Here is a 72089-nt window from a genome sequence, read left to right as displayed (position 1 = left end):
AAATGAGTCCCACATATGACTCACTGATGACCCCAGTCAAATATTTACCAGCAACAGGAATACAACTGAGTAGAAAAAATGGTCATGGACCTATTTCTATTTGTATCTTCTTGATTCCAGTTAATTCAAGAAAGAGACAAGGAAGAGAAATAGGCCATGGAGCAAGCTCTAGAGAAGAGGAAGAAGCTGGATGCTGCATTGAAGTGTCACCTCTCAGTAGTATGTTTTTTATAGGAGGGAGGCAAACTCCACCTGCTGTCAGCACCATTTCCCTCTTATCTAGATACGGGTCTTGGACACATGATACTTGGGGAAGGGTTGTCTATGTCAGTGGGGACCTGACATTCAATAATTTCTGAAAATAAAAATGAGTACATAGAGATATTGCAGAACTTGAGATTTCCTGAAGTAAAGGAACAGACAATTGAGAATGAATAAATTGGTCCTTACCGGATCCTACGGAGGAAGATTCTCCATAGATGACCTCTAGGGAATAAAGCAGAGTTGGAAGGCAAAAGTCAGTTACAGTCACCAGGGCTCACAGGTGTTGTACAGAGCAAGGTGGCCTCCAACCCCCCTGTAGAGCCTCTTAGTTAACTGGCCAGCCCCTCCCAGTGATGCTGCTGGAGAAAAAGAGGTAAGTGCTGAAGAGGTGACCGTCATACTGAGTCCCACCCACACCTCTGCTCAAAATACAAATCCCGTTCATCATCACACACAGTGAGGTGGTTCTACAAATGCAGAACATGTCCCTCATTCCTTTGAAAAGCTGTAAGGAGTGCCTGTTGTGCATTAAAGTCAAGAGTCTGGGTTTGTAATGAGAACGTCACTGGTCTTACACTTGTCATAGGACTCTGTGGCTCCTTCAATCTTCCCTTTTTCTCCCTTCCTACACCTCCATCTCACAGTGTGTTCTCCAAGACTGAAGCACTGTCAACCCCAGACCCCCATTTTCTCATACCTTTGCTTGCGCTCTGAACAGAGCTCAGGGCCAGCAAGGCCGCTGCAAACAGGACCACCAGCATCTTGCAGGAGGCTCTGGAGCTGCTCCCAGGTCTGTGCTGGGGAAGTGGGCAGCTCCTTTTATAGGCAGAAGGAACAGTGGTGTCTTTGAGCTTCACGCTGGGTGACCTCACACCTGACATCCTAGGACGCCTTGCATCCCTGACTTTGCCATGGGACCTTAGCCCAGCAGGATGTGGTGGGCCAGAGGTTGTCAAGGTGTCTTATCTAAAGGGCACAACATGTGATTCAGATAGCATTATTGCAGCCTAACTTTTCAATCAGCTACAGCGATAAGTCAATTCCAACCATATGTGAATGATTTCCGAATTTCTGTGTGCTTGATAAGATTGTGGCTCTTTGCTCCTATTCTGTGATGTTTTGTGTGTGTGTGGAGGGACATGGTGGTGTGAGCACACGTGTTAGCAGCGCTCCTCTAAGTAAAAATAAAGATGTTCAATAGCTATGATCATTTTATAGCCCAGAGAAATCAAGCATGATTTAACTTCCTTATTTTGCGATATCAGCTAAGTTTTTGACGACTCGGTATTTATTTCTGTTTAACATTGATATGGGTAGGACTTCCACTTTTCAATACATGGGAACGAAAATTTGACTCAAACAGCTCTTATCACAATGACTGTCAAATTCTCTGGCTTTTGCTCTAATCATGGAAGACTTGGTGGTTTTGAACACAAGTAGCCTATATCATTCTGTCCTCAATAATATCTTGGGGTGATTACAAGCAAAGTGATCTAGATGAAAAAGGAAATCCTATAGAGGAGCAAACAAGACAACCTAAATGAGGGGATGGGAGGGAGGAAGAAAGAAATTCTCCAAAACACAAAAGTACTTAAACATATAAGTCAACCACTGAGTGGAGCATGGGCAGGAGGGATGAGGAGGGGATGGAGTGGTAATTGGGTAGGGGCTAAATGGGTGGTATGTATATGTATGTCCACACAAGTTCTTTTACCTCGATATGATGTATGAATATAATGCACCAATAAAATTATAAAGAAAAAAATCTCTAAGAAAAACCAGAGTATTCCAAAGCACTGTAGCAGAAATACACAGCTTCTAGAAGAACCACCCTGTTTTATGTCTCTTAGACTGCTTCTAGGTTCATCCTGCTTTCCAGAATGTCCTACAAGATCTGATTGGTCTTTATCCTGGTTTCCAGAATGTCCTACAAGATCTGATTGGTCTTCAGTTTTCTTGGAGATGGCTTTTTAAATGCCCCTCATAAATGACTGGCCATAAAAATGACGAGGTGCTGTGCCATCAGCATCAAAGCCTCAGCTGTTACTGGGTTCTGTTGTAGGTGAACGCCTCACTGTTCTCTTTGGTTGCTTGTTCCACAGAGTATGTTCTCTGCAACACACTGATACTCATTACTCCTCATGTTTTCATCTGGATGTAATTGTTGATTTTCCTTGTTCAGAGCCAACCCTCACTCGATTTGCTTATCATTGGATACCTGGATTTTCCTTTTGAACTTCGGCAGGGTTTCTCTATTGACTCTTCTAAAGCACGTTCTGTTCTAAATTTTATTTGTTCTTTTCTGCTCTGGATTTCAAAATGCAGTATCCACCAGGTCCACGTTGAGTGCCTGCCCCATTCTTTTTACCCGCGGTTCATTCCATTCTATGTAGCATTCACCTGCTCCTCTTTTTCATGAAAGATCTGCTTTGATCAGTATAACCAGGGCACTTATCACTTCTGAAACTTATCGAGGTCTATGCAGGCTATTCAGGATTTGTGCAGGGCTGGTGGAAATGTGAAGAGTTTGGTTAGAGGAGAGATAGGAAGAGCCACGTGAATGGAAATGCAGGCCTCTTGTCCAAGAGTTTTGCATATAAGCATGTGCTTTGTCCTGTTGTTTGGGGTGCAGAGGTCATTGCAGGAAGAACCCCCTAAACAATAGGATTCTGCAGTTTATGTGTCCCAGCTGCTGGTTTTTCTCTACATACTTATGCATGTGGTATGAAGGGCAGGTAGCAATTCCTCCCTTGTTGTATAAAGAAGAGCAGTTTAGCTGGGTCTGTGGGATTCTCACAGGCATCAGACAATGGCTGGGCCCTGGCAGGTCCTTCTCTTTATTTCCATGACTGGTTCTGCTTTCTGAAGATCCTATGAGATGGAGACTAGACCTGGCAATGAATGTGGCTCCCAGGAGCTGATGCAGCCCTTGAGGTGGGAAGCGAGGGTGAGAGAAAGGTAGAGGGAATGGCCAGGCACAGGTGCTCACAATTGGTTGGTGTCTGCGGATGTGGCGGTCTCAGTGGATGTTAGAGGCATCCTTGGCTTGGCAGATGGAGAAACAGGGCAAGTAATTCTTCCAAACATCCCTTAGCTCAAGCCCTTTCTCTGACCTTCTCCAGCATCAAGAGTACAGGAAAGAGCTTAGTGTATTAACAAAGCAAAATGTCACCTGTGACCTCAAGCAGACACAACCAAAACAGAGCTCAGGGAAGCCTGTCGGGGAGGGAGGGTTGTGGCATGGAGCCAGGTCACAGTGGACAGCTTGGGGACCTTTAGGTGAGTTCAGGCCCCGAGATGACTGCTCTCCTGGAACATTTCACACACTTAACAGACTACCACAGATACAATCCATGAGTTCCATATCCTAAACCTGCCATTCCACATATGAGGTTAGGATTATTAGCAGTATTATTTGCTTTCTAACATATTTTGGAGTATATGAAATGAAACACTGAAATCTTTTACAAGGCTGGGAGCAAGTTGGTTTCCCCACAGGCCTCTCCTGACTCCCAGTCTCCTCCAGCAAGGTCTCACATGAAACTTCCTATGTGAATAGGCACCTGGGGGTTTCCCTGTATGTCCAAAGTCCCATTTTTATTAAAACACTAGTGAGACTAGAATTGGACCCTCACTAACAGACTAGTTTTATTAAATCCAATCACCTCTTTACAGGTCCTGCCACAAAACATAAGCATACACAGACATACTGAGCACTACAACTCATCACAGAAGCTAAAAAAAAAATGGACAGATCATGGGTCCTAGCTGCCTCAATCTTGTCTTAGTGTTTCCTAGTTGTTCAAAAATATATGCCTTTCTTTTGCCTTGTCATCCCTCCAGGCACTGCCCAGTCACGACACAAGATGTTTCTCTTTTCCAAATATATCCCAAATATGAACACTTTAAAAATGCATGTGCTTCTGCTGTGGACAACAATTCTCTTTCTCCAGGCCTAGGAACAATGAACCATCCTGTACCGGGCAGGGCCAAGTATAGTAGCAGGTATTTACTTATTATTTATTGTATGCCATTTTATCTTCAGTACCTGTCTAGAGGAAGGTCAGTTCTCGGTGTCACCTCACTACTGGAGGTGAGATGACCGACCCAGGGCAGGCCTGGTTCACAGGTGTTATTGTGCGGGGCAGCTGGGCTCTGGGTTTCCTTCCTCCTGATGCATTTTTACTGTGAATTTCCTTTATTGTGAGAGGGAATAAGAAGCAGAGAACATCCTTATGTCTAGAGACAGTGAAAGGAAATGTTCCCGAGATATTAACAGAAGAATTGAGGGGGGAAATCCCTTACACACAATTTAATTGTTTTAAAATCATAAGCCCATTTACACAGTCATCTGATATTCAAATTCTGCTCCACTTGATGAAAAGATGGAAGGGCTAAATGAGTGATGTGTGCATGTGTGCCTCTACCATCTTCTACCCCATTAAGATGTATGACTACAATGCACCAATAAAAAAATTAAAAAAAAAGTCAAAGTCTGGAGTTCCTCTTCTGGGCAGGCTATATGCAAGGCTCTATGTGGAATGAGGAAAAAACAGTTTCATATCTTCACAGGTAAGCTCTGATCCTAACTCTCCTCTTCCTTTCCCAAGCTTCCAATGTTTCACATTTTTATGTCTGACACCCATATCATGATATCCTAAGATTTCAATGTGTCTCTCTCCCAAACTGACTTTAGTAGTCTGGGGTGTCTGGGCTTTTGCTCCAAAGAAGCCTCGGCCCTATCCATAAGTCAGAAGAACAAATTTCTAGATAACATGATTATTGGTGCTGAGATTATAGAAACTATATTTCCCCATTATTCTCAGAGTATTGGGGGAGAGGATTGTAGGTGGAGGAATTTCAAAAGTGTGCTTTGGTGAAGATGGAGGTCTCTGTTGGGATGGGGTTGGGTATGTGGCTTTCAGTTCTTGTTCTTCCACTAATTGTCTTTGCTGAAATTACCTCCCTTAGGCAATGGTCCCATGGAAGGATCTGCAGGTCTCTTACTATATAGTGTGTAGATATCAGGAATTTTTCCATTTTTGTATGAAAAGAGCAACAAGTGGCCTCATGACCCAGACTCTGGAGATGTCTTGTGGGCAAGCAATGTAGTCTGAAAAGAGGAAAGATCTGTGCAAGACAATAACAACTGTGGGTGCTCCTTTTCACTGTAATATTGTCAGCAACAGAGACAGGCCGCAGTCGAAGGTGAACAGATGCTGGTCTCACGTCAGCTTTCCCCAGCAAATCCTACAGCTCCCATGTGGACTCTGGGCTCTTTCTTTTGGCTGCTTTACATCCCCTGGTACAATGTGTTCAATAAACAGGACACAGGTCCTACAAGGAATGTAAAGAGGAATTCTTCAAATTGAAAGCAAGAGACCCTAACAATAAAAAGAAAATAGAAAAAAGGTGTAAAAGTCACTGGTGATAGTAACTGTACAGATATGAAAAATGGTGTGATATTGTAAATGTGGTATGTAAGCTATTAGTATCAGTATGTGGTGTGTGTGTGTGTTGTGTGTGTGTGTCAACTGGGGACAGACATGTGAATTCTATCGCTGAGCTACTCTACCCCTGCACTTACTATTTTTTACTTTGAAGCAACTTCTAGCTCTGTGACTGTACTCCTCTTCTCCCCTACCGTCCCTCTCAGTTTGCCTTATTTGCTCACCTGTTTTCTCCTTTCTCATCTAGAGTTCCTCCTAATGACCCTTTTTCTTCTTAGCTTCTGCATATTAGGTAGCTCATCTGATTTTTTACTTTTTTGTGACTCTCTAATCTCAGTCTAATGTTATATCCAGTTCCATTTTCCTGCAAATTATGTAATTTTGTTCTTCTTTCTTGCTGAGTATCAAAATTCCATTGTGTACATATCCCACAGTTTTGTGATCAGTTCATCTGTGGATGGACATCTTGGCTGGCTCCATAGTTTGGCAGTTGTGAGTTGCATGGCTATGAACATAGATACACATGTATTAGTTGGGTTGTTTGTCTGCTCTTAACTATTGGGCTTGGATTACTCATGAAAATGTCATGACACTAGACAGCCAGCCAGCATCTCCAGCGACTTCCGTGTGAACTGTGTGTACAGTATGCACCTGAACTGTGTGTACAGTGTGTACCCCTTCTTTTAAGTAGATACCCAGAAGTGGTATTGCTGGATAATATGATAGGTTCTTTTCCATTCTTCTGAGAATCCTCCATACTGTTTTCAAAGTGGTTGCAGTAATTTGCAATACCACCAACAATGTATTAGAGTTTCCACTTCTCTGCATCCTGCCAACATTTGTTGTTTATGTTTTTAATGATTGCCATTCTTAAAGAAGTTAGGTGAAATCTCAGGGTAGATTTTTTTTGTTGTTTGTTTTTTGTTTTGTTTGTTTGTTTGTTTGTTTGTTTTGGTGGTACTGGGGATGGAACCTTTCTACCTCTGGGCTACACTCCCAGACCTATTTTATTTGGAAACAGGGTCTCTTAAGCCAGTGAGGCTAGCTTCGAACCTGAACAATCCTCCTGTCTCCTCCTCCCAAGTGCAGGGATTACAAGCATGCACCACCACGCCTGGCTCAGGGTAGTTTTGATTTGCTTTTCTCACATTCAAACTTACTAATCTTTTTTCTTTTTCTTTCAAAAGGAGGACAAAAATTCTATGTAAAAGTAGTGCCTTCATATCAGAACAAACTAACATACTTAATATCCTGGACTGGAAGTTTATGCAGAGGGAAACTGTACAAGTAGTAACTCAAATCTCATGGATAATAATAACAATAACCTATATCTTTAACTTTGTTGAGATTCTCACTCTGAGGAAGACTGTGAGTCAGGTGCACTGGAGATGCTGGCTGGCTGTGTCTAGCATCTAGTGTCATGACATTTTCACAAGTAATCCAAGCACAATAGTTAAAAGGAAACAAATCTGTCCTAGAAACATAAAAGTGTGTAAGTGAACTTTTCAACAATGATTCTATTTATAAGTACTAGAACATTTCCATTTCTTATTCAGACCTTATTCTCTTAGAGGGTGTATCAGCTAAGCTCAACAATGCTTACATAATAAATATCAAGACCATTTCCTAATAAGATTATGTGAGCAAACATTAATTGCTAACATATATTTATACAGGTTGGGCTTCTTATCACAGAACAATGAAAGTTTTGCAGTGTACTCATAATCATTAAGTAATAGTGCTTTAACTAAGCACTTCCTTCACATAGAATTACCAAGAGTTAAGAAGTATAATTAGCAATGTACAAACTAAAAGTAGAAATGCTAAGAAAAATATTGTGTATATGAAAGGTAAACCACATTTATGACAAGTGAAATTATGAAGAATGAAATATCTATTATTTTAAGTAACAGGAGAGAATTCTTGAATTGAATGGCTCTATTTTTCCAATATAATAAAGAGAAAAATATAGGACAAAACTAAATCAATTCTAGAGAATAATGGGAGTCCTCTGAAAAAGGACTCAAAATGAATTTTATGTGTAGATAATATGGCTAAAATTTGAGTGAATTTATTTATATCTTATAGTTAAAACAGTAATTCTTAAAATCAAAAGAATAATGGGATAAAAACTAAAGCTGTTTTGATTGCTGTTGTAATGATAAAATTCTCTTGAAATGTTGGTTTTAGAAGATGAAGGGTTTTATCTGTTAAGTAATTGGCATGGAAAATAAAGATTTTGTATCATCAATATATTTCCTTCTGTTTATTGTTGTCTTTTATGGGGTCCTGAGCCTTTTCCATATTAAAATACCTCAGTTTTCATGTGACTTTATTTGCCTTCTACTGTTTGGTCACTTCGGTATTGTTTGATAGTAAGACGTGATTTTATTTGTTGAAGGGCTCTTAATCTTTTGACATCATTTCTATTTGGTTTCCATATATTTATTTATTTTATACTTTTATTGGTACCTTTTAATTAACATTATGTGAACTGTTTCTTTCCTCAACTATTTTCCCCTCCTCACCTCCATCTCCCAATCCCCTTCCCCTATTCTTCTCTCTCTCTCTCTCTCTCTCTCTCTCTCTCTCTCTCTCTCTCTCTCTCTCTCTCTCTCTCTCTCTCGTCCCATTTTCTTTCTAGCTTCCATACATGACAGATAACATACGACCCTTGAATTTCTGATTCTGACTAATTTCAGTTAGCATAACATTCTCTAGTTTCATCTGTTTTTCTGCAAATGACATAATTCTGTTCTTTATGGCTGAATGAAGTTTTAATGTATGTATATACCACATTTTAAAAATCCATTTATCCATTGAGAGATACCTCAGTTGGTTCCATAATGTAGCTACTATGACTTGTGCTGCAATAAACATGGGTGGACATGTGTCACTATAGTATTCTGACATGAGTTATTTTAGTTATTTTAGTTATTTTGAAGAAAGATATCAAGGAGTTGTATACCTGGGCCATATGATAGCTCCATTCCAAGTAAACCTTCATACTGATCTCTAGAGTGGTTATATTAATTTACAACCACACCGATAGTGTATAAGAGTTTCTATTTTCCCACATTCTGATCAGAATTTGTCACTGTTATATCCTGGACTATTGCCATTCTAATAGGAGTTAGATGGGATCTCTGGGTAGTTTTGATTTGCATTTATCTGATTGCTCATGATGTTGCGTATTTTTTATATATTTGAGGGCCGTTTGTATCTTTTCCTTTTAGAAGTATCTATCCAGTTCAATTGCCCATTTGTTATCTGAAATATTTGTCGTTTAGGTGTTAAATTTTTAGTCCTTTAGAGCAGCTGGCAGAGATTTTCTCCTTTCATAATCCTGAATATTTCCTTTGCTGCTCAGAAGATTTTTAAGTTGCTGTCATCCTATTTGGGGTATTATTTACTAAGCTTGGGGGGTGGAACAAAAGAAATCTTCACCAGAGTCTTGGAAAGTTGGTTTTCTGCTTTCCTCTGGTAATTGCAATGTTTCTTGTCTAAGTACGATATCTAGAATTGAGCTTCTTGCAATGTGAGTCTTCTCAGCTTTAGACATATTTTATTTATTTCACCAATTAAATTCTACATTAGTCTCTGTGCTCAATTGAATTTTGAGAGATTTCAGAAAAATCTTGAGACATCACAAAAGAAGTCATTCTCTTATGAAAGAGAGATATTAAGGTAATTAGCCTTCCCTGGGTATAGTGGCACATTCTAGAAACCTCAGCTCCTTGAGACCCTGAAGCAAGAAGATCATGAGTTCAAGGTGATCCTGGATCACAAAGGGAGAAATCCCCTCAAAATCAATGAAATTATTAGGATAATTTGATATGTTAAAGTTGCATATGCAATAAAAACAATGTTTACATTTTGTGGTTTAATGTACATATTTGTGATTTTTAACTGTCCAAAATTTTATATTAAATTTCCCAAAGCCTGATATGTCCTGTTACAACATTACCAGCTGGAATTCTATTATATTAGCTTGATGACATTCCAAAGACTGTAAGAAAAGAAATAGACCTCAACATCATGTCTGGAAGACTCCAAATTCCCTCCCTTTGAAAATCCATCATTCAGTCTATTTATAAAATTCACTCAGGTTTGGTAGAGAAGGGTGGTGAATGTAGAAAGGCAAGGATAAGGCATATAAGAAGACTGGCTTCCAGGGAAAGTCACCTGAAACCATGTTCAGATACTAGGAAAACTGGATTAATATTTTGGAGATATCACATTCCTCAGGTTTTGTGACTTCCTCCATTTTGTTCAATATTCCTTCTTTCTGTAGGATGCCAAGAATGTTTGTATAGATTCTGAAATAATTTTAGCAATTATTGACATCCTCTCTTTTGTTCAACATTCCTTCTTTTTGTAGAATGCCAAGAATGTTTGTGTAGATTTCAAAATAATTTTAGCAATTATATTTGTCTTATGGAAACCAGGGGAGCCTGGGAACAGTGGAAATCTTCACCTGACAGCTGGCTTGTGGATAGAGGGGGCTGGAAGTTTGCTGGAAGTGTGTAAAAGAAGGGGTCTTGGATATTCCTACATTGTGTCCAAGCCCTCGAAATGCAGACTTTCCAATCCCCAGAAAGAGAAACCACAATCAGAAGTTACATGCTGATTATTTTATTGGTGTAGAGAAGTTACAGTTATGACCAAATTGCTCTAAAGGTGAAACTTCCGGAATGATGTCATCTTCTCATTCAGGTCTAAAATAAACAAACAATGGAGGTCATAGGGCAGATGTGGCATGCAGGAGGGTTTTCATCCCCGCTGGCATCATGGAGGTGCCCTGGGTGAGAGCCCACCTCTTCCCCACCGCCTCTCACTCCTCCCATTTTCTCCAGAATTCTTTGTGTCCATCCTGGTTAGTAAATTTGTATAAAATATGCCTTAAATTATGGCTAATGAAATGCTTAAGTCAAGATCATATCTAGAGTGTATATCATTTGGTCGTAATTCAAAATGATTAAGATATTTACCCAGAATATCACTGCAATATTTTTCTATAATAGGGAAACTAAAAGCAGCCTGTCTCAACAGGGTTTGATTAAGGAAATTCTGGCACAGTAACAATGAAATGCAACACAATGCAAGAGTGATAAATAGGAAAGAGGAAGGAGGATAAGGATGAGGAGGAGTAGGAGAAAGATGAGGAAGGAAAGCAAGGGAGGAATGGGAGGAGAAGGAGGAAATAATGGAACTTAGACATTAATAAAAATGATACATAGACATAAGGAAAGAAATTTAGGTTTTAGGAATTTAGACAAAGAAAGAAAAAGAAGAAAGAAAAGGCAGAATTAAGTTAGAAAAAAAGTGATACAGGAAGGAAGGGAGAGGAAAGGAAGACACGGTGATGATTGCTTATCACTGTGAATTGATTTGAAAATTTTTTGAATATGCTCTTTGATGTAAGCAACAGAGAGCTGCAGATATATTATGGTGCTATTTATAGAAAAAAAGACACTTATATGTATGTAAAAACTTTATATACATAAAATGTTCCTAAGAGGATGTTAAGAAATTGCTGATCAAGGTTTATGGTGGTAAATATTTGTAGTAGGATATGATGTGCCATTCAAATTAAGGTACATACCTTACCATTTAGTTGAAATTTTTAACAAGAGCACAAATTAATTTGAAAGTAAGCATTTAAAAATCTAGATTACATTTAGGAGCACAAATTTGGATTCATTTAGCAGAGATATTGGATTGTGCCCATGGTATAAGATACAGTTGACCTGAGAATGCTGAGGTAGAAATATGAAATGGAAGGTCATATGAGTTTGACAAGGAGGCAGAGGACCCAAGAGGGAGCACCATTCTTCTCCCACAGAGCTACAGAACACAAGTGAAAATTAGAAAAAGAGCATTTGGGGCAGTGCTGCTAAATATGAGAATGAATTTGGAGAAATTAAAATAAGGGGTCATCCTATGCGAACCATGATAATGGGGTTAGAAATCTTTAGAAGTGAATTTCATGACCATGTCAGCAATTAGAGTTAATCAGTTACCTATAATATAATATAATCCATTCTATAAAAAAACATTTGAACATGTTTTCAGATGATATGATTAAACTTTGTTTTTTGAAAGGTACAAGGATTAAGGTCTGTGCTGGGTAGTGAGCTTAAAACATACCTGTTATTGAATTCTAGATAATAGAAAGATTGGGCTTGGGCTTCTATTCTAGCCACTGGGAAAGTGGTAGTGATCCCTGGAACCTTCCAGAACAATATAGGCCAGGACAGTTCTGATTACCTTCTGATTGTGGTGTTTTACAGGACCAGGAGGATGATTCTATCCCTACTGCTGCTGCTGGCCCCCCTGCTGGGGTGGGCCCTGCTGGTTTCCAGGACAAGGAGGACGATTCTGTCCCTGCTGCTGCTGTTGCTGTTGGCCTTCCTGTGGGGGTGGTCCTTGCTGGTGACCAGGACGAGGAGGGTGGTTTTGCTGCTGCTGCTGTTGATGACTTCCCTGTTGGGATGGTCCCTGCTGTCCTCCCTGTTGGGATGGTCCCTGCTGTCCTCCTTGTTGGGCTGGTCCCTGCTGGCCTCCCTGTTGGGCTGGTCCCTGCTGTCCTCCCTGTTGGGCTGGTCCCTGCTGTCCTCCCTGTTGGGGTGGTCTCTGCTGTCCTCCCTGTTGGGCTGGTCCCTGCTGTCCTCCCTGTTGGGCTGGTCCCTGCTGTCCTCCCTGTTGGGGTGGTCTCTGCTGTCCTCCCTGTTGGGGTGGTCTCTGCTGGCCTCCCTGTTGGGCTGGTCCCTGCTGTCCTCCCTGTTGGGGTGGTCCCTGCTGTCCTCCCTGTTGGGCTGGTCCCTGCTGCCCTCCCTGTTGGGGTGGTCTCTGCTGGCCTCCCTGTTGGGGTGGTCTCTGCTGGCCTCCCTGTTGGGATGGTCCCTGTTGGTTTCCAGGTTGGAGGGATCGACGACGCCTCTGGTCTTCCTGTTGGGGTGGTCCTTGTTGTCCTCCTTGTTGGGGTGGTCTCTGCTGGCTTCCCTGTTGGGGTGGTCCGTGATGGTGTCCAGGATGAGGAGGGCGGCTGGGTCCCTGCTGCTGCTGGCCGCCTTGTTGGGGTGGTCCATGCTGAGTGTCATCATCTTCATCTTCGCCTTCATCTCCATCATTTGCAGGGGGTCTAGGCGGGCGTCCTCCATGAGGTGGGCCCTGAGGCTGCTGTTCAGAACTCTGGCTTTGTTCTTCTGTGAGGAGCAACACAAGGATCCATGAGCTTATTGATGGAAGATGCTCCTGCTGTTCGCCTCTCTGGCTTTGTTACAGACCTTCTTTTCTAGGACTTGCTTGTCAACTTGAAGCCCTTGTTTGTGACCACTCTTTCCTCATAAGGACCTACTCTTGACCTGTGTGCTACTCATATGAAATGTGTCTTCTTTACGCACCACCAGTATTTGTTTCTATTATTGATAAAATGGGAGTTTGTATAACTCACCATTCCCACACTATAGAAGAGATACAAATGGGAAGGATTATCAATGAGACTTCTGTTAATAAATGTTTCTGGATGCTGAGATAAATTGCTACCTGTGAATCTGAGTTAGGAATCCTAAGACCTCAGATCCATGTAGACAAAGTCTAAGAGAAAAAAAAGAACCACAAATTGAGGCCCACACACAACTCACTGATGACCCAGGCCAAATATTTGCCAGCTATAGGAATACAGGTGGGTAGGAAAAAAAAGACCATGAATATGCTTCTATTTGTATCTTCTTGAATCCAGTTAATGCAAGAAAAGATCAAAGAATAAGGTACCACAGAGCAAGCTCAGCATCACAGCAGAGGAAAAAGCTGGACACTGCATTGATGTGTCATCTCTCAGCCATATGTTCTTCCAGGAAAAGAGACAAACTATCCATGCTGTCATTAACACCGTTTCCCTGCTATTTAAGATGATGAGCCTGCTCTTGTGCCCAGAACCAAGGTTGGGGAAAGTTTGTCTGCGTCATTGGGGACCTACTATTTATTAATTTTTTAAAATAAAAATAAATGTATAAAGACATTGTAGAATTTAACATTTCTTGCAAAAAGAGGAGAGAGTTGATTGAGGATGAACTGGTCCTTACCTGATGCTACAGAGGGAGAGTCTTCATAGATGACCTCTAGGTAATGAAGAACAATAAAAAGGCAAAAGTCAGTGACAATCTCTCAGGGTCCATGGGTGTCCCACCAGGCAACCCCACCTGTACAACCTACCAGTGAACCTGCTAGCCCCTCCCTGTGATGCTGCTGGAGAAAAAGAGGTAAGTGCTGAAGAGGTGACCGTCATACTGAGTCCCACCCACACCTCTGCTCAAAATACAAATCCCGTTCATCATCACACACAGTGAGATGGTTCTACAAATGCAGAACATATCCCTCATTCCTTTGAAAAGCTGTAAGGAGTGCCTCTTGTGCATTAAAGTCAAGAGTCTGGGTTTGGAATTAGGATATCACTGGTCTTACACTTGTCATAGGACTCTGTGGCTCCTTCAATCTTCCCCTTTTTCTCCCTTCCTACACCTCCATCTCACAGTGTTTTCTCCAAGACTCAAGCACTGTCAACCCCAGACCCCCATTTTCTCATACCTTTGCTTGCGCTCTGAACAGAGCTCAGGGCCAGCAAGGCCGCTGCAAACAGGACCACCAGCATCTTGCAGGAGGCTCTGGAGCTGCTCCCAGGTCTGTGCTGGGGAAGCCGACAGCTCCTTTTATAGGCAGAGGGAACAGTGGTGTCTTTGAGCTTCACGCTGGGTGACCTCACACCTGACATCCTAGGACGCCTTGCATCCCTGACTTTGCCATGGACCTTAGCCCAGAAGGATGGGGTGGGCCAGAGGTTGTCAAGGTGTCTTATTTAAAGGGCACAACATGTGACTTAGACAAAATTTTTTTTTTTTTGGTGGTACTGGGGTTCCTGGAAGCCCTTCTACCTCCGGGCTACACTCCCATACCTATTTTTACATTTTTACTTGGAAACAGGGTCTCCTAAGCCAGCGCGCACGGCTGGCTTCGAACCTGCGCGATCCTCCTGTCTCTGCTTCCCAAGCGCGGGGATTACAAGCGTGCGCCACCACGCCCGGCTAGACAAAATTTTTGAAACATAATTGTCTTTTTAGTCAGCTGCAGTGATACATGAATTCCAAGGATATGTGAATGATATGTGAATTTAAGGCTGCTTGAAGACACTGTGATTCTCTATTCCCACTTTGTATTGCACTGTGGGGGGGAGGAATGTGGGTGGTGTGAGCACACTTGGGTTTACATGTGTCAGAAGTGATCCTGTAATTAAAAATAAAGATGTTTAATGGCTATGACCATTTTTTTATAGCCCAGACTAAATCACACATGATGCATGATTCCTTTTTGTGGGATTTTAGCTAAGTGTTTGACGACCCAGTTTTCATTTCTGTTTTACACTGACATGGGTAAGACCTCCACTTTTCAATACATGGAAACAAAAATTTGACCTTGGACACCTCATATCAGAAAGATTGGGCAAATTCTCTGCTTCTTGCTCTAATCAGGGGAGACTTGGTGGTTTAAAATACAGGTATCTTAGATCATTCTGTCCTCAATAATATCTTGGGGGATTAGAGGCAGAGTGAGGATAAAACTTCATGATATTCCACAGCAAAGCACTAGAAATACACAGCTCCTTGTGGAACCACCCTATTTCATGTCTCTTAAGACTGTTTTTAGTTTCTCTCCCTTTTCAGAATGTCTTATAAGCTTGGATTGGTCTTTCTTTCTTTTGTCAATGATTTTTTTTTTTTTTTGTGGTACCAGGGATGGAACCCAGGGATATTCTACCTCCTAGTTATACCACCAGCCCTATTTTTCATTTTTTATTTTAAAACAGAGTATCACTGCATTGCAAAGGGTCTCACTAAATAGCTGAGGCTGTCCATGAACTGCGATCCTCCTGTCTCAGCCTCCCAGTGGTAATGATTATTTATTTATTTATTTATTTATTTATTTATTTATTTATTTATTTATTTTGGTGGTACTGGGGTCCCTGGAAGCCCTTCTACCTCCGGGCTACACTCCCATGCCTATTTTATACTTTTTATTTGGAAACAGGGTCTCTTAAGGCAGTGCGGCTGGCTTCGAACCTGCGCTATCCTCCTGTCTCCGCCTCCCAAGCGCGGGGATGACAAGCGTGTGCCACCACGCCCGGCAAGTAATGATTTTTTAAATGCCCCTAATGACTGACTGGCCTTAAATATGAACAGATGCTGTGGCATCAGAGTCAAAGCCAAAATTGGTGATTTTCTTCTCCAGGCAGACTCCCTGCTGCTCTCTTAGATTGCTCATTCTACAGAGAACTTTCTCTGTAACAGATTGAAACCTTTTCTCCCTACTTTCCATCAGAATCTGATTGTTGATATTCTATTATGTTCTGAGCCAACCCTCAGTTGGCTTGCTTCTCATTATATGCATGGATTTTCCCTTTGAGTTTAGGCAGGGTTCCTTTATTTACTCTTTTAAAGCATGTTCTGTTCTAGATTTTACTAGCCTGTTTTCACTATTGATTTCAAAATGTGGTTTCCACCAGGTTTTCTTTGAGTACCTGTTCCTTTCTTTTTCCCTGATGTTCATTTCATTCTACCTAGTAGTCACCTGATCCTTTTTTTCATGAGAGATCTGCCTTGATCAGTATAACTAGGGCAATTTATCACTTATGAAACTTGTCGAGGTCTTGTGAGGGTCATTTGGGATTTGTGCAGGGCTGGTAAAAATGTGGAGAGTTTGGTTGGAAAGATAGGAAGGACCATGTGAATGGAACCTCAGGCCTCTTTTCCAAGTGTTTTGCATATGAGTGTGTGCTTTGTCCTGTTCTTTGGGGCACAGAGAACATTGCAGGAAGGCCTCCTAAACAATGAGGCTTGCTGAAGATTATGTGCCCCAGCTGATGGTTCTTCCCTGCATATATGTATGCATGTGGTCTGAAGGGCAGGTGGAAAGTCCTCCTTGCTTGTATAAAAGCAGAACAGTCTAACTGGGTCTGTGGGATTATCAGAGGCATCGAGCGCTGATTTGGTCCTAGAAGGGACTTCTCTTTGTTCTACGACTGTCTCTACCTTCTGCTAACCCTGTGAAATGGAGACCTGGCAGTGAGTGTTGCTCCCAGGAGCTGATGTAAGCTCTTCAGATAGAAGGAGAGAAGGGCAGAGGGGAGGGCCAGGCACAGGTGCTGACTCTCTGTGGGTGTCTGCAGAAGTGGTGGTCCTGGTGGATGTCAGAGTTGTCCTTGGCTTGGGAGATGCAGAAACAGAGCTCGTGATTCTTCCAAACATCCCTCAGCTCGAGACCTTTTTCTGACCTTCTCCAGCATCAGCAGTACAGGAAAGAGATTAGTGTATCATCAAAGAAGAATGTCACCTGTGACCTCAGAAGACACAACCAAAACAGAGCTCGGGGAAGCCTGTCAGGAAGACGGGGTTGTGGCATAGAGTCAGGACACAGGGGACAACTTGGGGGCCTTTAGGTGAGTTTAGCCTGAAGTGACTGATCTCCTGGTACATTTCCATCACACTTAATGGATAGCACTAATAGAATCCATGACTTATATCCTAAACCTTTCACCCCACCTATTAGGTGTTTTTATTAGTCTTTTGTTTAACTGAAATATGTACAGAGTATATGCAAGTGAACACCAAAATCTTTTGCACAGAACAAGCCCAAGCCCAAGGCCAATGTCAAGGCAGGTCACTGTCCCCAGAGGCCTCTCCTGGCTCCCAGAGGGTCTCTTCCCTGCTGGGCCCTCACATGAGGCTTCCTCTGTGTGCAGACTCCTTGGATAAAGCCTGCACAAGAGGATGAGAGATAGGAAGAGAGGAGAGATAGGAACATGCATGAGCAGTGTTCCTATCTCTCCTCTCTTTCTCAAGTCTCCAACTTTTCTTTGCCACCCATGTCATGGTATCATAAGATTTCAATGTTTCCTGTTCCACAGCCTGACCAGAGGAGTCTGAATGTCTGAGATTTTGCTCCAAAAGAGCCTTGACCCTTATATATAAGAGAATATTTTAGATAACTTTTTTTTTGATGGCACTAGGGTTCCTGGAAGCCCTTCTACCTCCGGGCTACACTCCCAGACCTATTTTGTATTTTTTAAATTTGGAAACAGGGTCTCTTAAGCCAGCGAGGCTGGCTCCGAACCAGCGCTATCCTCCTGTCTCCGCCTCCCAAGCGCGGAGATTAAAAGCGTGCATCACCACGCCTGGCTAGATAATTTGTTTTAAATTAATGCATAATGGAGTACAAGATGGTAGAGGCATCCATGCACATATCCCCATTCCCACCCCATTCCTTCCCCCCTCCTTCCTTCTCATGTTTGGCTTAGTGATTGACTTAATGTTGGTTTTGTAATTTAACTAGTAGAACTTGTGTTGTAATAAATGTGGGAACATATGTATCACTATAATATTCTTACTTTAATTATTTTGGAAAAATAATGAGGAGTGGCATAGGTATATCAAATGATGGTTCAATATCTAGTCTGTCTTTTGAGAAACTGATCTCCATAGTGGTCTTACTAATTCACAACCCCACCAATAGTGTATAAGTTTTTATTTCCCCATATCCTTGTCAGCATTTATTCTTATTTGTGCTCTTAATTATTGCCATTCCAATGGTTATTAGATGAAATTTTAGGGTAGTTTTGAATTACATTTCCCTGATTGCTAATGATATTGGATTGTTTTTATATATTTGATAATCTTTTGTATTCTTTTTTAAAGTGTCTATTCAGCTCAATTGCCCATTTGATAACTGGGTTATTTGCTTTTGAGGTTGTTATCTCTGTTAGTTCTTTATATAATCTAGAAATTACTCCTCTGTTAGAGGAATAACTGGCAGAGGATTTCTTCCATTGTATAATTTCTCCTTTCAGAATCTTGATTGTATTCTTTAATGCACAGACATTTTTTTAATTCTATACCATCCCATTTACTGAGTTGAGATAATATTTATTAAGCTTTTGAGTCTTACTGTGAAAATCTCTACTGAAGTCTACGTGTTGGAGAATTGGTTCTCTGTTTCACTCTGATAATCACAATGTTTGGGTCTAATTTCAATGTCTTTGATCCATCTTCAGTTGACTTTTGTGGAGAGTGAGAAATAAGAGTTTTTTTTATTTTGGAGCATATTTTATATGTTCCCCAAATTAAATTCTAAATTTAGTCACTTTGTGCTCAACTAAATTTTTAAGAGATTCCAGAGGGGTCATGAGGCATCATAGAAATTATTCTCTTATAAAAAAGAAATATTAAACTAATTAGGATTCCGTGGGTGTTGTAGCACACACCTGATATTTCAGCTTCTTGAGAGCCTGAGCTCAAGTTTAGCCTGGACAAGAGAGAAAGAGTCCTCTCTCAAAATCTATACAAATTAAATGATTAAAATTATTTAAGATATTAAATAGCATAAGAAATAAAATGATGTTTTATCTTTAATGATTATAGAATTATCATTGATTGATATGAGTTCAGGATTATATTCTGTTTTCAAAGCCTAATATGTCTCAGTATACTATTATCAGTCAAAACTGATAGCTTTAAGAGAGTCCAGAGACTGTAAGAAAGGAAATAGATCTTAACATCCTGTGTGCAAGACTCTACACTTCCTGCTTTTAAAACTCAATCATGAAAGCTTGAGGAAGATGGTGGCTGCCAAACAGAATAAGTATTTCTCGGGGAAGCCCTGGACACCAGATTTTGGTGTAATATCAGAATTGGGCAGCTTAAGGAGACACTTCCAAATTCAACTTTGTATCTAGAATACAGGAGAGGGTGTGGATAACGGCGGAATTAGAAGCAAGGAGACAAGGAAGCGCCCAACAAAAAAAAAAAAAGTCGCAAGAAAAGCGACTTTTGGAAAAACTTCCCAGAAGGGATGAGAGAAAGGACCACTCCAGCCGCGCACGCTGGGGACTCTTATCAACACACCTGCTAAGAAAAATATGCCAGGAGTGGTGGAGGGAGCCAAGCAGTGCCGGGCGGGGAGCCGGCCGCGGTCCCAGGACTTCAGTGCACCCAGTGGCCATGCTCCACCCTGCTGTGCCGGACTGTGGTGCGCCAGGATCAGCAGACCTTGCTCTGTGCGGTGAGACTGTGGCTTCTGATCATGGAAGGGAGATAAAAATTCATTGCTGCTCATTGCTGCTGAGTGCTCGATTTCACAACCTCTTCAAACCACACATACTGTCTTCTCTTATTAAAAAAAGTATATATATATATATATATATATATATATATATATATATATATGGCATATATAGCATATATAGCATATATCAGAGAGGGGCCAAGATGGCGATGGTGGTAGTCAGGATGCAGGAGATGCAGACAAACTATCCAATTCACTTGGTACTTTTGGAAATAAAAACCCTGCAAAGGGGGACTGCCCCTGCCGCTAATGCTTAAGAATTCTGAACATCTTATCATGTAAGGAAGGAACTCAGAGGAGAACAAGGGGAAGTGGGCGCTGAAGAAGCTGCCCAGGCAGGGTGGTAGAAATATACAGGCAGAGACCGGCGGACGGTGCTAGTGCGGAGGCAGAGCGGCGCAGGTGCAGCGGCAGAGCAGGAGGAGCAGAGGGCGGCGCAGCGGCGGGCTGCACCAGCAGAGCAGAGCAGTGACAGGGCAGTGCAGAGGCATGGGCACTAGTGCTGGCGGCAGAGGTGGAGGCTATTATTTTGGAGAGGCAGAGACCAGATTCAACCCACCTTGATCTTCTGAAGAAATTGCCCCAAAGGTAGAAATTGGTGGGGCAGACAGATCCAGTTCACTTCACCTTGAGGTTTTGAGGAAATCCCCCCAAAGTAGACTGACTGCACCTGCCACACATGATCAAGAAGCCTGGAGATTACGCTAAGTGACAAAAGGGTATGGGGGGTATCAGAGGGAGCCCCGAATAGCCGGGGTGGAACTGCATGTTGCGTGTTCTGGGAATCATCAGCCCTCATGGCCACCACGCTCCTCTGCACAGAGTGGGAGGCCAGGGTCCACATGGAATGGCAGAGACTACTTTCCGAAGAGAAGCTATGGATCTCTGCCTCTGGAGGGAAGACAAAACTTATTGACACTAGGTATTTGGGGCCCCAGCTTTTACAAAAGACATGTACTGCTTTTTCATAGTTAAAAAAAAAAAAAGGGAAGAACTCCAGGCGTGGTGGCGCAGGCTTGTAATCCCTGTGCTTGGGAGGCAGAGACAGGAGGATTGCACTGGTTCGAGGCCAGCCTTGCTGGCTTAAGAAATCCTGTTTCCAAATAAATATATACATATATTTAAAAAAAAAGAGATAGGTCTCCAGGAGTATAGTCTGGAAATAGAGGGGTTTCCAGGAATCTCAATACCACAAAAAAAAAAAGAAAGAAAAAAGGAACATCTTTAGACGACCTGCCTATAGTGACAGACCAGAGCCCAATGCACAACAAGGCTGGTGCCGAGGACTCTGAGACCAGGATAGGAATCTGCGACTAGGCTGATGCCAGGGCCAGAGAGGCTGGGTTTGGAGCCTGCCATGATGCAAGGCCGGGGCTGGGGCCTCTGAGGCCAGAAGGTGAGGGGTGAGGCCAATTCCAGGGTCAGCGACTCTGGGATTGGAGCAGGCCGTGAGGCAAGGCTGGTGCTGGGGCCTCTGAGGCCGGGATCAGAGCCTGCTATGGGGTGAGGCCAGTACAGGGGCCAGTGAGGCTGGGATCGGGGCCTGCCATGAGGCAAGGCCAGTTCTGGGACCTCCAAGGCCAGGATCGGAGCCTACTGAGGGGTGAGGCTAGAGCCAGGGCTAGCGTGGCTGGGATTGGAGCCAGCCGTGAGGCAAGGCAGGTGCTGGGGTCCTCTGAGGCTGGGATCAGAGCCTGCCGAGGGGTTAGGCCATTGCTGGGGCCAGTAAGACTGGGACCGGAGCCTGCCATGAGGCAAGGCCAGTACTGGGTCCTTCAAGGCCAGGATCTGAGCTTGCTGAGGGGTTAGGCTGGTCCCAGGAATAGCAGGACCGGGATTGGCACCTGCCGAGAGGCAAGGCCAGTTCTGGGGCCTCCAAGGCAAGAATCAGAGCCTGCCGAGGAGTGAGGCTGGTGCCGGGGCCAGTGAGACCAGGATCGGAGCCTGCCGAGGGGTGAGGCTGGTGCTGGGGCTAATGAGATTGGGATCGGAGCCTGCCGTGAGGGGGCCTCCGAGGCTGGGATTGAAGCCTGCCAAGGGGTTAGGCCAGTGACAGGGCCAGCAAGGCCGGGACCGGAGCCTGCCATGAGGCAAGGCCAGTGCTGGGGCCTCTGAGGCTGGGATCGAAGCCTGCCAAGGGGTGAGGCCGGAGCTGGGGTCAGCAAGGCGGAGATCAAGGCCTGCCATGAGGCAAGGCCGGTGCTTGAGCCAGCGAGGCCAGAGTCAGAAGTGCCAGGCCAGTGCTGGGACCTTCAGGAGCAGGATTGAAACTTGCAATGTGGCATACATAGAGAAACATAAAGAAAATAGAAAATCAGATGCTTTCCCTAATATGCACAAACTAGAAAGAAATGGGTAATGGGAGGAGATCTAGTTGAAGAAAGGGCCCCATGGAAGAGCAATTAAGGTGACCAATCAGAGGGGATGGGATGGGGGAAGATGGAATCTCTACAAAATGCATAATATACGTAAACAAATGAATCAATGTTAATCACCAAATCAAGCATAGGATGGAGGGAGAGGGAGGGAATGGGACGGGGAGGGGATAGGGGCTAAGTGGATGATGTGTGCTTGTATACCCTCACAAGTCATGTATTCTATTGCTATGTTTGACTACAATGCACCGACTTAAAAAATATATATATATGCTCAATCATGCAGCCTGTTTATGAAATTCATTCAGATTTGCATAGAAAAGGGTCGTGAAGGCTAGGACGCATTAGAAAAGAAAAGAAGATTGGTTTCCTGGTCATTTAGCCTGAAACCATATTCGCATATTCTGAAATCAAGATCCATGATTTTGGAACTATTTGATTTCTTAGCCTGCCTGTGAAACTTCCTTGTTTTCATTCAGTATTCCTTCCCGCCCTAGAATAACGAGAATATTTGTATAGATTCTAAAATATTTTTTTCTTTTTCTTTTGTAGTACTGGGGATGAAACCCAGGGGCATTCTACCTCTGAGCTACACCCTCAACCCCATTTTTTATTCCTTAGTTTGAAACAGGGTCTCACTGAGTTGTAAAAAGGCCTCACTAAGTAGCTGAGGCTGTCTGGGACCCACTATCTGTCTGTCTCAGCCTCCTAAATGCTAGAATTATAAGTGTGCACCACCATGCCCAGCTTCTAAAGTAATTTTAACAATTAAATTTGTCTTATAAAATTTATAAAAGACAAGAAACAAGGAAGTCTTCATCTGACAGCTAGCTTATGGACAGAGGGCACAGAAAGCTTGATGGAAGCACCCATGGGGAGGGGTCCTAGATGGTCCTATATTGTGTTCAAGCCCTCAAAGTGTGAAATCTTCAATTCTCAAAAAGAGAAATCACAGCCGGGAGTGGTAGCGCACGCTTGTAATCCCCGTGCTTGGGAGGTGGAGACAGGAGGATTGCGCAGGATCAAAGCCAGCCGCGCTTGTTTAAGAGACCCTGTTTCCAAATAAAAATATAAAAAATAGGTCTGGGAGTGTAGCCCGGCAGTAGAAGGGCTTCCAGGAACCCCAGTTCCACCTAAATAAATAAATAAATAAAGAGTGAGCACAATCAGAAGTTACATGCTGATTGTTTTATTGGTGTAGAGAAGATACAGTTATGACTTCGTTGCTCCACAGGTGAAACTTCTGGAAGGGCATCATCTTCTCATTTGCTGTCTGAAATAAACAAGGAGGTCATAGGGCAGATGTGGCATGCAGGGCATTCTTAATCTGTGGGCATCACTGAGGTGCCCTGGGTGAGAGCCCAACTCCTCTCTTTTCCCTTCTCACTCCTCCCTTCCCCTCCTGATTTCTTTGTGTGCTCTCTGCTTGAGCACTTTATGCCTAATGTCATCTAAATGGTTGCTTACAAGATGAGTTAGTAAAGTTTACCTATGGACTGTTTATCTTTGGTTGCAATGGGAAATGAGCAAGGATTATTGACACAGAGAGTCCATGTAATATTTATCTATAACAGGGAAGCTGAACACAGCCTGAGCAACTTGACAGTGCCCAATTAAATAAATTATGGGACAGTGACTTAGTGGAATGTTATACGACAGAAAAAAAATCTGGAAAGAGGAAGTTGGAGGATGATGATGGGGAATAGGAGGAAAAAGGAGTAGCAGTGGGAGAAATAGGAAGAGGAGAAGCAGGAAGTCATAAGGAAATTTATAAATTAAAAATGATATTTGACTTAAGGAAAGAAATTTTAGAAATTTAGAGAGAAAATGAAAAGAAGGAACACAGTAAGTAAGTTAGATCAAAAGAGAGCAATGAAAGAAAGAAGACACTATGAAAACCTGTTTACCTCTATTAACTGATTTAAAATTTTTTAAAAATATGGTCTGAAATGAGCAACATATAAATCTGCATGTACCTTATGTATCATATTAGGAAAAAAAGAGACGTGCTTATATATGGAAAAACGCTTCAGGAGGATGTTTAAAAATTGTTGATCAAAACTTTTAATGCAGGATATTGGGGGCAGAATATGAATGCCTTTCAAATTAAAGTATCAATAGTCACTTAATTAAAAATTTTAGGCATGATCTTGAAGTAATTAGCAAGTAAGCACTTAGAAGTCTAGATTACACTGGAGAGCACAGACTGGGGTTCATTTAACAGGAATATTGGATTGATCACACTGTGAGATACAATTGATCTGAGAATGCTGAGGTAGAAATACGAAATGTGAGGTCATTGGAGTCTGACAAGGAGGGAGAGGACCCAAGAGAGAACACCGTTCTCCCACAGAGCCACATAGCACAAGCGAACATTAGGAAAATAACATGTGCCGTAGTGCTGCTTAATATCAGAATGACTTTGGAGAAATTAAAGAGGTGCTACTATGCTACCCAAGATTCAGGGACTAGAAATCTTTAGAAATGGATTTCATGACCATGTAATCTTTTCCATGTAGTGTAACATAATCCATTGTGATGGAAATATTTCAACATATTTTGAGATGATTTCATTTCACCTTGGATTTGGAGAAAGGCAAGAGCTGGGCCTTTGCTAGGGACTGAGCTTAAATCACATTTGCCGTTGAATTCTATGTAATGTGAAGACTGGTTTGGGGTTGTTTTGACTCTAGCCAGTGGGAAGGAGGTGGTGATTCATGGGGCCTTTCAGGACAATATGGGGCAAGGTAGTCCTGCTTACCTTGCGATTATGATGCTCCTACTGCTGCTGCTGGCCTCCCTGTTGGGCTGGTCCCTGCTGTCCTCCCTGTTGGGCTGGTCTCTGCTGGCCTCCCTGTTGGGCTGGTTGCTGCTGTCCTCCCTGTTGGGCTGGACCCTGCTGTCCTCCTTGTTGGGCTGGTCCCTGCTGTCCTCCCTGTTGGGATGGTCTCTGCTGTCCTCCTTGTTGGGCTGGTCTCTGCTGGCCTCCCTGTTGGGCTGGTCCCTGCTGGCCTCCCTGTTGGGCTGGTCTCTGCTGGCCTCCTTGTTGGGGTGGTCTCTGCTGGCCTCCCTGTTGGGCTGGTCCCTGATGGCCTCCCTGTTGGGCTGGTCCCTGCTGGCCTCCCTGTTGGGCTGGTCCCTGCTGGCCTCCCTGTTGGGATGGTCCCTGCTGGCCTCCTTGTTGGGCTGGTCTCTGCTGGCCTCCCTGCTGGGCTGGCCCCTGCTGGCCTCCTTGTTGAGATGGTCCTTGTTGGTTACCAGGACGAGAAGGGCCATTCTGTCCCTTCTGTTGTTGCTGGCCTCCCTGTTGGGGTGGTCCCTGATGCTTTCCATGATGCAGAGAGCGACGACGACGTTGCTGTCCTCCCTGTTGGGATGGTCCCTGCTGTCCTCCTTGCTGGGCTGGTCCCTGCTGTCCTCCCTGTTGGGGTGGTCCCTGCTGGCCTCCCTGTTGGGGTGGTCCCTGCTGTCCTCCTTGCTGGGCTGGTCCCTGCTGGCCTCCCTGTTGGGGTGGTCTCTGCTGGCCTCCCTGTTGGGCTGGTCCCTGCTGGCCTCCCTGTTGGGCTGGTCCCTGCTGGCCTCCCTGTTGGGCTGGTCCCTGCTGGCCTCCCTGTTGGGCTGGTCCCTGCTGGCCTCCCTGTTGGGATGGTCCCTGCTGGCCTCCCTGTTGGGGTGGTCTCTGCTGGCCTCCCTGTTGGGGTGGTCTCTGCTGGCCTCCCTGTTGAGCTGGTCCCTGCTGTCCTCCCTGTTGGGGTGGTCTCTGCTGGCCTCCCTGCTGGGGTGGTCCCTGCTGGCCTCCCTGTTGGGGTGGTCTCTGCTGGCCTCCCTGTTGGGATGGTCCTTGCTGGTTTCCAGGACGAGGAGGGCGGCTGGGTCCCTGCTGCTGCTGGCCGCCTTGTTGGGGTGGTCCATGCTGAGTGTCATCATCTTCATCTTCGCCTTCATCTCCATCATTTGCAGGGGGTCTAGGTGGGCGTCCTCCATGAGGTGGTCTCTGAGGCTGCTGTTCAGAACTTTGGATTTGTTCTTCTGTGGGGAGCAACACAAGGATCTATGAGCTTAGGGATGGAAGATGCTTCTGCTGTTCACCTCTTTGACCTTGTCACACAGACATTTTCTTCTGTCATTTATCTGTTAACTCCCAGGCCCCTTTATGACCATCCTCTGTTCATGAGGACCTGTTCTTCACCTGTACACTACCCAGATGGAATGTGTCCTATCGATGCATGATAAATCTTTGTCCCTAAAATTGCTCAAATGGGAGGTACTGGATACCTTACCATCCCCAGAGGAAGTTTTCCAAGACAGAAGACATACAAAGGCAAAAGATTATAAGTGTGACTTTTGATGATAATTACATTTTGAATACCGAGAAAAATTTCTACCTGTGAATCTGAGTTAGAAAACATGAGGTAAAAGCTGGACGAAGAGGAAGGTACTCAGGGCCTCAGACCCATGTAGATAAAATCTCAGAGAACAAAGAGAAAACCAATTCGAGTCTCACATATCACTCACTGATGACACTGCAAATATTTGTCCACTATAGAAATAACTGAGTAGAGAAAACGGTCACCAGTGTATTTCTATAGAAATATCCTTGAAGCCATGTAATTCAAGAAGGGAGCAAGGAAGAGAAAAGGGCCACAGAGCAAGCTCTGCAGCATGGTGGAGGCAGAAGAAAGGAGCTGCGTTGGTGTTTCATCTCACAGACATATGCTCTTTCTAGGGAGGAGGCAAACTACACCTGCTGTCATCAGTGCCATCCCCCTGCTATTCAGGATCGTAGTCCTGTCCACATGCCCCAAACCAGGGTTGGAGATGGTTTGTCTCCATCATTGGAAACTTAAAATTTGCTAATTTCTGAAAACGAAAATGAGTGTATAGAGACATTGCAGCATTTGAGATTTAGGGGGAGAGAGTTGATTGAGGATGAACTGGGCCTTACCTGATCCTACGGAGGAGGAGTTTTCATAGTTGATCTCTAGGGAATGAAACACAGGGGGAAGTCAAAAGTGAGAGATTGTCTCTCGGGGCTCACAAGGGTACCAAAGGGAAAGGTGACCTCAAACCCACCTGTGCAACCCCTCCGTGACCTTGGCAGCCCCTTCCTGTGATGCTACTGCCAAGGCAAGTCTGGAGGGTCCGCAGCCAAGCTGAGTGCCAGTCCTCTGCTCAAAATTGACAAATGCTTTCCTTTTGCTTTGTAGTCTCTTAAACTTTAACTGTTGATATTTCTTGATTATTCTGTGTCTTTCTATTTCACATTCAGATTGGGTATCATTTTAGAAGTATATTTAAGGGAGTTATTCTACTCTCTTTCTTCCTGATATTAGGTAAGTATTTGTATACTTTGAGATGATACCAGTAGTCACCATTTGAGTATGATGTCACACAAACTACTCTCATACCACTTTGAAACACTAAATCTGGGTCAGAGAAGACTTAGATATAGGACATTGAAATTTGTATTTCACTATGCGAGGAAATTCAAATTTATCTCTAGATCTCCATATGACAAAGCTGTGAAATGTGTGTATCTCACTCATCTTTCCTGTGTCACTGCTCAGCAAGGTAGCTGACACCACATCTGCTTGGACCACAAGATGTCACAAATAGACTTCCTCATGCCACTCTTCCCACATACCTCTATACCCTCCATGATGCAGAGAGGCCTGTCCAGAAGAGCAAATGTAGCTTGTCATTTCCTCTCATCAAAAATGTTTTTTTTCTTCCAATTATATGTTAAATTCCAAGTATTTGACATGGAACATGGACATAAGTGGTGTTGCACTTTTCATAAAAATTTCTGCAATCCACCTCTTTCATCCCATTCTTCTCATCCCAACCTTCCCTATCCTCTGCCCTCTCTGCCCTGCACTCTACTAAACCCCAGAGTTATTGCACCCTCCCGCTTTTCTCATACCTTCACTTGCGCTCTGAACAGAGCTCAGGGCCAGCAAGGCCGCAGTGAGCAGGGCCACCAGCATCTTGCAAGAGGCTCTGGAGCTGCTCTCAGGTCTGTGCTAGGGAAGCAGGCAGCTCTCTTTATAGGCAGAGAGAACAGTGGTACCTTTGAGCTACATGATGAGTGACCTCACATCTGACACCCTAGGATGTCTTGCATCCTTGACTTCTCCTTGGGACATTAGCCCAGCAGGATGGGCTCGGAAGGTGATTTTCAGTGCCACGTTTTAAAAGAGACAACATGTGAATTGAGCAACAGGGTTGAAAGAACATTGGTCAAGCATTCAGCACAGGCATAAGGGTTGAAGTTCTCTAATCACTTGGACTTTACTCTGGGAGATGATTCTGTGACTTGTCGGGGCCCACTCGGCTGGACCGAGATGGCACCCAGGCTTGTTGCCAGCGTGGATTCAAGATGGCGCCTAGGCTTGCAGCCAAGTCATGAGACTCACAAGATGGACGTCTCCTTGAGCATGCGCAGTGTGCCATGCTACGTGCCTGCAGAATGATCAGTGACGCCTACCACCAGCCTGCCTATGAGAAAGTCAGAAGTGTGCATGCCCTAACTGTGAAAGCTTGGGGTTGGTAGGGAATAGAAGGAGGGATTATGATGCTGATATATATTGTGTACGCATTGTCAGACATATTAGAAGAGACATATTAAGAAACATGTTAAGGATCCATTAAAGAAGAATTCATATTTCAGCTGAAAAGGTGTCTGTGTCGTTCTCTAAGCCCCTGCGGGTCGGAGTCTTGGGGGACGATAGTGACTGTGTCTTTCTGTGTAGTGCTTGTGGGGGTATGGCTACACATTGGCTATGTTTGTGTTATCAGTGACTCTACCATCAAAATGGACACAGTCAATATCCTTGTTTTTGCCTAAATACCATAGATTTTTTTGCATATCCCCTATGCTTGTGGTATGTAGATGAAGTTTTGATGACTTCAGGGCTCTTTCCTTTCAGTTCTGTAATGGGTCAGGATACTGCACAGACACATGGCAACTGAAAGTTGACCCTCAGCCTGCTCAGGCCAGAGAGATTGCCCAGAATATTCTGGATCTATTTTTAATTAGAGGAAGAAAAGACAAAGCATTCTGCTCTTTTGATTTTCTTACAGGTTATCAATAATTATAGTGTCAATTTGTAAACACAGTATATTTCAATGGACCTAGTAGTCCCTCTTTTTATTACCCTCACTCTCTGGATTCTGAAGATGCTATATGAGAAAAACCATGGTGATGAGCAGTTGTGTCCAGGATGCTGATGGTAGCCCTTCAGGAGGAGCATGCACAGAAGCCCCATGTGATTACCACACATCAGCAACATGAATCAACTGCTCCTGGGAGAACTGGCTGCTTTGACTCAGGCAGCTTCTAGGCAACTCTCCTTTTGCAAAATATCCCAGAAAATGTGTTCAGCCTTATTTTCTCCAGAAAACATTGTAGACTACCCCACTTAAAATTGGTTGACCACAGAAACACAGCTGTGAAGCTCTGCTTGTGATGCACTGGTATTCTTTAGTTACACTCTGGGCTTGTTTCTCAGGTAGGGCTACACCACAGAGAATTTAGTTTGCAACGATTTTCATAAGCGTTTTTCCTGCTCTACTTTTGAATTTGATATTTTATCTTCTGAGTAATACTCCCATATGTATTCATCTTTTTATATCTGACTTTTATTACTATACAATTGAAATGAGCTCATTTCTTAAATATTCCCTATTAGGATCTATTCTACTCTATAGAAGGTTTTATCACCTTTGATTTTAAAATTTGGTAATAGGGTGTTGTGATTCTAGGTCTTGTCGGGTACCTGCATTGCTAATTTTTAATCTGCCTTCTGTATCTATTCTGTTCTATCTATTGATCACCTGCTCATCATTTCATGAAAGATATAGATGGATTTGTATAACCAGCTACATTGTATCTTACCACATCAGTTTTTTTTCTTGGTCTTGTGTGATTTCTTTTAGTGTATTGCAAGGCCATTTGTAATTTGAAGAAACATTGGTTGGAGGGAAGACTTGGGAGGCTACATGACTGGAAATCCTAAAGTCAGACTCAAATTTAATGTAGAGGACTGGATCCTACATTGTACAAGTAAGTGTCTGTTCTGGCCTTTTCTGCAGGATTGCAGAGAGTATTGCAGAAAGACCTGCCCTACAAAGGGGTCTACTGCAGATAATGTGTCCTTTGCAGGGTGACCAGGCTGATGGATATTTTTCCTGGGAGGAATTTTTCCCTCAATGAATTCTGAAGGCAAGACATTAGCAGTTGGCAATTCTTTGCTGGCTATATGAAAAGCAGAATATTTCTCCTTGGGATTTTGGGGGAGCAGGGTTCACTTATCTGAGCTTGGTAGTCCTACTCTCTATTGTTGTGACGGTCTCTGGATCTTGCAGACACTGATTCATAAAGAAACTGGAGATAAGCTGTGTTCTGCAGGGGGCTGATAAAAGCCCTTCATATAGAAAACAAGGTGGGGGAGAAGAGGAGGCCGGTGCCAGGCAGTCCTGTTGGAAGTCAGCTTCAAAGTTGGCCTACCGTGTCCTGGAACAGAGCAAAAGGTTCTTCTACTTGTCACTAAATCTATGACCTTTCTTGCTGTTAGCAATGTCTGAACATGATTAGTGCACCATGAAAGCAAAATATCACCTAGAAACTCACCATACACAGCCAACACAGAGGCCCGATGGGGCCAACAGGAAAATATGTCAGAATATGAAGCAGGGGGATGACTGCAGTTGGAAGTGAAGGGGCTCTTAGTGGAGGCCTCAGAGCAATGCTTTTCTATGAAGTATACAATTACACTTATCATGCAACAAAAGAACTCACAACTTTCACATCTGTATTTCTGGTCTCCTGATATCAGACTGCACTGTCTGATAACTCTATCCATGTACTGGTAGGGTTAACAACAGAAGCTTGTTTTCACCCAGGTTTTCTGGCTCCAGGTTCATAGTGATTGAAGGCAGCCTCTGTCTCTCCAGAGCCCTCTATCTGGGGCTCCTAAAGGGCCTCCTCTGAGCCTCGTCCTCAGTACAGAGTCTGTGGTCTCTGTGTGGTCAAAATGTCTGCTTGTTTTAAGTACATTAATTCACTCAGATTTAATAGTGTCCTATCCCAAAAACCTCTGTTAACTTAATCTCCTTTTCAAAAGCCAAGTCTCCAGAAAGAGTCTTAGTCAGAGCTCCTATAGTGTAGGGTTTCAACCTAGGTACTGGGGTTGAGGAATGCGCCTCCATCACCACCCAGTCTTGGCTCCATTCAGGACAGTTGTTTCTTCTCTTCGGTCAAAAACACTAAAGTCACTTTGACTTTGGTTACCCTAGGCCCTGCCCATGAGCAGATCCAGTTGGGTTGACCTTTAGAATGGATCCTACATATGGACATTGCATATTCTCTACCTCAAGATTCTGATGGAGTGAATCATTGCCTTTTTCCTGGCTTATCCTTATTTTATCAACCTTTCTATAATTTCAAAACCTGAGGGCATGTCCCTCCATGTCCTGGGCCAGTGCTGTAGCAGTGTCTGCTAACGCCATCCATGCTTAGCTCCTTGGGACATGTCATAACATATCCGTGAGGCCCATATCCTGTGGAAAGGCACATTGTGGTCTCTGTACACACAACCAGTCAAACTTTTGGAACACTTGTGTGAAATGTGAATGTGGGTTAGTCCTGAATAAAACACCCGGTGGCATAATGTCTCTGCTCATTCAGAACGACCAAAGCATCTACATAACCCAACACCCACAACTCATCTGTATGGATTTGCTTCCTTAGAGAAGCTACTCTATTGATTTAGTGGGTGTGACAGGGACTCCTGATGAGAAGAAACCAATGTAGAGTGACAAAGAGCATAAATCAGTAAGGAAGCATGATACTTCCAAAAGATGTCAGTATTTCTCCAGAAACACACTAACACAAAAAAATGTATGAAATATATGAAGAGAAATTCACACTAATGGCCTTGAGGAAGCTGAGTGAGATGTAGGTGAACACAGACATACAGCTCAAGGAATGGAGGAACATAACTGGTCATCTGAATAAGATAATAATGGAGTAGTCAAATATAACATGGGGGACAGTGCTTCTTGGCTCAAGATACAGGATCAGAAGCACTGACATAATAAAGGCCTCTTTGACATCACTCAGGTTCCCATGCTACCTGAATCATGCAAAGGGCTTTCTTCTATCTGTGTTCCTCTCTGGTGGCCTTCCTGCTGCCTTTGAAAGGTTTCTAGTTCAGAAGACAGCAGTGCTGATCAAATCACTATATATATTATTTTTGTGGTACTGGTGATTATTCAGAGCACAGAGGCCAAGTCCGTTCATTATTCGTATATTTGTAGAGTTGCATTATTTTGTTGTTGTCTTGTTATTTTTGTGTGTATGCTTCTTTGTTTACTCTTCCCACCCCTTTCACAAGGGCATTCTACCTCCAAGCAATCCTCCCCAGCCCTACTTTTTTATCCTTTATTTTAAAAGAGGGTCTCACTGAGTCATTAAGTAGCTGAGGCTCTTCATGAACCATGATCTTCCTGTCTCAGTTTCCCAAATGCTAGGATTACAAGCATGTATCACCACACCTGGACAAAGAGCTGATTTAAAAAAATAACTTTAGGAGCACAGGATGTGCTGAAGATCCAGCCTGAGCCACACTTTAGTCACAGTGGGGGCAGTTAAAGACTTCTGCAACCGATTTTGGAAGAGGGAAACTGAGGTAAGCAGCGCACATCAGTTCTGCCAACACTAGATCTCTATCACCATGAAATCAGTCTGACAAACAAAAGAAATCAGCATAAAGCTGAACAGAGCACAAACTATTGAAAAGCAGTAGGTAAAAAACTAGAAGGGAGATCAGAGAGAAGAAAAATACCCTGCCTGCCTACAAAGGTTGCGTCTGCAGGTAACACAGCAGCACCATCTTGCTTTCCCACGCCAGGCCTGCTGGGATTGCCAGAAACCCACAACTTAAAGGGAACTAAGTGGCTGCAGCTCATCGGAATTGTAAGTCTTCAGCTCTTTCTGAGTGGACCCATGCTATGACTTGCAGCAGTGGTAGCTGAGCTCCAGTGCTCCCCAGAGATTCAGAGCAGTGCTCAACAACACTGTAAACCTGCTCCATTCCCTTGGGAGACTGTTCCTGCAGGAGCCTGCCCAGCATGGCCACTGGGACTGCTAAGCAAGCGGTAGTCTCCCAGGGTTTGAGAGTTTGCAGTTCACCCTGGCAAGAGTGGAGGTAGAGTCTGCTGTTGGACACAGTAGAGGTACAAATTGAAAGATAGCCCTCAGGGCCAATCAAGCAAAAAAGCCAACAATCCCCATGACTTAGAAACAGAAGCTGAAAGAATTTATGCCTTCCAAAACAGCACCAGAGAAAATGCTCAAAGAGATTAACTGCAAAGAAAAAATAAGTAATAAATACCAGACCCAGAGAAGCAATAATTTCCATCAAGCAAACAACTAACAACAACAACAAAAAAATAAAAACAAAAACAACAAAAAACTAAAAAAATACCCACTACCTTAAACAGAAGTTAGAACTCAAAATGTTTAAAATTAAAAATTACCTCTCAAGATGGTGGAGGCCATGGTCACAGTAGCGACCATTGTGACCGCGGCTACTGCGACCGTGGCTGCTGAATAGGACATGCATTCCTTTGAGAAGCCGTAGACACCAAATTTTGGTTTAATATCTGATTGAGACAACTTAAGGAGACATTTCCAGCCATGATTTTCTATCTAGAATACAGAAGAGAGAAAGAGAGTAGATAATGGCGGAATTAGAAGCGAGGTGACAACAAGGTGCCTGCCATGCAAGAAAAGTGATTTTTGGAAGAACATCCCAGAAGAGATTAGAGAAAAGACCACTTTAGCCGCACATGCTGGGGAACTCTTAACAACATACATTGTAAATAAAAGGATCCAGGCATGTTGGAGGGAGCCCAGAAGTGCGGGGCAGGAAGCTCAGTGCACCTGGCTGCTATGCTCCTCTATGCTGCGCTGAGGTCCATGGTGTGCTCCAAACAGCAGATCCTGCTCTACATGGTGAGGCTGTGAGCCTCTGCTCTTGGAGAGGAGATAAAACCCATTGCTACTGATTGCTCGATCTCACAACCTCTTCAAAAGACACATACTGTCTTCTTTTATTAAAAAAGATATTGAAGAGGGGCCAAGATGGTGGCGGTGGCAGCCAGTAGCCAGGAGATGCAGACAAATCCTATCCAATTCACCTTGAACTTTTGAAAAAAATCTCTGCAAAGGGGGACTGTTCCTGCTGCACATACATAGGAATTCTGGACAACATACCATGTAAGAAAGGTGCTCAGGGGAGAACCAGGAGAATGGTGGTGGCAGGGGTGGCAGCAGCCAATATTTGGGAGAGGCAGAAATACGATCCAGTCCACCTTGAATTTTGAGGAAATTGCCCCAAAGATAGACTGTTACTGCTGTACATGCTCAGGAATTCTGGAGAATATGCTGTGTGGGAAAGTTGTTTATGAGAGAATCGAGATGGCAGTGGCAGCCAGTATTTGGGAGAGGCAGAGATCTGATCCAATCTACATTGAACTTTTGAAGAAATCTCCCCAAAGGTAGATTGCTACTGCTGCACTTGCTCGGGAATTCTGGATAACATGCTGTGTGGGAAAAGTGTTTGGGAGAGAACTGAGATGGTGATGGCAGTGGTGTCAGCAGCAGCCAGTATTTGGGAGAGGCAGAGATCTGATCCAAAACACCTTGATCTTTTGAAGATATATCCCCAAAGGTAGAATGTTACTGCCTCACATGCTTGGGAATTTGGGACAACATCCTGTGTGGGAAAGATGATCAGAAGAGAACTGAGATGGTCGTGGCAGCGGCAGCGGTGGCCAGTATTTGGGAGAGGCAGAGATCCAATCCAATCCACCTTAAACTTTTGAAGAAATCTCCCCAAAGGTAGACTGCTACTGCTGCACATGGTCAGGAGTTCTGGAAAACATGCTGTGTAGTAAAAGTGTTCAGGAGAGTACTGAGATAGTGGTGGTGGCAGTGACCAGTGTTTGGAGGGGCAGACAGATCCAGTCCAATCCACCTTGAACTTTTGAGGAAATCTCCCCAAAAGTAGACTGCTCCTGTACCACATGCTCAGGAATTCCAAACAACATGCTAAGTGGTAAAAGTGTTTGTGGTATATCAGAGGGAGCCCTACATAGCTGGATGGGCTGCCATGCTGCATGTTCTGGGAGACATCAGCCCTCATGGCCACCGCGCTCCTCTGCGCAGTGCAGGAGGCCAGGGTGCACGTGGAGCAGCAGAGACTGCTCTCTGTAGTAAAGCTGTGGGCCTCTGCCTTCAGAGGGGAAACAAAATTTCTTTAAAGCACATGATGTACTTAAACAAATATATCCAAGTCAATCATTAAATCAAGCATGGAATTGAGGGAGGGGGAGGGAATGGAATGGGGATTGGATAAAGGCTAATTGGGTGATATGTGCTTGTATATCCTCACAAGTCTTGTATTCCATTGAGATGTTTTACTACAATGCACCAATAAAAATGTATTTAAAAGAGAAAAAAAAATCTCTCAATATTCACTCTGAACATAAATGGCCCCAAGTTTTCAATAAAAAGACATAGAGTGGCAAAATTGATTAAAAAACAAAATCCATTTATTTGTGGTCTACAAAAAATACATCTTACAAATAAAGATAACAAACCAAAGGTGAAGGGCTGGAGCAATGTAATTCATGTCAATGGAAATCAAAGACAAGCAAGAGTTGCAACTATGATTTCAGACAACTTATACTTCAGGCCCAAGCTTATCAAAAGAAACAAAACAGGTCATTTTTTTAGTGGTAAAAGGAAAATTCAGTGAAGAAAATAATGATAGTCAACATTTATGCCCCAAACATAAGTACAGCTACTTTCATAAAACAAAACCTTTGTGACATTAAGTCACACATTGATTCAAATACAATAATAGTGAGAGACTTCAACACTCCTCTCACACCAGTAGATTGATCTTCTAGACACAAGGTCAGTAAAGATGTCTCAGACCTAAAGAACAGCATCGACCAAATGGATGTACTAGACACAAACAGAATATTTCACTCAATTACAGCAGGGTTCACATTTTTCTCCAATGCTCATGGAACATTTTCCAAAATAGACCACATTCTGGGCCACAAAGTGAGCACTAGCATATTCAAAAAATGTGACATACTACCCTGCATCTTTTCAGACCACAATAAAATAAAACTAGAAATCAACTAGAAGAAGATGGCAGTATTAAGAGAAAAAATCATAGTACAGAGTTTTCACATAAGAAGAACAGAAAAAGCACCAAATAAATAACCTAATGACACACCTCGAGTCCCTTAAAAAACAGAAACAGTCTAACCTCAAAGCCAGTAGAAGGCAGAAAATTATTAAAATCACAGCAGAAATCAATGAAGTAGAGAATAAAAAATTTAAAAATCATTAAAACCAAAAGCTAGTTTCTCAAAAAAATTTAAATAAACAAGATAGAAAACCCATAGCAAACCTAACCAAAAAAGAGAATCAATCCAAATTATGAAAATAAAAGATAAAAAGAAGATATTACCAATGACAGTGTAAAAATACAGAGAATTGTCAGAAACTCCTCTGAAAAACTTTACTCCAACAGAATGAAAAATCTGGAAGAAACTGACAACTTTCTAGATAAATACAACATTCCTAAACTAACCAAAGAAGGTAAAGAAAGTTTTAATCAACCAATAGCAATCAACGTGTTTGAAGCAGCAATAAAGAGCCTACCATCAACCAAAAGTCCAGAACCAAATGGTTTTCCAAGTGAATTTTATAATACCTTTATTGAAAAGCTAATGCCAATACTTCTCAAACTACTTTGTGAAATAGAAATAAACAGGACTCTCCCACATATATTCTACGAAGACAACATCCCATTAATTCCAAAACAAATAATGACAGCTCAGGGAAAGAAGACTAAAGGCCTATACTGTTGATGAACTTAGATACAAAACTGCTAAACAAAATACTAGCAACACACATTCAAAACCACATAAAAGAAATCATACACCATGACCAGGTAGGATCATCCCAGGGATACAACATATAAAAATCAATTCATGTAATTCACCATATAAACAGAACCAAAGACAAAAATCACATTATCATTACAGTAGACACTGAAAAAACATTTGACAAAACCCAACACCTATTTATGCTAAAAGCACTATAGAGAATTGGAATAGAAGGAACATATCCCAATATGGTAAAGTCAATATACAATAGGCCCACAATCAATATCATACTAAATGGAGAACTATGAGAATTCCCCCTAAAAGCATGAACAAGGCAATCATGTCCATTATCACCACTTAATTTCAATATAGTACTTGAAAATTTAGCCAGAGCAATAAGGCAAGAAAATAAGGCAAGGTGTACAAATAGAAAAAGAACTAAAACTATCATAATTTGCAGATGACATGATACTATACTTAGAAGACCCAACAAAGTCAACCAAAAAGCTTGTAGAACTGATTAACAAATTCAACAAAGTGTCTAGATACAAAAATCAATCTTAAAAAATCAGAAGCTTTTCTGTATGCCAACAATAAATCCATTGGAAAAAAAATCCAGAAAACACTTTCTTTCAGAATAGTCTGCAAAAAAATATAATACTTAGTAATACTTAGGAATAAGCCTAATCAAGGAGGTAAAAGACCTCTACAAAGAAAATTTATAAACATTAAAAATAGAAATTGAAGAAGACCTTAGATGGTGAAAACATCTTCCATGTTCTTGGATAGGCAAAAAATATTATTAAAATGGTCATTCTTTCAAAAGTGATCTATAGATTCAATGCAATACCCATTCAATTTCCAAGGTTATTTCTGACAAACATAAGAATAATCAGTCCTTAAATTTACCTGGAAAAAAATCAAAACAAACAAACAAGAAAACCCACCACCACCACAACAAAAAATAGCCAAAGTAGTTCTCAGCAACAGGAACCATGCAGGAGGTGCCACAATACCTGACTTCAAACTATACTACAAAGTCATAGTAATAAAGACAGCATAGTACTAGCAAAAAACAGATACATGGACCAATGGAGCAGAATAGAAGTAAAAAACAAATGTGCACACCTACAATCAATTGATTTTTGACAAAGGGGCCAAAAACATACATTGGAATAGTCTTTTCAACAAATGGTGTTGACAAAACTGGTTAACCATATGCAGAAAAATAAAAATAACCCCCATTTTATCACCCTGCGCAAGACTCAATTCAAGATGGATTGAAAACTTGGAAATCAGATCAGAGACCTTGCAGCTTCTTGAAGAGGGCATAGGTCCAGCACTTCAACACATAGGCACAGGCAAAACTTTCTCAACAAGACCCCAAAGGCACAAGAAGCTAAAAGGTAGATCAATATGTGGGATTGCATTAAACCAAAGAGCTTCTGTACAATGCCGGCGCGGCTCCACCACTGCATTGCGGGCTTGATTTCTTTTCTGGTCTCTGGCTGTTCTTCTAGTCTTTTTTTTCCTCTGTCCCTTGTGTTTACATTTTTTATTTCTCTGCTGATAGTGTTTTCTGGCTAAGAAAAGTGCTGATTTTGTGGCAATAGAGATCGAGTTTTAGCAGGACTCGTAAACGCTGCTTTTCTCAGACGCCATCTTCCCGTAAGTCCAATGTGGGGGGCTTTTAGGAATATTTGTTTAAGAAAAACACACCTGGAGAGTAAAGCTAAGGATCTTCATAGTCATAAGATTTGAAGATTCAGTCTTCCTCTCTTCCCTGTTTGTCTCCTTTCTATCTATTACTTTTATTTTTCTTATGCTACCTTATTTACTCACTCTGAGACTTGGGTCCTATAATTTTAAAAGCTCATGAAGGGGAACATTTCATCTTCTATAACTTCTTTGAGCTGGCAAGGTGTGTTGGCCCTGCCTAGCCAGAGACCAAGAATCTCATCTAAGCTGATTGAAAACAAAATAAATGGAGAAATATTGGTCTCAGCTCTTATTGTGAATATTTTACAGTCAGAACAGCAGTTAACATCACTGAAGGACAAAGTCTCAGAAACATGGAGATGAGTAGATTTTTCTTTTATAATGGTAATGGTGGTCTGTTCCAGACACTGGCAGCTAATAGATGGCCTGTTTCATAGCCGACATTTTTGTTCCCCTATTATCCTTCTGCCCTTCTCCTTCTCCCCTTGTTTACAAATAATAAGCTCTTCTCAGTTTACTTCACAAAGGAGTGATGACCTAAATACTGGCACCCGTGAGTCTGAGGAAGAACCAACTCAAGGACAACTTAGACATAAATTGTGTCTTTTCTGTCAAGCCCATGTGACCCTGAAGAGGTAACTCTTAAAAGGGACTTGATTCCTTTCTTTGGGGATAATCCAAGGTTTGATTCTGAGCTCTGAAGTTCAATGGTTTTTAAGGTTTGTTAGTGAATTAATGAAATTCTTTTTTGTTCTTCCCAAAGGTTTGTTGCAATTATTAAGCTTCAGCAACTGGAAGCAAGTAATGGCATTCAATTACAATTCTGGCACCGTTGATGGGGCCCAAGTAAACCTCTCACTCTCATTGTTTGCTGGCCATGCAGGCTAGGAATGGAGCGCAGACTGCTCAGTGTGTGGGAGATGAAGTAGCCTTGGGCAAGACTATTTTGATAGAAGTACTCTCCTGAAAGCCCAGAGAGTTCAATGACTTCCTAGCAGCTGCCAAAGGTTTGTTTCTACCGTGGAGAATTATTTTTTTTCCTCACTCTGACAGGTGAAACTCCCTTTGCAATTCAGATCAATTTGGGAGGAAGGACATTGAAGTCAGTAAGTCACAACAAGTTTGGCTATCTGGCCAGTTCGTCTTGGCGTGAACCCCATAGTCTTTTATTTCCTCACATTAGAGCACTCCTTTTTGGCGGTGTGGGGAATTAAATTGGCTCCCTTTGTGAAAGGTTTGTGGTAACTCTCCAGCTGGAATCATGGTCTCACGGAATGTCTTTTGGCAAGACTTGTTGCCATTTGTGAATAGAGATTGTGATTCCACAGGCTTATCTGCTGTCTCATGTTTCCCATTAGTCTTGCCAAAGGGCAGTGAGTTTCCTCAGTTCTGGTCTCTTCAAAAGAAAGATTTCATCTGGGAGATGAAACATGAAGATTTTTATTAGATTTGCCAAGAGGATCACAGAGCTGGCTAATCCAGGAGAAGAGAAAGAAATAAAAAGGGGGGCAAGTTTTCCTCATGGTGAGTTTTTAATACTGTCCAGAAATTGTGACAACTCTTTATGCATTATAATCTGAAGCAGTTACTTTTGAATTATGATCTTTGTTTTAGTGATAGAGCTTAGTGAGACTGTACTAAATTTGCCATGTTAGAATTTAGGTTGGTGTCTAAAGATGCAATGTAAAAGGCTCAAAGCCTCTGACCACAGTGGGGTGGGGCAATCTTCAGATCTCTACTCAGGAGGGTGTCTTACCTTTTTTCCTTTTTTCTTGCACTGCTCATTTATGACTATGTAACATTACCACACCCTCAAAGAGCTAGAATTCATAAAATCATTTAGGGAAGATGGGCAATAGTTCATCTGTAATTTCTTTGAGCTGGACAAAGATATAGACATGTCAGGGCCTCTTGTTCTTGCTTTTGGTCAGATCAGAGTCTGTTGGGACAGGACAAGTTCCTTGAAGTTGAGTCAGTCTACTGTCTGACTACTCCTAAAGTAGTCAGTGTCTACTGTAAAGAGAGGCTGGTCATTTAACCTGAGCCTCCACTGAAATTTGATAGCACAGAGCTTGGAAAAAACCAAACTCTATTAACAGTCTCAGTGTATAATGACCAAGGAATCATAAGAGTACAGTATCCAAAGGTCTCATGAAAGGCAAGAGCCAGGAGAGCCACGACCACATTTTCTTTGATGATCTCCATCCCTGGGTGGCTCATTTCCTCAGGTGGCATGCTTATTCTGTTAAGTGTGGAGTACTTTCCTGTACCTGGCCTCATCTACTGACATAACAGTAGCATCTTTTCTGAAGCATAAGGCATATTCCTCTCTGGCTGCTATATTCACGTCCATTGGATCATCTGTTTTGAAGAACAATTTCTCCAGGAGAGTCAATCTGGTGTTGTATGTCTGTGAGTGCTTTGGGCACAGTGTCCAGCCCATCAGCTCATTCTAGAGATAGGTTTTTTTGAAGGAGGAGGATACAAAACTTTCTGTCCTCATTGCCACTTCAGAGGTGATGTCGAGGCCAATCAGGAAGGGAATAAGTTGGGTCTGGTGTGAACTGCTTTCTTCTTCAACTTGGTTTTTCCTTCCTCTCCTTCACTCTCCAGACCCATTCTATTCTACTTCTCCCTGTCTCCTCACTTATATTAGGGCTTCATCTGGCTCAATTTCTCTCTAGCTTCCACTTATGAGAGAAAACATGTGACCTTTGGATTTCTGAGATTGATTGCTCTCAATTAGCTCAACATTCTCTAGTTCCAACGGTTTGCCTGCAAATGTCATAATTCTGTTCTTTGTGGCCGAGTAGAATTCCTTTGTATGTATACATGCCACACTTTTTAAAATCCATTCTTTAGTTGACAGACACCTACCTTGGTTTCATACTTGACTGTTGTAACGTGTGCTGCAATAAATGTAGGAACACTACAGCATCTGCATTTAATTATTTTTGAACGGTATCAAGATCATAGGATGGTTCCATTTCTAGTGTTTTTTGAGCAACTTCTATTCTGATCTTTTTAATGGATGTACTAATTTACAATTCCACTGGCAATATATGAGTTTCTTTTTCCTCATATCCTTGCCAACATTTACTATTGTTTGTATACATGGTTATGGCAATTCTAACTGGACATAGAGGAAGATTCAGGCAGTTTTGATTTGCATTTTTCTGATTGCGAATGATGTTGATTTTTTTTTTTTTTTTGGTGCATTGGAGTCATACATCTTAGTGGAGTGCAAGATGATATAGGCAAACATGCTCACATCAACCAGTTAGCCTTACCCAATTCCTGCCCCAATTCCTCTCTCCTCCCTCTTTCTCATGTTTGGCTTAGTGACTGACTTTGATATATTTGTAAATGTGCATCATGTATATTAGAGAATTTACCTCTTCCTCTACTCCCATCCCCCTCAGGTAGATTGCCTTATTTGCTCCTCTATAGTATCTCCTTCTTAGTCTAGAGTTCTTCCTATGACTCATTTTCTCCCTAGCTTCCACATATTAGGGAGAGCAGCCAATACTTTATTTTCTTGTGATGGACTAATTCCACTTAGCATAATGGTCTCCAGTTTCGTTCATTTCCCTGTAAATGATGTCATCATGTTTTTCTTTATGGATGAGTACAATTCCATTGTGTACATATCCTATAATTTTGTAATCCATTCATATGTTGTTGGACATCTTGGCTGTTTCCATAGTTTGGCAATTGTAAATTGTGTGGCTATGAACATAGATATGCATACATTAGTTTGGTTTTTTGGTCTCAATTCTTTTGGGTAGATACCCGGAAGTGGTATTGTTGAATCACGTGGTAAGTTGTGTTTTTTTTTTTTTTTGTGTGTGTGTGTGTGTGTGTATGTATGTGTGTGGTACTGGGGTTCCTGGAAACCCTTCTACATCTGGGTTGCACTTCCAGACCTATTTTTATATTTTTATTTGGAAACAGGGTCTCTTAAGCCAGCGAGGCTGGCTTCAAACCTACACCACCCTCCTGTCTCCATCTCCCAAGCACGGGGATTACAAGCGTGTGCCACCACGCCCGGCTGTAATTCTTCTGAGTTTTCTCTATACTGATTTTCAAGGTGGTTTCACTAATTTGCAATCTCATCAACAATGTATTAGAGCTTCCACTTCTCCACATCCTTGCCAGCATTTGTTGTTGTTTATGTTGTGAATGATTGCCATTCTAGTTGGAGTTAGGTGAAATCTCAGGTTAGTTTTTATTTGCATTTTTCTGATTGCTAATGATGTTGAACATTTTTTCATGCATTTATTGACAATTTTAATTTCATTTTCTGATTGGGTTGTTTTCTTAGTGCTGAGTTTCTTGAGTTCTCTGTGTATTCTAGATACAAGTCCCTTAACATAAGTGTGGGTGGCAAAAAAATCTTCTCCCATTCTATTGGCTCTTGGTTGAGGTTCTTGATAGTTTCCTTTGCTGTACAGAAGCTTTTCAGTTTCACGCAATTCCATGTATTTGATCTGCCTTTTAGGTTCTTGTGCCTTTGGGGTCTTGTTGAGAAAGATTTTACCTGTACTTATGTGTTACAGTATTGGACTTATGCCCTCTTCAGGGAGCTTCAAGGTCTCTGTTTTAATTTCCAAGTCTTTGATCCATCTTAAATTGACTCTTGTTCAGGGTCAGAAAGTGAGGTTTATTTCCATTTTTCTGCATATGGTTAACCAGTTTTGCCAACATCATTTCTTGAACAGGCTTTTTTCCAGTGTATGTTTTTGGTCCCTTTTTAAAAAACCAATTGGATGTAAGTGTGCACATTTGTTTCTGAGTCTTCTATTCTACTCCATTGGTCTATCTATCTGTTTTTTTTTTGCCATCCTGCTTTTATTACTATGGATTTGTAGTATAGTTTGAAGTCAGGTATTGTGATACCTCCTGCATGGCTCCTGTTGCTGAGAACTACTTTGGCTATTCTGGATTTTTTTTGTTCAAAATAAATTTAAGGTCCTATTTTTTATGTTTGTTAGGAATGACATTTGTAATTTAATGGGTATTGGATTGAATCTATAGATCAATATTGGAAGGATGACCATTTTAATGATATTTATTCAGACTATCAAAGAGCATGGAAGATCTTTTCACTAAGGTCTTCTTCAATTTCTTTTTCTTAATGTTTTATAATTTTTTGTAGAGGTTTTCACCTCTTTGGTTAGCCTTATTTCTAAGTACTTTATTTACCTTATTTTTTGTGGAATATCCTGAGTGAAAGTGTTTTCTGGATTTTCCCCCACAGTTTGTTTCTTCCAGGATCCACACTATCAAATTTCAAAGGATACTCAGGCTAGATTACCAACCCCTCTCTACAGTGGACACTGACTACCGTAGTGTACCCCTGGACTAACTCAACTTCAAGGAGCTTGTCCTGCCCCAACAGACTCTAATATGACAGAAAGCAAAAACAAGAAACCTTGATATGTCTACATCCTTGTTCAGCTAAAATAAATTACAAAAGCAGTCTTTTACCTACTTGGTTAAGTTTATTCCTATGTATTTTATTTTTTTTGCGGGATATCCTGAGTGGAAGTGTTTTCTGGATTTTTTCAGTGGATTTATGGTTGGTATACAGAAACGCTTCTAATTTTTTATTCAGAAACTTTGCTGAATTTGTTGATCACAAACTACTTTGAAAAGCTATACTCCAACAAAGTGAAAAATTTGGGAAATATTGACAACATTTTAGATAAATGCAACCTTTCTAAACTGAGCTAAGAAGATATAGAAAATTTAAACAAACTAATAGCAGTCAGAGAAACTGAAGCAGCAATGATGAGCCTACCATCAAACAAAACACCAGGACCAGATGATTTCCCAAGTGAATTTCATAGAACCTTTATAGAAGAACTTATCCTGGTACTCCTCAATCTATTTCATAAAATAGAAAGAAACATGACTCCCCTACATACATTCTATGAAGCCAATCATATTTTATATGCTGATTATTTTATTGGGATAGATAAGGAAGAGATATGACTGCATTGTTCCATAGGTGAAACTTCTGAAAGGGCATCATCTTCTCATTCACTGTCTGAAATAAACAAACAAAAAAGGTCATAAGGCAGATGTGGCATGCAGGGTTCTTATCCCTGCTGGCATCACTGAGGTGCCCTAGTTGAGAGCCTACCCACTCTCCTTTCCCCTTTCATTCCTTCCTTTTCCTCCTGATGTGTGTGTGTGTGTGTGTGTGTGTGTGTGTGTCCACTCTGGTTAGGTACTAGCCACATAATATGCTTTAAATTGTTGCTAATGGAATAATTAAGTCAATAATTGTTCTAAACTATTTTTCTTTTTGTTGTGATGAAACATGATCAAGGATATAAAGATGTATTTGAACAGAGTGTCCCTGCAGTATTTAACTATGATAGGAAAACATAAAGCACTTTGGTGTCTTTATAGTTCCCTTTAAAATAATTATGGCATAGTAACACAGTGGAATGTTGTATAATGGCAAAAATAATATCCAAAAGAAGTAAGAAGAGAAAATATAATAGGAGAAAGAATAGCAGGAGGAGGAGAAGCAGAAGAATAAACAGAAAGAGGAGAAGCAGAAAGGTATAAGAAGGAAATTATAAATTAAAATACCATGCTTAGATGTAAAAAAGGAAATTTATATTTTAGAAACAGAAAAGGAAACAAGAAAGGAAAGATAAAGTAATTTAGATGAAAAGATAAAGGCAGGAAAGAAGACACTCTGAAGATATGTTTATGAGTATATTTGAGAAATTTCTGAAATATGCTCTTTGAAAAGAACAACTTATGATAGGCAGGCCTAGACCTACTGGTAAAATGTATAGAAAAAAGAGACTGCTATCTTACATATGCAAAAAGGTTTTTAAGAGGATGTTTTAAAGAATTAATTGATCAGGATTTATGTTGTAGGATATTTAAAAGAGGATATTATGTGCCTCTCAAATTAAAGTACATATACTTCTGTTTAGTTGAATTTTTTAAACATGAGCATGAATAAATGAGTAAGTAGGATTAGAAATCTAGATTACATTTAAGAGTATAGATTTGGTTTTATTTATCAGAAATATTGGACTAAGGTCATAGTGTGAGATACAACTGATGTGCAAGAGCTGATGTAGAAAAATAAAATGGTGAGTCATAAGAGTCTGCCAAGGAGGCTGAGGACCCAATGGGAACATTTCTCCCACCAAGCCACAGAGCACAAGTGAACTATAGGAAAAGCACATTTGGGGCAGTGCTACTCAACACCAGAATGACTTTGGAGAAATTAAAATAAGGGGTGCTCCTACACAACCAATATTAAGGTACTAGGAACCTTTAGAAAGGGACTCCATGACCATGTAATCTACTACATGCACTGTAAAATAATCCATTATTATGGAAACATTGCAACATGCTTTGATAGGATTTAAGTAAACCTCAGATTTTGATAACATCAAGCATTTTCCATTCTTGGCTGGAGAGTGATCTTAAATCACATCTAACACTGATTCTAGATAATGGGAGACTGGGCATGGGGAAGTGTTTGTATTGTAACTGGGAATGTGGTGACATTCCCCGGGGCCTTCTAGGACACTATAAGGCAGGGTAGTCCTGCTTACCTTGTGGTTGGGGTGGTCCCTGCTGCTGCTGCTGGCCTCCTTGTTGGGGTGCTCCCTGCTGCTGGCCTCCCTGTTGGGGTGCTCCCTGCTGCCCCCCCTGTATGGGTGGGCCCTGCTGGTTTCCAGGACGAGGAGGACGAGGAGGACGATTCTGTCCCTGCTGCTGCTGCTGCTGCTGCTGCTGCTGCTGCTGCTGCTGCTGCTGGCCTCCCTGTTGGGGTGCTCCCTGCTGCTGGGGTCCTTGTTGGGGTGGCCCCTGCTGTTGCTGCTGTCCTCCCTGTTGGGGTACTCCCTGCTGTCCTCCCTGTTGAGGTGCTCCTTGCTGCCCCCCCTGTTGGGATGGGCCCTGCTGGTTTCCAGGATGAGGAGGACGATTCTGTCCCTGCTGCTGCTGCTGGCCTTCCTGTGCGGGTGGTCCTTGCTGGTTACCAGGACGAGGAGGGCGGTTTTGCTGCTGCTGCTGTGGCTTGAATCCCTTCTTGGGTGGTCCCAGTTGGAATCCACGATACAGATGGCGACGATGACGCTGCTGTCCTCCCTGTTGGGATGGTCCCTGCTGTCCTCCTTGTTGGGGTGGTCTCTGCTGGCCTCCCTGTTGGGCTGGTCCCTGCTGTCCTCCCTGCTGGGCTGGTCCCTGCTGTCCTCCCTGTTGGGCTGGTCCCTGCTGTCCTCCCTGCTGGGCTGGTCCCTGCTGTCCTCCCTGTTGGGGTGGTCCCTGCTGTCCTCCCTGCTGGGGTGGTCTCTGCTGTCCTCCCTGTTGGGGTGGTCTCTGCTGTCCTCCCTGTTGGGGTGGTCCCTGCTGTCCTCCCTGTTGGGGTGGTCCCTGCTGGCCTCCCTGTTGGGGTGGTCCCTGCTGTCCTCCCTGTTGGGGTGGTCCCTGCTGTCCTCCCTGTTGGGCTGGTCCCTGCTGTCCTCCCTGCTGGGGTGGTCTCTGCTGGCCTCCCTGTTGGGGTGGTTTCTGCTGTCCTCCCTGCTGGGCTGGTCCCTGCTGTCCTCCCTGTTGGGATGGTCCCTGCTGTCCTCCCTGTTGGTTTGGCCCCTGCTGTCCTCCCTGTTGGGCTGGTCCCTGTTGGTTTCCAGATTGCAGAGAGCGCCGCCGCCGCTGCTGTTCTTCCAGTTGGGGTGGTCCCTGCTGTCCTTCTTGCTGGGGTGGTCCATGTGGGCCTCCCTGTTGGGGTGGTCTCTGCTGGCCTTCCTGTTGGGGTGGTCTCTGCTGGCCTCCCTGTTGGGGTGGTCTCTGCTGGCCTTCCTGTTGGGGTGGTCTCTGCTGGCCTCCCTGTTGGGGTGGTCTCTGCTGGCCTTCCTGTTGGGGTGGTCCTTGATGGTGTCCAGGACGAGGAGGATGGTTGGGTCCTTGTTGCTCCTGGCTGCCTTGTTGGGGTGGTCCCTGCTCAGTGTCACCATCATCATCTTCACCTTCATCTCCATCATTTGCAGGGGGTCTAGGCGGGCGTCCTCCAGGAGGTGGTCTCTGAGGCTGCTGTTCAGAACTCTGGCTTTGTTCTTCTGTGAGGAGCAACACAAGGATCCATAAGTTTAGTGGTGGAGAATGTTACTGCAGTTTACCTCTCTGACCCTGTCACACAGACTTTATTTCCCAGCACTTACCTGTCATTTGTCAACCCCCTTCTTAAACACCCGCTCCTTATAAGTATCTGCTCTTTACCTGTGTATATACAGGTAGAATATATCCTATCTGCTCATAACAAATATTTTTTTCCTAAAGTTGTCCAAATGGGAGGCCTTGGATACCTTTTAATTTCCAGAAGATATTTACCAAGACAGAAGAGATACAAAGAGTAAAGTCTATAAACGGGACTTCTGTTGATAATTACATCTTGGGACACTGAGATAAATTTTTACCTGTTGAACTGAGTTGAAACCTGAACCAAAAGTCGAAACCAGAGCTACAAGCTCAGGTCCCTAGAACCATGTAGATAAAATCTAAGAACAAAGAAACCCAATATGAGGCCTACAAATCACTCTATTATGACTTTTAGCAAATATCTATATGTTACTGAAATACAGCTGAATAAATTGTCATAGACCTATTTCTATGTGTATCTCCTTGAAACACACAATTCAAGAAAGGAGCAGAGAAGAGGAAGAAGCCACAGAACAAGCTCAGCAAAACAGTGGAGACAGGGCTGGGTGCCGTTGAGTGTGCCATCTCTCAGCATATGTTCCTCTGGGCCAGAGGCACACTCCACCTATTGTCATCAACACAATTTCCCTGACTGTCAAATGGCCATCCCACTCATGTGCCCAGGACCAAGCTTGGGGAAGGTTTGTTTACATCACAGGGGACCTAGCATTCATTCATTTCTAAAAATGAAAATGAGTGTAAAGAGACACTGCAGCATTTAAGATTTCCTGAAAAAAGGAGGAGAGAGTCCATTGAGGATGAATTGGGCCTTACCTGAGCTTACAGAAGAAGAGACTCCATAGATGACCTCTAGGGAATGAAGCACAGAAGGAAGGCAAAAGTCAGTGACAATCTCTCTGAGCTCACAAGGATCCCACAGTGCAAATTGACCTCCACCCACTTGTACAATCCCTCAGCGACCTCGCCAGCCCCTCCCTGTGATGGTGCTGCAAAGGGAGATAGAGTCAAAGCTGGAGGGTCTGCACCATGCTGAGTTCTCGTCCTCTGCTCAAAATATATGAATACTTCCATTTCTCTATGTGATCTCTTGAATTTACAGCTAATATTTCTTAATTATTTTGTTTCTATTTCACATCGAGATTGGATATTATTTTAAGAGTATGATTAAGGGCATTATTTTACCCTTTTTTTTCTTGAAATCTGTTACGCATATACATACTTTAAAATAGAAAACACCATTAGTAGACATTTGGGTACAGTGTCACACATACTACTCACAACACTTTAAAAAATTATATGTGGACCTGAGAACAATGAGATATAGAACACTGAAATTTCTATTTCACTATATGCAGACATTCAAATTTATCTCCAGCTCTCCATATGATAAAGCTGTGCGGTGTGTGTATCTCACAGCTCTGTGCAGTGCTCCCTCTCGGCAAGGCGGTCGACACCACATCTGCTTGGACCATAAGATGTCACACCTGGACAACCTCATGCCATGCTTCCCACATTCCTCTCTATCCTCCTCAACAGAGAGACCTTTCCAGAAAAGCCATTATAACTCATCACTTGTCCTGTCAAAATATCTTTTTCTTCCAATTGTACCTTAAATTTCTTTATTTTCAAAGACTTCATATGGAACATGGACACATGAGGTGTTGCACTTTTCATAAAATTTCTTCATGCCATCCCACTCATCCTTACTTTTCCTCTAATCTGCCCTCACTGCACCCTCCCACTTTTCTCCTACCTTCACTTGCGCTCTGAACAGAGCTCAGGGCCAGCAAGGCCGCGGTGAGCAGGACCACCAGCATCTTGCAGGAGGCTCTGGAGCTGCTCCCAGGTCTGTGCTGGGGAAGCGGGCAGCTCCTTTTATAGGCAGAGGGAACAGTGGTACCTTTGAGCTCCAAGCTCGGTGACCTCACACCTGACATCCTAAGATGTCTTGCATCCCTGACTTCTCCTTGGGACCTTAGCCCAGCAGGATGGGCCCGGAAGGTGGTTGTCAATGTCGAGTTTCTAAAAAAAAAAAAATGTGACTTGTGCAACAGAGTTGAAGGAACGCTGGTCAGGCATTCAGCACAGATAATAGGGTTGAACTTTCCTCATCCCTTGAACTTCACTTTGGCCAGTGATTCTGTTACTTTGCTCTTTCTTGTCCTGATTGTGGCAGTGGGGCTGCACATCGTGTATATTTGCGTCAACAGTGATCCCAACATCAATAAAGAGATGGTCAAATTCTTTGTTTTTATGTTCCCAACACCATCTATGCTTTTGTATATTTTTCATGTCCATGGTATGTAGCTGAATTTTTGACCTCAAGGTCCTACCCAGCCACTTCTGTTATGAGTCAGGATAACATATGGATACATGGCAACTAAAGGTTGGCCCTCAGCCTGCTCTGATCAGAAAGACTTCCCAGGGTTCTCTGGATCTGGTTCTAATCAGAGAAACAGAGATTGTAGACCATTGTGTTCTATGATATTCCTATAGGTTATCAATAAGGACGGGGTCAAATGGGAGACATCATATAGTTGCTGGGCTTAGAGGTTCTCCTGTTTACTGCTGTGAGTATTTCTGGAACATGGCACACTATTCAAGAAGGAATCTGGAGGTGAGAATGCCCAGAACCCCAAGAGATTCCCGCAGATCTGCAACATGAGTTGTCTGTTTTGATGAAAGTGCTGCCTTGCATCTTTCAGACAGCTTCTAGGCTATTCCCAATTTTCAGAATATTTGATATGTGTCTCTTCAGCATTTTTTACTGTAGGAAACATTGTAGATCACCCCACTGAAAGTTGATTAATCACAGGAACACAGCTGAAGCAGGTCACCTGGTGTCACCCGTGAAGCCAGGTTTGTGATGCACTGCTTTTCTTCTTTAGTTACACTCTGTGCTTGTTTCTTAGATTGGGCTCCACCATAGACTTTAGTCTGTGCCACTCTGAATTATATTACTCCACCTCTACTTCTGAATCTGATTATTTTTGGTTATGAACAGCCCTACATTATGTGTTTATCTTGTTCTGTATGACACTTCTTATGCTACCTTTGGGATGAGTTTCTCTATTAAATATTTTGCAGTAGGATCCACTCTGCTCCGCAGTAGATTTTTTTTCTCCCCTGATCTTTTAAACTTTGTAACAGGGTATTGCATTTTTTTTTTTACTTTTTGGACACCTGCATTCTTGGTTCTCTATTTGCCTTCTGTGTATTATGTTCTACCTAGTAGTTACCTCCTCCTCCTTTTTATGAAAGGTCTAGATGGATTTGTATAACCAGCTTCCTCATATCTTATCCCTTCAGTCTTTTTCTTGGTATTGTGTTATTTTTTTCAGTTTATTGTAAGGCTCATGGTAATTTGAAGAAACATTGTTCAGAGGTAAGTCCTGGGGGGGGGGTCCATGTGATCTGAAATCTTCAAATCCAGTGTGGTTGACTGGGTCCTACACTGTGCACCTAAGTGTCTATTCTGGCCTTTTCTGCGGGAGTGCAGAGAGTTTTGCAGGAAATCTGCCCTACAAAGGGGTCTGCTACAGATAATGTACCCTTTGCAGGATGACCAGACTGATGGATTTTCCCTGGGAAGATAATGTTCTCAATGAATTTTAAAGAAAGGTATTAGCAGTTTGCAATTCTTTGCTATCTATGTAAAAAGCAGAACATTTCTCCTTGACATTCTAGACTTATGGAGAACAGAGTTGAGTTGAATGGACCTGGCGGTCCTCCTTCATTGCTGCGACTATCCATGGACTCTTCAGACTCTGTATGATAAGAAATCATGAGATGAGCTGACTTTCCCAGGGGTATGATGGAAGCTCTTCAGACAGAAAACAGGGTGGAGAAGAAGGAGAAGAGGCCAGTGCAGGCAGTCTTTTTGGCAGTCAAACTTAAAGTTGGTCCACTGTGTCCTGGCAAAGAGCAGGAAAATTTTCTATTTGTCACCATTTGTGACCTTTTTCTGATGATTTTCAGTGTCACCAATGTGTGAACATGGTTAGTGTACCATAAAAGAAAAATATCACCTGGGAACTCATTAGACACAACCAACACAGAGGCCTAGAAGGGCCAACAGGGAAGCATGTCAGGAGGTGGGCTGGAGCAGGGGGATGACTGCAGTGGACAGTGTAGAGGCGCTTAGGGAGGGGAGGCCTCAGAGCAATGCTCTTCTATGAAGCATGCAATTACACTAATCATGCACTAACAGAACTCTCAAACTTCACATCTCTTTCTGGTCTCCCCAGACTGGTCTCTCTCAGACTGCCGTGTATAATAACTCTATCCATCTACTGGTCGTGTTGACAACAGAAGCTTATTTTCATCCAGGTTTTTTGGCTCCAGGTTCATAGTGAGTGGGGGTGGCCTCTGCCTCTCCAAAGTGCTCTCTCCGGGGCTCCTAAAGGGCCTCCTCTGGGCCACGTCCTCAGGGTCTTCCTCATTACAGAGTCTGCTGCCATGTTTGTATCCTCTGGCTGGCGGAGATCCAGCCTGAACCACCATCTAGCCACAGTGGGGGCAGTCAAAGATTTCTGCACCAGCGTATGTAGCCCAAATCTTTGACTTTTCTGGGCACAGGTCTCTGAAGTACAAAGGGGAAGTGCAACTCTCCTCTCAAACCATCGTGTCTGCAAGGCCCTGTCTTCCTGGTGCTGAGATGGGATCACTAGCATTGGAAGTATTGAAAGGCTTTCCAAGTCAAACCCATCGTCTTCATGAAGAGCACCTACATTTTTCCCACCCAAACTCATCTCCTTTTGGAACATTTCTTGACCACATACTGAATGTCAGCTGCCTGATAAACTTTGTTTTCAAACTGGCCAGGAAGATACTTTTATAACTTGTCAATTTCTGTTTCCTGAAATGATAAATTCCATGTTTAATCTGACTCTGTCTTTATGCAATTTACTATAGAGTATGTTGAAGGCATGCCACTCCTTCAACACATTACTTAAAAGTACCTCTAATCTAATTTCCAGTTTATAGCTCTTAATTTCTCCATTACTGAAAACATTAGGGAATGAGACAATATTGAGCCAAGTTCTCTGCTGCCTTCTAGCAAGGAAGGCCTCGGTGCACCTGCCTATGATGCGTTCCTTGTTTTGACCTCAGTCTTTATCACACTGTCTCCAGTGTTCCTGTTTGGACCAACCTTCTGGTCTGGGGTCCTAGGTCATCTCCATGTACACTGATGGTTCCTCGCAGCTCTAATCCCCTCTGGCCTCAGCAGAACTGCAGGAGCAGATCTAGGAATGCAGGCCTTTCCTTGCATCCATTTCCAAAAGGTCCCAGCAGCTGCCTTTGTGCTGTGATCACAACGTGTGCCCCTGTGCTGTGCTCACCGTGTCCTATGGTTTAGACCTTGCCATTACAGGAACTGAACCTTGAGATCTCCAAATTAGCATAAGCAGCAGATTCATCAAGAAATGGACTAGCTGGGACTGGTGTCTCAAGCTTGTAATTCCAGCATTCGGTAGGCTGAGATAGAAAGATTGTGGTTCCCGGGCAGCTTCAGCTACTACTTAGTGAGGCCCTGTCCAACTCAGTAAGACCCTGTTTTAAAATAAAGAATAGAAAGTCTGGCTGGGGCTGTAGCTCAGAGGTAGAACACCCCTGGGTTCCATCACCAGTACTGAAAAAAAAAAAAAAGAAACAAAGAAAGAAGGAAAGAAAGAAAGAAGGAAATACAGGGACAATTCATGTTGCTCATCTGTGAGAATCACTTGGGGGTTCTGGGCACAATCACCTGATGTTTCTTCTCATGTACTGTGCCCAGAATCCAAAGATAGTGCAAAGAACAGAGAAACATCGAGACCCAGGCAACTATAAAGTATCTTCCAATGGACTCTATTCTTGTTGATAACCTATAGGGATATCATAAAAGCAGAATGTTCTACAGTCTCTATCCCTGATTATAGTCAGATTCAGGAAATCCTGGGCCATCTTTATGGTCAGAGAAGGCAGAGGACCAACCTTCAGTCGCCATGTATCCATATGTTATCCTGACTCATAAAAGAAGAGGGTGGGAAGGGCCCGGAAACAAAACTTCAGCTACAAACCATGGAAATGGGAGGTATGCAAACCATCGATGGTGTGGGGAACATAAAAACAAAGATATTGACTATCTCCGTATTGGTGCTGAAATCATTGTGGACACAAATACACACAATGTGCAGCCGCACTGCCACAATCAGGACAAGAAAGAGCAAAGTCACAGAATCGTTGGCCAAAGTGAAGTAAGAGTGATGAGGAAACTTCAACGCTGACACCTGTGCTGAATGCCTGACCAGCGTTCCTTCAACTCAGTTGCCCAAGTCACATGTTGTTCTTTTTAGAAACAAGACACTGACAGCCACCTTGCAAGCCCATCCTGCTGGGCTTAGGTCCCAAGGAGAAGTCAGGGAAGCAAGGCATCCTAGGATGTCAGGTGTGAGGTCACCCAGCTTGCAGCTCAAAGGCGCCACTGTTCCTTCTCCCTATAAAGGGAGCTGCCGGCTTCCTCAGCACAGACCTGGAAGCAGCTCCAGAGCCTCCTGCAAGATGCTGGTGGTCCTGCTCGCCGCGGCCTTGTTGGCCCTGAGCTCTGTTCAGAGTGCAAGTGAAGGTAGGAGAAAACTGGGAGGGTGCAGTGACTCTGGGGGTTTAGGAGAGCACAGGGCAGAGAGGGCAGAGGAGAGAGAAGGTTTGGATGAGTGGAATGGAATGTAGAGGTTTTTATGAAAAGTGCAAAACCTCTTGTGTCCATGTTCCATATGAAGTCTTTGAAAATTAAGGAATTTAAGGTCTTGGAAGAAAAAGAGATATTTTGTCAAGACAGGTGACAAGCTACAATTGCTGTTCTGGAAAGGTCTCTCTGTTGAGGAGGATAGAGAGGAATGTGGGAAGAGTGACATGAGGAAGTCCAGTTGTGACATCTTATGGTCCAAGCAGATGTGGTGTCGACCACCTTGCTGAGGTGGAGCACTGGACAGAGCTGTGAGATACACACACTGCATCCCTTGGTTACATGGAAATCTAGAGATAAATTTTAGTTTCTCCACATAGTGAACTAGAAATTTCAGTGTTCTATATCTTATATCTTATATATCTTCTGGTCCACATATCATTTTTGAAGTGTTGTTCGTATGCATGACACTGTACCAAAATGGTTAATAATGATGTTTCCTCTTTAAATTATGTATATACTTAACTAATAGCAAGAAAAACAGATAATAACACATTTAACCATAACCTTAAATAATACTAACTCTCAATGTAAAATAGACATGAGAATAATTAAGAAATAATAACCCTAAAGTGTAAAGATTACAGAGAGAAGTGTTTATATATTTTGAGCAGAGAACTGGAACTCATCATAGCTGCGTCTCTTAACTCCCTTTGCTGCCTCAGCACAGGGAGGGGCTGGCAGGTTCACTGAGGGGTTGTACAGGTGGGTGCAGGTCAACGTGCACTGTGGGACCCTTGTGTACCCCGAGAGATTGTCGCTGACTCTTGCCTTCCTTCTGTGCTTCATTCCCTAGAGGTCATCTATGGAGTCTCTTCCTCTGTAAGCTCAGGTAAGGCCCAATTCATCCTCAATCGATTCTCTCCTTTTCTTCGGGAAATGATAATGCTGCACTGTCTCTGTACACTCATTTTCATTTTCATAAATTAATAAATGTTAGGTCCCCAGTGATATAAACAAACCTTTCCCTAACTTGGTGCTGGGCACATGAGTAGGACGGACATTTTGTAAAACAAAGAAATTGTGTTGATGACGCCAGGTGGAGTGTGCCTCTGGCCCAGAGGAATATATGCTAAGAGATGACACACTAACGCTGCATCCAGCTTCTGTTTCCACGTCATGCTGAGTTTTTTCTGTTGTTACTTCCTCTTCTTTGCAACTTTCTTGAATTATATAGCTTCAAGAAGGTAAAAAAAAAAATAGGTCTATGACAATTTATTCAGCTGTAGCTCTGTAACAGATAAATACTTGCCAAAATTCCTAAGAGAGTGATATTTGGGCCTCACATTAGGTTTTTCTTTGTTTTTAGGATTTTATCTGCAAGTTCTATGCCCTGAGCTTGGAGCTCTGGTTTTGACTTTTGGTTTAGGTTTACTTACTCAGGTTCACAGGTAAAAATTTATCTCAGGGTCCCAAGATGTAATTATCAACAGAAGTCACATTTATAGTCTTTACTTTTTATATTTCTTCTGCCATGGGAAACATCTTCTGGAAATGGTAAGGTTTTTAAGATCTCGCATTTGTGCAGTTTTAGGGAGAATTATTTGTCATGACTAGATTGGACACATTCCACTAGTATAACACACAGGTGAACAGCAGGTCTTCATGAGGAGAGCGTGGTCATGAGGGAGATGATGGATGACAAGCTACGGATGAGAGAAAATGTCTGTGTGAAAAAGTCTAAGGGGTTAAGAACAGGAGCACCTTCCACTGCTAAACTTATGGATCCTTGTGTTGTTCCTCACAGAAGAACAAAGCCAGAGTTCTGAAGAGCACCCTCAGGGACCACCTCATGGAGGACGCCCACCTAGACCCCCTGCCAATGATGGAGATGAAGGTGAAGATGAGGATGATAATTCTCAGCAAGGACCCAACCACCCTCCTCGTCCTGGACACCATCACGGACCACCCCAGCAGGGAGGCCCACAGGGACCACCCCAACAGGGAGGACAGCAGAGACCACCCCAACAGGGAGGACAGCAGGGACCACCCCCACAGGACGGACAGCAGGGACCACCCCAACTGGAAGAACAGCAGCGGCGGCGTCGCTCTCTGCAATCTGGAAACCAACAGGGACCACCCCAGCAGGGAGGACAGCCGGGACCAGCCCAACAGGGAGGACAGCAGGGGCCAAACCAACAGGGAGGACAGCAGGGACCATCCCAGCAGGGAGGACAGCAGGGACCAGCCCAACAGGGAGGACAGCAGAGACCATCCCAACAGGGAGGCCAGCAGGGACCACCCCAGCAGGGAGGACAGCAGGGACCAGCCCAACAGGGAGGACAGCAGGGACCAGCCCAACAGGGAGGACAGCAGGGACCAGCCCAACAGGGAGGAGAGCAGGGACCACCCCAACAGGGAGGACAGCAGAGACCACCCCAGCATGGAGGACAGCAGGGACCACCCCAACAGGGAGGACAGCAGGGACCAGCCCAACAGGGAGGACAGCAGGGACCAGCCCAACAGGTAGGCCAGCAGAGACCACCCCAACAGGGAGGCCAGCAGGGACCACCCCAGCAGGGAGGACAGCAGGGACCAGCCCAACAGGGAGGACAGCAGGGACCAGCCCAACAGGGAGGACAGCAGGGACCAGCCCAACAGGGAGGACAGCAGGGACCACCCCAGCAGGGAGGACAGCAGGGACCAGCCCAACAGGGAGGACAGCAGGGACCAGCCCAACAGGGAGGACAGCAGGGACCACCCCAACAGGGAGGACAGCAGAGACCACCCCAGCAGGGAGGACAGCAGGGACCAGCCCAACAGGGAGGACAGCAGGGACCAGCCCAACAGGGAGGCCAGCAGGGACCAGCCCAGCAGGGAGGACAACAGGGACCATCCCAGCAGGGAGGCCAGCAGGGGCCAGCCCAGCAGGGAGGACAGCAGGGACCAGCCCAGCAGGGAGGACAGCAAGGACCAGCCCAACAGGGAGGACAGCAGCGTCATCGTCGCCATCTGTATCGTGGATTCCAACTGGGACCACCCAAGAAGGGATTCAAGCCACAGCAGCAGCAGCAAAACCGCCCTCCTCGTCCTGGTAACCAGCAAGGACCACCCGCACAGGAAGGCCAGCAGCAGCAGGGACAGAATCGTCCTCCTCGTCCTGGAAACCAGCAGGGCCCATCCCAACAGGGGGGCCAGCAGGGAGCACCTCAACAGGGAGGACAGCAGGGAGCACCCCAACAGGGAGGACAGCAGCAACAGCAGGGGCCACCCCAACAAGGACCCCAGCAGCAGGGAGCACCCCAACAGGGAGGCCAGCAACAGCAGCAGCAGCAGCAGCAGCAGCAGCAGCAGGGACAGAATCGTCCTCCTCGTCCTGGAAACCAGCAGGGCCCACCCCAACAGGGGGGGCAGCAGGGAGCACCCCAACAGGGCGGACAGCAGCAACAGGGAGCACCCCAACAGGGACCCCAGCAGCAGGAGCAGGGAGCACCACAGCCACAAGGTAAGCCCGTCTATCCTGCCACATGTGTATAATATTTTTGCCAATCTATAACATTCCACTGTGCTACTATGCCATAATTTGTTTAACTGGAACTCTAAGACATTCAAGCTGCTTTATGTTTTTCTGTTACACGTAAATACTGCAGTTACACTTTGTGTAAATATATCCTTGGTGATTTTCCACTACAACGGAAAGAAAGAGTTTAGAAAAAAATATTGACTTAATTATTCTATTAGCAATAATTTAAAGCACATTATGTGCCCATTATCTGACCAGAGTGGAAAAAAAACTTAGGAGCAAAAGGAAGGCATAGAGGTGAGGAGAGATGAGGTGGGCTCTCATCCAGGGCACCTCAGTGATGCCAGTGAGGATGAGAACCCTCCTGCATGCCACATTGCCCAATGACCCACCTTGTTTTTTGTTTGTTTGTTTTTTTCAGACAGTGAATGAGAAGATGATGCCCTTCCAAAAGTTTCCCCCTTGGAACAATGCGGTCATAACTCTACTTTCACTATACTAATAAAATAATCTGCACACGACTTCTGCTTTTCTCTTTATTTATGGGGAATGGGCAGTTTGCAATCTGAGAGCTTGGACACAATATAAGAACATCAGGACCCTTCTCATGAGTGCCTCTGGCCAGCTTCCCTCCCCCTTTGTCCACGAGCCAGATGCCAGGTGAATACTGCCAATGTTTCTGGTCTCCCATGGATTATACAACATGTATAATTTGTAAAATAATTTCAGAATATGCCAATATGTTAATTATTCTAGAATAAGAAGGAATACTGAATGATCATGAGAGAGTAGCACAGGCTGAGGAATTTTTGATATTGCCCAAACCATTGATTCTATTTTCCTAGGACATCAATATGGTTTCAGTTGACTTTCCCTTAAACCTAATGTTCTTGGTTTCCCTAGGTCATCTTTGCTTAATACCTTCCCTTCCAGTATTCGACATCCTTCTCTATCCAAACCTGAATGAATTTCATAAGTAGTCAGTGAGACAAATTTTCTTTTTTTTTTTTTGTTTTCCTCCCTCCCTTCCTTCCTTCTTTTCCTCTTTCCCTCCCTCTCTTCCTTTGTTTTATTTTTTATTCCTTCCTTCCCTCCTTCCTTCCTTCATTTCCTTCTTTCCGTTTTAATTTCTATCTTTTCTCCTTTCTTCCTTCCTACACCACACCAAGAATCTCATGTTAACAACCTGCTATCATAAACAAATGCACTTTTATGCCGGGCGTGGTGGCATCCTAAATTTACAGACAATGCAAAAACATATCAATTTTTCTCTCATCTGTAAGGTGGGGCTTATCACTAAATGCATCTTCCTTTCTCTTTTTTATTTTTTATTTATTTATTTTTTATTTTATTTTTTATTTTTTTATTTTATTTATTTTTTTATTGGTGCACTGTATTCATACATCATAGTAGGATACATACTTTTGTAGACATACATGCACACTTTTCCCAGTCAGCCCCCACCCAATCCCCACCCCATTCTCTCCCTATCCCTCCCTCCCATGCTTGGCTTAGTAGTTGACATCTAGTATTATGGCAATTTATCTAAAATTAAAAATGATAATCTCACATAACAGTTTCATTTGTCTGATACCAAGCTTTTTATGACTTAAAGATAACATTTCAATATTTCTTTTTGCTTTCTTTCTTACCAGAGAATATTTTTTTCTATTTTTTAGGTGAAACTATTATATATTTATATATTTATTTTTCAGAAAAAAAATCTATCCTAATATGGAATATGGAGTCTAGGTACCCAAAATGATCTTGAAAAAGAACAAAGCTAGAAGATATATATTTTCTGATTTCAAACCATATAAAGCTACAATAATTGAAACAGTGTAGTACTATTCTAAAGGCAGATATATAAACCATTGGAGTTAAATAAAAGCCTAGAGCTAAATTCTTCCCTATATTGTCAAGTTATTTTTGACAAGGTTTCCACGAACATTTGGTGGTGGAAATGATAATCTTTTAACTAAATATTGTTAAAAAATAATAATTACATGGAAAAGAATAAAATTGGACCCTTACCTAATCCCATATACAAATATTAACTCAAAATAGATAATAGACCAAAATACAAATCTTAAGACTATAAACTTTTAGGAGAAAATCTGGGTCATAAAACCTCACAACATTGAAATTGACAGTGATTTCTTGGTTATGATTTCAATGACACAGGCAACAGAGGAGTATACAGACTCCCTAAAAAATAAAAAAAAAATTTAAAAAATTGTATATCCAAAGACAATGTAAACAGAGTTAACAGTAACTAATAGAATGGGATAAAATATTTCCAAATGCTATATCTGAAGGTATATTAATATTCCAACTAGAAATCCTAAAAATTAACAACAATAAAGGCAAACAATACCATTTAGAGATAGGTAAAAGACTAACATAAATAATGAATCTCCACAGATAACCAATCTTAGTTGTCTGTTGGATGGAAACTCTTGTTTCTCTGGTTCTGGTGTGTGTTACCTATTTCTTCTTTGTAGTTAATCTCTTTGAATATTTTCTCTAGCGCTTGTTTTGAAGACATAAATTCCTTCAGTTTCTGTTTGTCATGAAAGCTTCTTATTTCCCCATCTAATTTGATAGAAAGTTTTGCCGGGTAGGAAATTTTTGGCTGGAAGTTGTTTTCTTTCAGAGTTTGGAATATGTTACTCCAAGCCCTTCTGGCTCTCATGACTTGGTTTGGGAAGTCTGGAGTGATTCTAATTGGTTTGCCTCTGAATGTCACTTGGCCATTTGTTTTTGTTGCCTTTAAGATTCTCTGCTTGGCTTCCACATTGGTCATTTTGACAATTATGTGGCATGGGGATCCTCTTCTCCGATCCTGTCTGAAGGGAGTTCTATAAGTTTCCTTGACCTTTGTATCAACCTCTTGCTCTATGTTTGGAAAATTTTCTGCTATTACTTCCTTGAAGAGATTGTTGATCCCTTTGGTTTCACTTTCTTTTCCCTCCTCTATTCCAATTATTCTTAGGTTAGCTCTCTTAAAATGGGCCCATATTTCTTCAATATCAGATTCCTGCTGTCGGATATTTTTTTCTAGATTAGAAACTATGCGTTCATTTTTGGATTGCTCATCTTCTAAGAGCGAGATTCTGTTCTCCATGTGTTCTAATCGGTTGTTTGTGCTTTGAATTGAGGCCTTTACTTCACTAATTGCATCCTTTATCTCTTTTTGGCTCTGTCTGAGTTCTTTTCGAAGCACCTCTATTATTTCTACAGTTATTTTCCTGATTTGATCTTCTAGAAATCTCTGATTTTCTGTTTTATCGGGTTCTGATGTTGTGGGGTTGTGGGCATTAATTGCTCCAGTATTATTCCTCTTTCCCATGATTTCGGATGTTTGTGCCTTCTCTGGGTTCTTCCCTTGGGTCACTATGACTTCCCTTAAGGTGTTCTGGATCTCGAGTCAGTAGTATCTAGGACCCCACTACTCCTTTACTGGGTTTTATCACAGAGTCTCCGACCCAGAGAGTCGATAGAGGCTGCTTTAGACTGTGGGGGGTGCCAGGTTGCACGTTCTCCTATGGTGTGATATCTCTGCCACCGCCCCTCCCCCACTGGGTCAAGTCCCAGGGAGTACAGTACTGGGATTTCTCCTCTGTGGCCCGCAATTTGACTCACTGTTCTTGAGTACGCAGATGTAGCTGTACTGGCCTCGGTGAATTTGCTGCTGCTGCTGCCGGTGGCAATATGGCACCGCTGCTACGCCCTCGGCTATGGGGCTGGCGTTTTTCTTCTTGATTTTGATTTCTACTCTGAATCCCTGCAGCGTGTGCTGAGCTCAGCCACTGGGAGCTTTAGATGCTCTCTGCGCGGAGAAATCCCGCCTAGCTGTTCCGCAGTGGCTCACCTCGGCTTGCTGGCTGTAGCCGTCCCGTGAATTCGCCGGTGCCTCCGGCAGTATCGAGACAAATTTTCAAAGGCAGGAAATTTGGAATCTTGCCGATACAATATTGAGATCTGTTTTTCTTACAGTCTCTGGAATATCATCAAGCTCATAGAATAGAATTATGATTGCTAATATTATACAAAGAAATATTAGGCCTTAGAGAATTTCATGGAAACATATCAATCACAAATATTTCCATAAATCCATAATGCTAAACTAACATTTTCATTTCCTATGCAGTGTGTGTGTGTGTGTGTGTGTGTGTGTGTGTGTGTGTGTGTGTGTATGTTACTGAGAATGGAACCCAGGGGCATTGTTCCTGCAAGCTACATCCACAGCCGTATTTTTTAATCTTTTTATTTTTTATTTATTTTTTATATTTTTGGTGGTACTGGGGTTCCTGGAAGCCCTTCTACCTCTGGGCTACACTCCCAGACCTATTTTTTTATATTTTTATTTAGAAACAGGGTCTCCTAAACCAGCGCGCGGCTGGCTTCGAACCTGCGCGATCCTCCTGTCTCCGCCTCCCAAGCGCGGGGATTACAAGCGTGCGCCACCACGCCCGGCCTAATCTTTTTATTTTTTGAAACAGGTCTCACTGAGTTGTGAAGGGCTTTGCTACCTAGGTAAGGCTGTCTAATAATCAAGTCCTATGGTCTCAGCCTCTTGAATGCTGGGATTACAAGTGAAAGCCACCATGCCTGGCTCCTATGCAATTTTAACATATCAAATAATTCTAATTATCAAATACATTTTTTTTGGTGGTACTGGGGTTCCTGGAAGCCCTTCTACCTCCGGGCTACACTCCCAGACCTATTTTTACATTTTTATATTTGGAAACAGGGTCTCCTAAGCCAACACGCACGGCTGGCTTCGAACCTGCGTGATCCTCCTGTCTCTGCCTCCCAAGCGCGGGGATTACAATGATGCGCCATCACGCCCGGCTTCAAATACATTTAAACAACAACTTTATTCGCATTCAGGGAAATGCAAATCAAAACTATCCTGAGATTCCATTTATATCTAGTTAGAATGGCAATCATCAAGTATACAAACAATAATAAATGCTGGCAAAGATGTGAGGGAAAAGAAACTTATACATTGCCAGTGATATTGTAATTTAGTACGTATATTACAGAGATCAGTATGGGAGTTTCTCAAAAGACACTAGGAATGGATAATTTCTCCATTACTGAAAACATTAGGGAATGAGACAATATTGAGCCAAGTTCTCTGCTGCCTTCTAGCAAGGAAGGCCTCGGTGCACCTGCCTATGATGCATTCCTTGTTTTGATCTCAGTCTTCATCACACCGTCTCCAGTGTTCCTGTTTGGACCGACCTTCTGGTCTGGGGTCCTAGGTCATCTCCATGTACACTGATGGTTCCTCGCAGCTCTAATCCCTTCTGGCCCTCAGCAGAATTGCAGGAGCAGATCTAGGAATGCAGGCCTTTCCTTGCATCCATTTCCAAAAGGTCCCAGCAGCTGCTTTCTTGTATCAGTACTTCCTTTTTTTTAGGTATTAGTGATAGCTACATTCTGGTCATTAATCTTGATAAGGTTCCGCTAGGAACACATATAACAAAAGCAACAGCAGCAATAGCAGCGATAGGGATAATATGGCTCTCCTTCATCCTAGTAACTAGCAAGGAACACTTCAATACGGAGGCAGCAGCTGTCAGACTGGCTCTTCCACCACTGGATGCAACAGCAAAGCTTTGTGGAAGATGACATCTGCCCAGAGATAGGCATCAATCCCTGCCCATCCCACAGGCCAAGCTGAGGTGACCAGTCAAATGGGCGCTGATCACAGCATACTGACTCACCTAGCAAGTTGGCCTGTTTGGGTCAGAACTAGCAGAGGACTTATGCCCTGAGCATCTTTCTGGCCTTGATACGAGTTGGGTAATGGGTTGTGGTGGCCCAAGAATGGTTACTGTACCAGTATTGGGAATGGCTTAGGAAGATTTGAGAAAGCTCTGATTATTAATAGATATTTTTCAGAAATAATTGTGTCAAAATGGCAGACCTGAAGAGAGAAAGGCTTAGCTTCGGTCAGGAAGCAAACAGCTACTGAAACTTAGATTGACTTAGCTAAAAGTAATTAGCAAGTCCATAGGAGAGGGGAGCTAGGACTTCCTCTGTCTAAAGACAGATCTACATGATTAGATAATCTAGCTAGGATAGGAAGAGGGGTTCAACCTGACCTTTGATCATGACCTTCATGAAAAGAGACCTAGGTGGAAAGGACACCTGGGCTCCACCTTGGCAGGGAAATAAGGTGACTATGTCAGAATTAAGTGAACAAGATGGAGGTCACATGTATAAAAATAACTGGGTCCACGTGTGGTCTCTTTGGTGAATTCTCTCGAATTGCTCCCTCCCCCATGCCATTTCTGAATGGCATGGGGCTTTAAATGTCTTCTGTATTTCTATCTTTTTAATAAACTTCTTTAAATTTTCAGCAAGAGTCCAGGCTAAAGTGTATTGTCCCTTAGCTCAGGACAAGAACCCAGGGTTTTCTGTTTGGGGATTTTTTTTTTATGATTTGAGGGAAATTGTGTCCGGGACCCTAACAGGGGTCCTTGGGGACAGTTTCCCCAAAACCATATCATCTCACACATATTAGCATATTTGGTGCCCAACGTGGGCCCTATCATGCCTATGCTATTTAATGGGGAATTTTCCCCTCCCCTGGAGATTCTGCCGTAGCAGGGGGGTTTCCACAGTTCCAGAGAGCCCATTGACGCCGGCACTCCAGTTATCTGCCAGGATCTGGTCCCGTTTTGGGGAGGGTTACTGACCTTCAAGATGCAATGGCTTTTGGGCCATCAGTGAGATGCCCTGGAATTCAGAGATGCCGTGATGCAAAGGCTGCTCTGTAGTTGTTTTAAAGCTCAACAACTTTACAGCTGGAGCTAAAACTGCTGCTGCCCACAGACCCACTGGCCAAAAAGTCCCGTGAATGGTATAGAGCCATGTGCCTCATGTTGCCCCAAAAAGTTGGGCACCATATCATCTCACACACTGTAACAGTTAACAACTTTTGTAAGCAGTCTGGTAAATGGTCAGACGTCTTTGTGCCCAGGCTTTTTCCCCCCCTGCATTTCCATCCCTCCAAATGCTCTCCTCCATCAGCTGCCATTTTCCCCTCAGCTGCCATTTTGTGATGGCACTTAGTCACTACCTGGTGACATCACAGTCACCATCTTGTGACATTACACAGTTGTCACTTTGTGACATTATGCAATTGCCATCTTGGCCTGCACCAGTCTGCAATTTTGCTGAGTCACAGACAGTGTCTGACCCAGCTGGGTTGCAGGCACCACTCTTTGAGAACTCTGGCCCACACGATCTCTCCTCACTGCCTCAGCCACCATCCTATCCCAGGCCAGCCTTCCACTCTAACCCGTTCTGTTCCCCCTGCCATCCTCCCTTTAGGGACCAACTCAGGAGGCTTTTACCCTCTGTACCCACTTAGATCCATCCACTGAGGCAGGACCTGTAGTGTTGGAAACTCATTTTATTGGGCAATCAGCCCCAGATATTCAGAAAAATTAAGAAAGGCTGAGGATGTTCCTCAGATCCCTATCCAAGATTTGGTGAACATAGCACTTAAAGTTTTAATTCCAGAAAGGAACAGGTAGTGATGGAGTATACACTTCAACTTTGCCAAAAGGCAGATCCCTGGTAGCTGCCCTGCGGGTAGTGGTGGTTGCTCAGCCCTCTGGAGTGCCACCTAGGGGTGGAGGACAGCAATGACAACCACCTCCAGGAGCCTGCCTCAAGTGCGGCAAGGCCACGCCCACCAATCAGACCATTCCCAGCGTGCGGCCAGGAGGGCCACTGGAATAGTGTCCTTGGAAAAGTGGTGAGCCCCAGGTGCCTCAACACAGGGGGACCACCTTTCCAGACTAGGCCTGCCGCTGGCCCTACTTGGCCTGGCCAAAGACTGGTGGCTACTGGGTCCCTCAACCTCCATCCTCCTTGCCAGCCCAGGGTAACTCTCCAGATAGCAGGTAAGCCAGTTTTCTTTTTGGTTATCTGCTCAGTCCTTCCATCCTTTCAGGTCCTAGTTTTCCTTTCTCAATCTTGGTACAGGGGATTGATGACAATCTCTCCTGCCCATGTACTACAGGCCCTCTTTTACAGGACAAAATTGCTCAGCATGGTGGCCAATGTTCTATGCTCGGACATCATCCCTTTGTTTGGACTTCCCAATTCCTTACAGTCTGATAATGGACAGCTTTTATTTCTAAGGTTATTCAACAGGTGGCACAAGCCCTTGGCATTTCTTAGAAGCTCCACATCCCATATCAACTGTCATAGGAAAGTCATCAGGAAAGGTAGAAAAAATGAATGGGATTTTTGAAAACCATCTAACAAAACTCTCTCTGGAGCTGTGGATATTATGGCCTGAAATCCTGACACTAGCTCTGGCCTGTGTGAGGGCCACCCCTTGAAGCCCCACCTTCATGAGCCCCTTTGAATTGCTGTATGGTCGCCTTTTTTGCTTAATCACGCTCTCCCTTTGTACCCCCTCCTTTGGCTTCCTATCTCCCTTACTTGTCTTTTCTCAGGCACCTTCCTAAGGAACATGCTGACCAATATCTTCCCCAACCTGGAAATGAAGAAGCAGGTCCACACCCGGCAGTCAAGGCTATTAAGCCAGAGAATCAAGTCCTTCTCAAATCGCTTCAACCAAAACATATCCAACCATGGTCGACTGGGCCTTTTACAGTGATCCTCACCACCCCTACTGCAGCCAAACTGCTGGGGACCCCAACTAGCATCATCTTCCTCGGCTAAAACGGGCTCCATTACAATAGCCTCATGAAAAATTCTCTTGTATAGTGTTGGGGCCCACGAAGCTTCATTTTTCTCGGCATAATTCTCTTTAATGCTTTTATTTTAGCAGGTCCACTTGTTTAAATAGTATGGTGCTCTCCCTCTCCGGATGCCAGACAGCCATAAGTATTAAACTTTCTAAAATCTGTTACTGATTCTCCTGACCCAATAGCATGTTTTTCAATTGACCAGACTGACCCAAATCCACTCACTGCTGAAGAGTGGCGAGTATTTCTCTCAGGGAAAATGCTGCTATTACATTAATGATTCTGGGCTAATGAAGAAAACTGCTAAAAAGGGTGGTGTAAGTCTCTTTCTCAGGAAAAATGCTGCTATTAATAAATCTAGTGACAATCTACCTTATATCTAGAAAGGCTCCAATGGCCAGAAGCTACTGGGCTCCTTCTCTTCTGGGCAAGGGCCAATAGCTGATGGGCTCCTGGCTTTCCTAGGATCCTCTCTCACGATTTGCCTTTTCTTTTAATAGCTGCTTGTCTGTTAAAGTCTCCTCGAATGCATATTACCAAGCTGTCCAGGGTAACCTCCAACTCCAGCTGCAGCCGTACTCCCACCTGCCCCCAGCCAAGGGGCCCCTACAATGCCCCCCAACAGCAGGAAGTACCTTTGACTCAGTCTCTGCCCATTATCACCAAAAGGTCAGGATGATAAGTCGGGTCCCTCCCCTCCCCCACGTGATCTCCCAGCAGGGACAGGAGGCAGAACCCTGGAGGTGGAGATATCATGAGTCCAGGTGCCTTGAGACTCCAGGCTTCGTGAGACTACAGATATCGCAAGAAAATTGGCGTTGCCACGATGAGTCCCACTCCCCAAAATACCAGCTTAAAAAGGACTACTTCCGCCCAAATGGGTGGGTGACTCAGCCAGCTAATCTGGACTATGGGTGTCCACATGACTCATTGGTCCCTTCCCCCACGACCAGCTGACCCATCCCTGAAGGTGCTGAGGTGCCAAGTTCTTTCTTATTCTTCTGATTAAAAGCATATTCTGGTACCACACTGGCTTCTTGTCTCCTTCACAATCTCCCTGAACCCCTTATCTCTCCAGGACCCCTATTTTCAACATTTCACTGTTGTTTTTATATTGTGTTCAAGCTCTCAGATTGCAAATTGTCCATTCCCCATAAATAAAGAGAAAAGCAGAAGTTGTGTGCTGATTATTTTATTGTTATAGTGAAGGTAGCGTTATGACCGTATTGTTCCAAAGGGGAAACTTTTGAAAGGGCATCATCTTCTCATTCACTGTCTGAAATTAAAAAAAAAAAAAAAATCAAGGGAGGTCATAGGGCATATGTGGCTTGCAGGGGGTTCTCATCCTTGCTGGCATCACTGAGGTGCCCTGGGTGGGAGCCCACCTCTTCTCTCTTCTCCTCTCATTCCTTTTGCTCTTGATTTTTTGTGTTCACACTGGTCAGATAATAGGCACATAATATGCTTTAAATTATTGCTAATAGAATAATTAAGTCAATATTTTTCCAAACTCTTTTTCTTTCTGTTTTGATGGAAAATGGCAAAGGATATATTAACAGAGAGTGTCACTGCAGTATTTATGTATATCAGGGAAACATAAAGCAGCTTGAATGTCTTAAGAGTTCCAGTAAAAGAAATTATGGCATAGTAACACAGTGGAATGTTATATAATGGCAAAAATACTATACCTATGCGGCAGGGTAGTTCTGCTTACCGTGTGGTTGTGGTGCTCCCTGCTGCTGCTGCTGCTGCTACTGCTGCTATTGCTGCTGGGGTCCCTGTTGGGGTGCTCCCGGCTGCTGCTGCTGGGGTCCCTGTTGGGGTGCTCCCTGCTGCTGCTGCTGGGGTCCCTGTTGGGGTGCTCCCTGCTGCTGCTGCTGGGGTCCCTGTTGCGGTGCTCCCGGCTGCTGCTGGGGTCCCTGTTGGGGTGCTCCCTGCTGCTGCTGCTGTTGCTGCTGGGGTGCTCCCGGCTGCTGCTGGGGTCCCTGTTGGGGTGCCCCCTGCTGCTGCTGCTGGGGTCGCTGTTGGGGTGCTCCCGGCTGCTGCTGGGGTCCTTGTTGGGGTGCTCCCTGCTGCTGCTGCTGGGGTCCCTGTTGGGGTGCTCCCTGCTGCTGCTGCTGGGGTCCCTGTTGGGGTGCTCCCGGCTGCTGCTGGGGTCCCTGTTGGGGTGCTCCTGGCTGCTGCTGCTGGGGTCGCTGTTGGGGTGCTCCCGGCTGCTGCTGGGGTCCCTGTTGTTGTGCTCCCTGCTGCTGGCCTCCTTGTTGGGATGGACGCTGCTGGTTTCCAGGACGAGCAGGACGATTTTGTCCCTGCTGTTGCTGTTGCTGTTGCTGTTGCTGTTGCTGTGGGCCTCCTGCTTGGGGTGGTCCTTGCTGGTTACCAGGACGAGGAGGGCGGTTTTGCTGCTGCTGCCCTGGCTTGAATCCCTTTTTGGGTGGTCCCAGTCGGAATCCACGATACAGATGGCGACGATGACGCTGCTGTCCTTCCTGTTGGGGTGGTCCCTGCTGTCCTTCCTGTTGGGGTGGTCCCTGCTGTCCTTCCTGTTGGGGTGGACCCTGTGGGCCTCCCTGTTGGGGTGGACCCTGTGGACCTCCCTGTTGGGGTGGACCCTGCTGTCCTTCCTGTTGGGGTGGACCCTGTGGGCCTCCCTGCTGGGGTGGTCCCTGTGGACCTCCCTGTTGGGGTGGTCCCTGTGGGCCTCCCTGCTGGGGTGGTCCGTGATGGTGTCCAGGACGAGGAGGGTGGTTGGGTCCTTGCTGAGAATTATCATCCTCATCTTCACCTTCATTTCCATCATTGGCAGGGGGTCTAGGTGGGCGTCCTCCATGAGGTGGTCCCTGAGGGTGCTCTTCAGAACTCTGGCTTTGTTCTTCTGTGAGGAGCAACACAAGGATCCATAAGTTTAGCAGTGGAAGGTGCTCCTGCTCTTCACCCCTTAGACTTTTTCACACAGACATTTTCTCTCATCAGTAGCTTGTCATCCGTCATCCCCCTCATGGCCACGCTCTCCTCATGAAAACCTGCTGTTCACCTGTGTGCTATACTAGTGGAATGTGTCCGATCTAGTCATGACATATAATTCTCCCTAAAATTGCACAAATGCGAGGTCTTAAACCCTTACCATTTCCAGAACATGTGACCCAAGGCAGAAGAGATATAAAAAGTAAACATTATAAATGTGACTTCTGTTGATAATTACATCTTGGGACCCTGAGATAAATTTTTACCTGTGAACCTGAGTAAGTAAACCTAAACCAAAAGTCAAAACCAGAGCTCCAAGCTCAGGGCATAGAACTTGCAGATAAAATCCTAAGAACAAAGAGAAACGCAATGTGAGGCCCAAATATCACTCTCTTAGGAATTTTGGCAAGTATTTATCTGTTACAGAGCTATAGCTGAGTAAATTGTCATAAACCTATTTTTTTACCTTCTTGAAGCTATATAATTCAAGAAAGTTGCAAAGAAGAGGAAGGAACAACAGAAAAAACTCAGCATGACGTGGAAACAGAAGCTGGATGCAGCGTTAGTGTGTCATCTCTTAGCATATACTCCTCTGGGCCAGAGGCACACTCCACCTGTCATCAACACAATTTCACTGTTTCTCAAAAAGGCCATCTACTCATGTGCCCAGAACCAATTCAGGGGAAGGTTTGTTTATAACACTGGGAACCTAACATTCATTAATTTCTGAAATTGAAAATGAGTTTATAGAGACATTGTAGCATTTAAGATTTCCTGAAAAAAAGGAGGAGAGAATCCATTGAGGATGAATTGGACCTTACCTGAGCTTACAGAGGAAGAGACTCCATAGATGACCTCTAGGAAATGAAGCACAGAAGGAAGGCAAGAGTCAGCGACAATCTCTCGGGGTACACAAGGGTCCCACAGTGCACGTTGACCTGCACCCACCTGTACAACCCCTCAGTGAACCTGCCAGCCCCTCCCTGTGATGAGGCAGCAAAGGGAGTTAAGAGACACAGCTATGATGAGTTCCAGTTCTCTGCTCAAAATATATAAACACTTCTCTCTGTAATCTTTACACTTTAAGGTTAGTATTTCTTAATTATTCTGCATGTCTCTATTTTATATTGAGAGTATTATTTAAGGTTATGGTTCAGTGTATTACTTTTTCTTGCTATTATTTATGTATATACATACTTTAAAGGGGAAACATCATCTTTAACTATTTGGGTACAGTGTCACACATACTACTCACAACACTTTAAAAAATTATATGTGGACCAGAAAACAATGATATATAGGGCCCTAAAATTTCTAGTTCACTATGTGGAGAAACTCAAATTTATCTCCAGATCTCCATTTGACTAAGCAGTGCAGTATGTGTATCTCACAGCTCTGTCCAGTGCTCCACCTCAGCAAGGTGGTCGACACCACATCTGTTTGGACCATAAGATGTCACAACTGGAATTCCTCATGTCACTCTTCCCACATTCCTCTCTATCCTCCTCAACAGAGAGACCTTTCCAGAAAAGCCATTTTAACTCATCACTTGTCCTGTCAAAATATCTCTTTTTCTTCCAAGACCTTAAATTCCTTAATTTTCAAAGACTTCATATGGAACATGGACACAAGAGGTTTTGCACTTTTCATAAAAACCTCTACATTCCATTCCACTCATCCAAACCTTCTCTCTCCTCTGCCCTCTCTGCCCTGTGCTCTCCTAAACCCCCAGAGTCAGTGCACCCTCCCAATTTTCTCCTACCTTCACTTGCGCTCTGAACAGAGCTCAGGGCCAGCAAGGCCGCGGCGAGCAGGACCACCAGCATCTTGCAGGAGGCTCTGGAGCTGCTTCCAGGTCTGTGCTGAGGAAGCCGGCAGCTCCCTTTATAGGGAGAAGGAACAGTGGCGCCTTTAAGCTGCAAGCTGGGTGACCTCACACCTGACATCCTAGGACGCCTTGCTTCCCTGACTTCTCCTTGGGACCTTAGCCCAGCAGGATGGGCTTGCAAGGTGGCTGTCAATGTCTTGTTTCTA

This window comes from Muscardinus avellanarius (assembly GCF_963383645.1).
Source record: "Muscardinus avellanarius genome assembly, chromosome: 11".
In the NCBI taxonomy this organism is placed as follows: Eukaryota; Metazoa; Chordata; class Mammalia; order Rodentia; family Gliridae; genus Muscardinus; species Muscardinus avellanarius.
This window is presented reverse-complemented; position numbering follows the sequence as displayed.